This window comes from Camellia sinensis, chromosome 3, assembly GCF_055761805.1.
Source record: "Camellia sinensis isolate YWXY chromosome 3, ASM5576180v1, whole genome shotgun sequence".
NCBI lineage: Eukaryota > Viridiplantae > Streptophyta > Magnoliopsida > Ericales > Theaceae > Camellia > Camellia sinensis.
In genome coordinates, this window is record NC_138963.1 from 25,961,927 (window position 1) to 26,016,867 (window position 54,941).

At 35.9% G+C, this 54,941-nt stretch overlaps 2 protein-coding genes, 2 long non-coding RNA genes and 4 pseudogenes across 7 annotated transcripts; all 8 read right to left on the reverse strand.

Moving 5' to 3' along the window:
• Positions 1-2,920: 2,920 nt before the first annotated feature.
• On the reverse strand, positions 2,921-5,597 carry LOC114287162 (uncharacterized). The gene is made up of 3 exons (XR_003637814.2): positions 5,382-5,597; positions 4,630-4,690; positions 2,921-4,501 (listed from the first exon to the last, which is right to left on the reverse strand). It is a non-coding gene; the product is annotated as an uncharacterized LOC114287162 (long non-coding RNA).
• Positions 5,598-7,568: 1,971 nt separating this feature from the next.
• On the reverse strand, positions 7,569-8,597 carry LOC114287435 (fasciclin-like arabinogalactan protein 11). Its single transcript, XM_028230767.2, has one exon. It carries the CDS (start codon positions 8,562-8,564, stop codon positions 7,689-7,691), a length of 876 nt encoding a protein of 291 aa, XP_028086568.2. The 5' UTR covers positions 8,565-8,597; the 3' UTR covers positions 7,569-7,688.
• A 2,519-nt stretch (positions 8,598-11,116) lies between these two features.
• Positions 11,117-15,438, reverse strand: LOC114287412 (fasciclin-like arabinogalactan protein 11 pseudogene; annotated as a pseudogene). The gene has a single exon (XR_014363631.1). The product of XR_014363631.1 is annotated as a fasciclin-like arabinogalactan protein 11 pseudogene (transcript).
• A 616-nt stretch (positions 15,439-16,054) lies between these two features.
• Positions 16,055-17,777, reverse strand: LOC114287413 (fasciclin-like arabinogalactan protein 11 pseudogene; annotated as a pseudogene). The gene has a single exon (XR_014363632.1). The product of XR_014363632.1 is annotated as a fasciclin-like arabinogalactan protein 11 pseudogene (transcript).
• Positions 17,778-18,540: 763 nt separating this feature from the next.
• Positions 18,541-19,176, reverse strand: LOC145821381 (MOB kinase activator-like 1A pseudogene; annotated as a pseudogene).
• Positions 19,177-27,099: 7,923 nt separating this feature from the next.
• On the reverse strand, positions 27,100-28,550 carry LOC145822407 (uncharacterized). 2 transcript variants are annotated; one of them, XR_014363634.1, is made up of 2 exons: positions 27,465-28,550; positions 27,100-27,377 (listed from the first exon to the last, which is right to left on the reverse strand). It is a non-coding gene; the product is annotated as an uncharacterized LOC145822407 (long non-coding RNA). The 2 variants fall into 2 exon arrangements; XR_014363633.1 differs by having other exon boundaries at positions 27,100-27,392; positions 27,465-27,671.
• An 810-nt stretch (positions 28,551-29,360) lies between these two features.
• LOC114287394 (fasciclin-like arabinogalactan protein 11 pseudogene) lies at positions 29,361-30,175 on the reverse strand (annotated as a pseudogene).
• Positions 30,176-32,093: 1,918 nt separating this feature from the next.
• Positions 32,094-33,674, reverse strand: LOC114287414 (fasciclin-like arabinogalactan protein 11). Its single transcript, XM_028230752.2, has one exon. The coding sequence runs from the start codon at positions 33,014-33,016 to the stop codon at positions 32,189-32,191; it is 828 nt and encodes a 275-aa protein (XP_028086553.2). The 5' UTR covers positions 33,017-33,674; the 3' UTR covers positions 32,094-32,188.
• Between the last annotated feature and the right edge of the window lie 21,267 nt (positions 33,675-54,941).

Here is a 54,941-nt window from a genome sequence, read left to right on the forward strand (position 1 = left end):
AATTGAAATTTTTAGAGTTATCCGGGAAGCATAATTAAAAAATTGATTTCGTCTGATTCACTAATTTTAATAGGTTGGAATTAAATAATTGAATAGGAATTAGAACTTAATACACATCAGTATAATTTAATTTAGTGTCATTAAGATTATAAATGATGAAGATTAATTTAATTTAAGGGAATTTGATTTATATTAATTAATGTGATTCATTATTAGCCTAAGTTAATTTTGAAGAATAAGAATATAAGAATTAAATATTCTACTCATTAATTGACTAAGAAGAGATTGGTGGGCTTATATTGCACTATACACGTAGATAGATAGAGAGAGAGAGAGAGAGAGAGAGCTGAACAAGGAAGAGAGGTAGAGAAGAAGAAGAATTAAGGGAGAAGCTAGATATTAGTCTTGAATTCTAACAACCCATCAAAACAAGATAAGCGTTACATACTAATTTTTGGAATAGAAACTTATACATCATCTTCAAGTTTAAAGTTTAAATTAGAATGAATTGATGAGGAATTAGAAGTTTTGCTCATATAATAAAGAGTTAATACAAGCATGGCTTAAAATGGACAAAATGAAAGATGTAACTTAACATAGCTACATGCATGGCATGTTTTTATGGAAATTTGTTTTTATCCATTTGAATTCTTGCATGGGTCTTCAATTGAGAGGGAATTCCGTGGAAGCTTGAGTTTTAGAGCTCACACTTGCATGTTTTATACATTTACATACATGTACATAATAAAGTGAGGGTTTATTTTTTTCATGACAATTTGAGATTGTTTTAAACTCATGATTTTTGTTTGAACTTAGAAATTGTGAATTCAAATTGTTTTTGAAGAAGTTTCGGGCCTTGAAATTGAAATTGAATTGCGAAATTTATATGTTTATGAGTTTCTGATTCAGTAATTTAAACATGACTGAATAATTATAATTTATTGTGTATGAGCCTAATTTAAGTTTAATTACGTAATTAGTTAACTTAATAAGGGTGTTTATATGATTAGAGTGTTTATATTTAATTAGTTTGGTTAATACATGGCTAAACATGTTTTAATTAGAGATTAAAGGAAATTAATAATCCAATTACTTTATAATTCTTGTCATCTATATTTAAAAGCTTAGAGCTTAAGTAAACTAAATATGTTTAAGATGATTGTGTATCGTGCTATGCATATTTGTGATTGTAGGTCACGAGTCAATGACTGCTTAACCAATCGTTCTAGAAGCCCACTGTGAATAACGTTATTGTAAAGATATGTTCATATGAATTATGTTCAAAATGTGATTTAATAAGTTATGATTTCTGAAATGATATTTGTTTACGTGAACAAATGTCCTATGTTTGAAATCTATTATGGCATCCATAGATAGTCCCAAATCATGGGAGACAGCATGTTAATGCAGGTCCATGACATATATGTGATTACAAGATCTCGTTAGCCACTTCATTGTGGTGATATGTGTTTAATCGGTATGCAGAATCGATTACTCTAGTCTGAAGACGATATGTGATATGTTCTGTGAGATGTACCATTTTGTTATGTTTTGATATGAAACTTATATTAATGATTGTGTCATGATTTGTTTTACGGATATGATATATTTGGAATTCGTTCACTAACCCCTTTACTTTAATGTTATTCACTGGGTTTTAACTCATTGTTTATATATATATATATATATATAGGAAAGTGTTCTGGAGGACAAGTCTAAAAGGAGTCTTTAGTCAAGCCATCGTTTTGAAGCCTACCGCGTGATTTTGAGTGCCTCGAAGTTGAGGCTAGGCCTAGAAGGCCGTTGTCAAACTTTTGATTGTGAAGTACACTTTTGTTATGTGCATATGTTATGTATAAGATGTTAAGTTATAAGTTATATATGTACTGAATATGGGTAAATTAACATTTTTGCATGTAAATAGTTGTTCATGTAGATGCGCAGCTCATTGTACTATTGGTAGTTTTGAATATTATTTCCGTTAGTCCCGATTATTATTATTATTTTTTTATTTGTATACACTACAAGAATTAACACTTTTGCCGACCAAAAAATTGGTCGCTAAAAGCCCATTTTTGGTCGGCAAAAATTATCCGTGACCAATTTTTTTGGTCGCTACTTTGGTCGCCAATTGAGGGTCGGCAAAAGTAATTCGCGACCAAAATTTTGGTTGGTCGGGAAAAGTCAAATTTGCCGACTAAATTTTTGGTCGCGAAATATATCATTACCGCAACTAATTCATTTAGTCGCTGAAACACTTTGGTCGCGAAAAGTGATATTTTCCCGACCAAAAAGTTTGGTCGCCAATTATCACATTCAACGACCAAAAAATTTGGTCGCCAATTGTGACATTCCGCGACCAAAAAAGTTTGGTCGCCAATCGTGACATTCCGCGACCAAAAAAATTTTGGTCGCTGATCGTGACATTCCGCGACAAAAAAGTTTGGTCGCCAATCGTGACATTCCGCGACCAAAAATTTTGGTCGCCAATTGTCACATTCCGCGACCAAATAGATTAGTTGCCAAAAGTCGAGAAATCGCCGACTACCAATTTAGTCGCCAAAAGATAAGAAATTGCCGACCAATGATTTTAGTCGCAAAAGTGTAGAATTTGCCAACCAATTTTTTAGTCGTCAACTCTCTTTTTTTTTTTTGTCACAATACTTTTTTGTTTATAACCAGTCAATCCAATATCGAACAAAATTCAATCAACCCAACCACAATTACGGAACAATAACATTTTTTTTTAAAAAAAAACTAAGAAATCCAAACAAGATGTCCAGTAAAGCTAAGTATGCTCATTAAAGTAACTTCAGACCTCAAAAGATCTACAACATGAATGACTCGTCATTGTAATACATAGAATTAGACTGAATTCTGGTAGGAACAAAATTTCTTAGCTGCCACTCCATACCAGTGTATCCAAATCTGTTCGCACCAAGACATACTCCAGAAAATTTGAGTTCCCATGCACTAATGAGTAAAGCAGTAAGATAGCAGTTTCATCAGCCAAGTACCTGAGGAGACAGTAGTCACAAAACCAATAAATTTACTTAAAGGATAAACAAATAGATAATACAATTTGATGATATTCACATAAAGTTTTTAACGGTGAATGCATTATGCTAGGCACTTTACCCCTTGTGACGCAAGGTATAAGCCTCAAGGCGTAAACATTTTGAATTTTTATATTTAGTAAACAACTAAAATATGTTAAAATATTTTAAATTAAATATAAAAGTGCAAATACATTTTCTCTCAAAGCATCAAACATTTCACTCCAGAGAAGGAAGCTTGCACTCTTTACACGTGAAATCAACATTCTTAGCTTCAGTTTTCAAGCCTTAGCTTTGTGTTTTTTCTTGGTCAATAATTTACTTGATTTTTCTCATGAATATAGTTACAAAAGGAGTTCTTTTTATGTTTAAATAATGTATTAGACTAAGTTTAACAACAATCCAAGATCAAGATCTCCATATGCACAAGCCTTTGAGGAGTGTCGCCTAAAAATAAAGCCTCAAGGCAAGCCTCGATAATGCGTTTTAAAACTTTGTATGAGAGAGAATAGAGCAATAGCATTTTCTACGTTTTTTCATTTTCATTTCTTTTAGATGGATGAGATAGGTCAGTTCATGCTGCTCAAAGACCAACCTCAATTAATAAAAAAAACACTCTTAGCAATCGTCAAGAAAGAATTTATCTAAGGAATTAAAGGGGGAAATGGTTAATATAGTGTATGAGGCAATATGGAGCCTAAAAAAGACATTTCAAAAACATTTAAAGCTAACATGGTCTCATACATATTATCCGTAACTACAAAATGTATAACATTAGTAATACTATAGGGCACCACAGGACATCACAGTATCATATTACTTGCATTACTTGCACCAACAGGCACAGAACAAGAGGATTCTATTAAGGAATCTGTAACTTGAATTACAACCAAGATTCTAATCTAGTTTATCAAAGAAAGAAAAGAAAATCTGTGAATGTAATCCAAGGATGCCAACAAAGGATTAAAAAGGTAAGCAACCAAATTAAAACTCTAGCATTTAGGAGGGACAGACTGCAATATGCAAAAATAACAGTCAACATCACTTTACTAGAAGAGATTGGAATAAGAACTGAACCACACTCAACAGCGGATCCGACTGTTGGAGTAAACCATCTAATGCAAAGGATAACACAATCAACAACGGTAGATCATACTTAGATTATTTCATTATGCCATTTCATTATGCCACTTAGATTTTTAAACCTTTTTTTTTCTTTCCCATTTTGTCAATCTTTATTTTGAACAGCTACAGCAAGCAACAAAGTTTGGTTCCTCCTCAAAAGATTGTTTTTGCCATTAAGGATGTTAATTATTAAAGAGAATGAGAGGGGAAAGAAACTATTAGAATCAAAGTAAATTTCAGGGCTTGAATAAATGAAGTAATCCTGTGTTTAGCATTGTCATAACTTTGCATCAGTTCTGAATACATCCCAGTAGCAACATCTGCAGGTTTAAAAATAAATAATTAGTCAAATAAATGTGAAACGAACAATGCACAGAGATCGTAGAGTGATACAAAGTGCAATCAAAGGCAAAACCTTAAACATTGTTAAGAGTGAAATATATCTTACGAGCACATTGGGACGCAATCTTTCATACTCCCATCTTCAGGTCTTGTCTAACCACCAAAACCTGCCATCACAATTTCCCAACTTGGAATTTGGAAATCAGAATTAAAATAAAATTAAAAATAAAAAAATAAAAACTAGTAAATGCATGAATCATCTTCAAAGTCAAATGAAACTAGTTATATCTATATCTATACCTACATCTTTCACCTTTATGTGCTCACATGACTATATAAGAAATTGAATAGAATCGTATATATCTTACAACACTGCAATCAAAAGTTAACAAATTGAATCAAATTAAATCAATAAATAATTCCAACAGATTCAGATTTAATTACTAACAGATTCAGATCAAACAAAATTACAGATTCAGATTTAATTTATACAGATTCAGATTCCAAAATCACTAACAGATTCAGATCAGAAGAGACCTTGAAGCTAACAACATATTCTGGGTAAATATGAGTATTCTTATTCATATTCCATACTATACACTGTCTTGGAGTATGAATATCATCGACTCCACTATCAAAGTCCTCACCATTGACACATAACACACAATCAGAAATGAACAAATAAACTAAGAGTCACAGATCTAAAAAAAAAAAAATCACCATTGACACAGAAATGAACAAAAAATCACCACTGACAAACAATCTTAGTCACACAGAGTGACATAGATCTGAATAACACAAAAAAATCAGAGATCGGAGAGGAAAGAGAGACAGAGACAGCGACATAGAGATCCGTACCTGGGAGGTCGATCGGTGCGATGAGAGTATGAGGTCGATCGGTCAATCTTGCGATGAGTGAGAGTCGATCTCTTGCGAGGTTGATCGGCCGAGATGAGTGATGAGATGAGAGTGAGAGAGTGAGTATGAGAGACTGATCAGATGAGAGTGAGATAAGAGTGAGAGACTGAAAAACGAGAGAGAGTGTGAGATGAGAGCTGCGTAATGTGTTTTTGAGTTTAGGATTTTTTTCCTTTCTTTGTTTTGTTTGGGTATAGATGAAGTGAAGTGAACGGTCCAGATCTTCTAAAAACAAAGGGAAAAAAAAAAAAAAAAAAGTTATGCGGGCGGGTTAGTCGGGTGCGGTTCAAACCCGCAACAAGCCCGCAATCTGAAAATTAGAAATATTTCAAATCGCACCCAACCCTATTATATTTACAAAACCGCCCATACGCGTACGGGTCGGGTCGGGTCGGGCCGGGCGGGTTGTGTGGGTCGAATGACCCTATACCCAGCCCTAATTCCCACCTCCACGTTTCAAATTTCCTTCCCAAACTTTTGGCGACCAAATATCATATTAGTCGCAGAAAAGGTACCTTCGCCGACAAATTTTTTTAGTCGCCAAATCTCAATCAATGGCGACTAAAATATTAGTCGCTGAATGTACTAATTTGGCGACCAATTTTTTTTGGTTGTTGAAAATAAGTTTTTGGCGACCAAATTTTTGGTCGCCCAAAAATATGTGACCTTCCGCGACCAAATTTATAGTTGGTCGGCAAAAGCATACCACTTTCTGCGACCAACTCATTTTTTGGTCGCCAAAATATAACCTTTTGCGACCAATAATATTTGGTCGTCAAAAATAATAATCATTCGCGACTAATTAATATTTGGTCGCCAAATGTCATTTTTTTGCGACCAAAATTTTTTTGGTCGGCAAAAGTGGTCGGCAATTGTGTAAATTCTTGTAGTGATAAGAAAACCTTTGGTAATCACAGATTACTGGCCGGTTACGATACTCAACCCATAAGGGCGGATGTGGGTCGTAACACAAGGAAAAGAATGCATTACTTATCAATTTTTGTGTGTGATGTGTAGGTCACTTGCTGGAAGAAATCATTGCACGATCGGATCACTGTGAATAATAATAGTATAATGATATGTTGTGCTTATCTGTTAAAGTATCACATTGGTTCACAATGGTATATTATTGGGCTTGAGACCATTCTGTTATTATTGGGCCAAAGGCTGTTCTATTATCTGTTATTCTTGGGCCCGAGGTCGTTCTGTTAGTATTGGGTTCGAGACCGTGCTGGAATGTGTTGTTGAGAAGGACATACATGTAATACGTACATATTCTTCAAGACACATGCTTATTTACATGCCTTCATACATTATTATTATTCACTGAGTCTGGCTCATTTCGTATTCATCTATGTTTTGTAGGTGGTTAGCTTGGAGGCCAGCCCTAAGTCAGCTTCAGGCGTCCTTTGTGGACATTTTTGGTTAAGTCCAAAGTGGAGTCTTTTTGCCTCTTAAGGAGTTCAGTGCCACATTTTTGTTAAGTTCTTGATGGCTTTTGATAAACGTTTTATGGTCATGTAACTTTTGGGTTATTAACTCTTTGTACATATACTTGCCTTAAATTGTATTTATATCTGAACTGTGCATATGAACTTCTCCGTTTACAGGAAGTTGTGTAATGATCCTGGCATATACGTACGGCTCGATGAGCATTCTATTATTTATTTACTTTCGCTTTAGACCCCACTATTGGATAAATTATATTCTTAAATGTTGTTTGAGACCTAAGCATAGGCTGGTCATGTCCTAATTTTTAGGGACAGGTTTGAGTCGTGACAGAAAGAGTTTAAGTAAAATATTCTGATAGCGAACAATTTATGCATTGTAATCTTACCACCTAAAAACTAAAAAACTCACACAACCCAAGAACTAAAAAACCCACACAACCCAAGAGTATTGTTATTGAAACTTAAAAGTTAGACCCAATTTTTAAATCCAATAAGGTATTAAGAAAATTATTGATAATTAATAATAAATATTTTTTAATTATTAATCAATCATCTCTTTAAAAATAAGATTTAAAAAATACAGTTATATATCATTTTAGTTTAACTTAAAACCAATAACCAATTAATTTCTTAGTTCTGAATGATTTGATCTTCCCATAGTTTGAGAGGGAGAGAATTTATTCAAATTCAAGAAAATCAATTAATCATTTAAATGAAAACACAACACCATTGGTTACACAAAACCCAAATCATATACGTGACCAACAACACAAACGCTCTCATCTCATCCCAAACATCAAACACAAAAACAAAACACTCCAACAACACAACCCACAACAAACCACATTCTTCCACTAACTCCATATCCAATCACCCTCACTCCACCAGAAGCTTTAATATCAGTAGACACCTCCGGCGCCGGAGCCTCCACCGTCTTCACTGGTGGCGCCGGAGCCGGTGGCGGCGACACATAAAACCTCAAAGGAAGCAAAACATGGTCCACCTCGTACACCGCCAGCTGGTCATCACTGTACACGGTCCCGGACACCGAGGCGTTGACCATACCGGTGGTGATGTTGACCTGATTCTCCGTCATGGTCACGTTGAGAGGGAAGTGATAACCGCTGTTATCGCCCGCCTGAGTGCTCAGTGGATTGCTGACAGTTTGAAACTCGGAGTAGGAAAGCAAAGAATTGAGGACGTGGAACTGAACAAGTTGGATCCTTTGTTGGTAAGTTAACGACTTTATTGTGTCTGAAGGGAGGTCAGCAAATGCTTGATCGGTGGGCGCGAAGATGGTGAGTTGGTGGTTTGAGCTGTTGAGGAGGGAGAAGATCCGACCGTCCATTTGGGTTCGTTTTAGGAGTCGGATGAATTTGGTGAAGTGACCGGCTTTTTTGAGGATGGCGATGACGTTTGGGGGGCCGGAAGGGGCCGGGGAGGGGGCTGGGGATTGAGATAATGATGTGGTGGTGTGGAGGAGGGAGATGAGGAGGAGAGTGACGAGAAGGTGGTTTGACATTTTTGGTGAAGTTTTGGTTTGGTAGGGAGTCTGGAGTGAGGAGAGTGTTTTAAGTGAAAATAGGAGGGAGTTTTTGAGAGGTGGTGGTTGTGGTGAAGAGTGCAAGGGGATTGGGGTTTTATTGAGTGGGGTGAGATGGGAAGTGAGCATGTAGGTTGGTGAAAGGATGTATTCTTTCTAAGGTGGCATGAGAACATTCATACCCTTATTTTCTTGGAGAGAAAGAGAGAGGGAGAGGGAGAGAGGGTTGGGGTGTTAGAGAATCACCAAAGGTAAGAATTCACTTTTTAATTGCTAAAGGTGATGAGCATGCATTTTTTAGTCCCTATTTTGAGAAAATGGTTAAAAGTTATTTTATTTTATTTTTTTAACTTTTTTTTTCTGAGAGAAGAAAGTAGATTAAAAGTTAAGAAGTGACTTTTAACTCACTTTTCAAAATAACCTTCTAATGCAATATCTCAATAAACTATTTTATTTTTATCAATTCTACAAACTTAAAAAAAATACTCATAAAATACATATGACTCACATTCTAATAATTTTAAATTTATACCATATAATTTGTTTCAAAATAAACTTTTCCTATAAGCTTTCATGATTTATAGATTTTTTTTTTATGAACCTTTTTTTTTTATTAAATGATGTAATATTTGTTATATCAAAAAAGATACAAACTAATAAATGGGCCACAATTACAAAGAATCTAAAGAGTGCAAGAGTTGTAAAAAGGGGTTGCGGAAGGTAGGAGTGGCAAGGCTGAGAAATGTTGGAGAAGGGTTGAAGGAGCTAGGGAAGGAAACGGGATTGGTGAGGGTAGGCTAGGGAGAGGCGAACAAGGGCATAAAGGGTTGTTGGGGTTGAGGATGGTAAGGAAAGGGCGTCCGTCAGAGTAGAAGTGACTTGATCACTAAATTATTTAGAGAGTCACTTAAGATTTACAAAATAATTTTAATTTTTTTTTTTTTTGTCATCGACAGTTCAAACTTTCGAAAGAATAAATAGTAAAAAATAAAAATAAAATAAAAATAAAAAAATCTCACTTTAATATTTAATTTAAGATCTCAAAAAATTTTAAGCAACCATTGCATCGAAGCTGGTGGCTGGGGTGGAAGTAGGGATAACGTGGATGTTGGGGAAGTTAGGGATGAATATAAAATTATAATTTTACGTTTACCTAAAATTGTAATAAGAAAAATGAAAGGGTACAAAAAAAATTCATGTACATAATAAGATTTTATTTCACAAAATTATTATAATGCCCTCGTCCGAATAATTTATTACTCAGATCAACCTTATTGTTAGCTCTTGGGTTTATGGATCAACAAAAAGTCCACAATTGGAAACAGAGCAGGCAATGGTGAGAGAGAGAGAGAGAGAGACAATGAGCTTCAACTTCATCACAGTAGCAGAATTGTGGGTTTTATCGAGTGAGGTGAGATGGGAATTGGGTGTGAACAAGTTAGGTAAAATGATGTGTTTTTTGAAGGTAGATGTGAATTAATCATATCGTAGCTTTCTTGTTGAGAGAGACAGAGAGAATCAGGGTGTTGATGATGTTGAAGCAACCAGTGATTGCTTAACAATGGGGAAAACACCCAGATGGGTACGTACCTGATTGAAGTTTTTGTGGGTATCATTGAACATCTTCTCCAAATTTATCATACAAGTACCATATCAATTTATTGATGACAATGATGTTATGGTGAGAGAGTTTTCGAATCTTGTTCATCATATTTTTGCAAAGAATGCTATTGAATTGATAAATCCAATCCATGTTTTTTTCCACTTAATTTCTGTCAAATGAATGATTTTGATCTCCTAATTCATGAATTTGGGAAAGGATAGAATTTTTTTATGATATAATTTGTACAATTTGTGTTTATCAGTTGAGTTAAATGCTTTGAATTTATTTCATATATAATGTTGTAGATCCTTAGGCTTAAATTACAATCATTCAATCAGAACAGGAGGAGTGTTGTTGGAGCAGTAATTGCAATTTGATCTTACAAGCTTCCTTTGATCCAATATGAAGTATTTTTATGTTCTATAGTCTTGAATTATGAGTTAATGTAAGATCAAAAAGAATTATGAGTTGAATTTTAATTTCTTGATTTAGAATAACCAAAATTTCAGGCATATTTAATTAATAATGCTACCTAGCCGTAACACTAATCATACTGAGCTGCTGATGAACACAAGTACCCATGATGGGCTTAGCTTATGGAGCCATTAATCAACCAGTTAAAAATTGTTTACATGTAACCATTCAGCTGGAAATATTGTTCACTTCACAATGTAATACTGTGGTGCTTGTTTAACACTTGGGATTGTTTAGATTTTAGTTTTGCTTTAGGGACCTGAATTTTTAGTTGGGATTTGACACAGTATTTCTCCTGGTTAATCTAGGGAGTTGGGAGAGGTAAGATTGAAGTTGAGCCAACAAAAGGAAGATTTTAATTTTTTGGGAGTTTCAATGACTGTCTGTATCAGAGATTAAACAGTCTTACAAGAATCTAGATTTGCAGTGGCACACAGACAAGAATTTTTTGACAGTAGAGAAGAAGTAGGGGTCAAATTCTGAGAGAAATATATGCTGCATATGAGATTTGGTGCAGTAAAATTAGTTTTTCTACTTGTCTTTACTATGTTTTGGTTCTTGCTGGCGTTCTTTTCGGCTTGCATCCTGTGAATGTGACCAGCAATTTTTTTTTTCACTTGGGGAGGGGCGATTTAATCCCTTTGGCAATGGACAACAAGAGGCGATTCACTTCAGAGGGTTTACTGGTGGATTCCATTTTATTATTGAATATGGTATTTAGAGGATTCCCATCTAGATATTTTACTTATTCTTTCTCAACAGAGTGTCTTCAGATATTTTGATGATTTCTCAAGACTTGTACAATAAGATATCCTCCTGCCTAGTTGGCCCAGTCCTTATAATTTTTGCAAATATACAAGCGCTTGTGTTGGCAAATGTATTTTCATAGTATGTAGCTGAAATTTAAAATGTGAGGATGAAGCCAGTCCCCTGAACACTACTGTTTGTGTTCATTGCCCTTCCTTTCTATGAGTCTACTGGTCAATATCAAAATACACATGAAAACCCTGTGATATTTGTTGGTAAGTAAACTATGCTAACTAACAGAATCATGCACAATTGGAAAATAATTATATGAGTTCTGATGCAATAATTTGAAATATTTCATCTCAGTTGTGTTCGAAAGGCTGTCCTTAGTTTCATCTTGACTTAGTAGCATTTCCCCTTTAAATTTCCATAGGAGTTCTGGAATCATTTTATTTTTTCAGCCAGCAATCATGGAAAGGGTTATTGGAGTTTTGTGCAACATGAACAGAAGAATGCCCATCAGAATAGCTTAGATTACCCAATTGTTCTTAGTCTGCCTATGGCTTTGCATAGAGAGAGAAAGAGAGGGAGTATACGCAAAAGAAAATATATGATTTAAGTGAAAACAAAGCAGCACTGGTACACAGAACACAATTAAGATCAACCAGCTCTCAACTCAAATACATAAAGAAAACGCTGCAATAAGAACACCTGCATAGAACATTGCATTGAGTGCATGGTGAATCACAGGTATTGCACCAGAAGCTGTAATGGCAGCATTATCAGTAGTGGGTACTGACTCTGAACCTGAACCTGAAGGAGATGGAGCCTTTTTCTCAGGCTTTGATGGTGTAGGAGCTGGTGATGGAGATGGAGTTACAAAAAAATATAACGGAAGGAGCACCTGGTCCACCTGATATACCGCTAGCTGGTTATCAGAATAAATTGTGCCGGATATTGTTGTGTTAACGATCCCAGTTGATATGTTCACCTGATTTCCCACAGTGGTTATATTTATCGGGTACTGATCATTACTACCAGCCTCTGTGTTCATTGGATTACTCACAGTTTGGAATGCAGGGATTGAAAGGAAAGAAGGGATAAGATGGAATTTTATCAGCTGAAACTTTTGCTGATCACTATATGAGTTGAGAATACCTTTTTTGAGGCTACCAAAGGCATTATCAGTTGGGGCAAACATGGTTAGGCTTTGACTTGAGTCATTGAGCTTTATGTAAATTTCGTTATCCAACCTGGTGCTCTTTAGCAGCCTAATCAATGTAGTGAAGTGACGGGCCTTCTCAAGGATTGCAGTGATGTTGGGTGGACCTGATGGTGCTGGAGGTGGCACAATAGATGGAGCAACTGGAGCTTTTGCTGCTGGCAGTGGAGACTGAGCAACTGGAGGTTGTGCTGCTGGCAGTGGAGACTGAGCAACTGGAGCTTGTGCCGGAGACTGAGCAAAAACTGTGGGGCAGCAGAGGAAGATCAGTAGAAGTAGTAATGATGAGAGAAAGAGAAGCTGCTTCGACATTTTTTGTGGACACTCTTAGTATATATGCAGTATGGGTGAATTACTGCTTTGAAGCGAGAAGAAAGAAGAGTTCTACGGGTTGTGGTGCAAGGGAATTGGGTTTTTATTGAGTGGGGTGAGATGGGAAGTGAGTATGAAGTTAGGTAAGAGGCTGTATTTTAAGGTGGCAAGAGAACATTAATATTCTAGCTAGACAGATTGATGGTGCTGAAGCAGCTAGCTGTAAGTGATTGAAGCTTTTGTGGGTAGTATTGTTATCTTCATTTTGCTTTTTTTTGGGGACAGCCTTATGAAGAGTGCTTCTTCTTCAGAATTTTGATACAAGTACCAGATCCATTTAACAATGGGCATGATGTGAACTAATGGTTGCCTCCTGTTGGGTTCTTTGGGGAACCTTAATTCATTTTGTTTATATTTGAAAGTGGAATAACCATTAAAAAGAAATAATAATAATTATTGTGGTCCATAAGCCTAGTTTCAACCAAAATGTTCAATGCTATAGGGGTACTTTGTGATAGAAACTCAATGATTTCGTCTCAACAAAGAAATCATAGATTAATGGATAAAGCTAATGTTTAGCTTATTCATCAAATTGGGAAGGAATGACAAGGCGACCACATGACCTCCCGCGGAAAATTTTGTTAGTTTATTTGTACACTTTTGAATTTCCTTCACCTACATCTTTTTGTAGAATTTTCTAGTACATTACTACCACTTTGTCATGCCTACTATTATTTTACTGATAATGAAGCTGTTTCAAGGTTTGTTCGATAATGCAATATGATGTAGCCAACTTTATTTTTATTAGAAAAAAAAAAAAAAGGGAAAAGGAAAATGAAGCAAACCAATTGATGGTGAACATAGAGGAATTTAAAATTTTATTATAATTCCTACAAGCCATAATCGTGTTTGTAATATATGCAAAATTCAACAATCTTCCATTAAGATAGTTGGAACTTGGAAGAATACTTAAAACGCAAATCTAATTCGGGATTCAAACTTTGAGAAAACAAATGTGTAAGCATTCACTAGAATTTTAGAGAGAAAAGGAGAGTGAGAAGACTGTTACTAGAGTGCTAACTGCTATAAGAGCACTTCCATATATATACATCAACTACCTTATCCTGCAGGACTGGTCTTCCATGTTTTTGTGGAATAGATTTTGGGAATAATGAGTGTAAAGTCCCTCCATATGAACTTATACAAGATAAGTCCTAAAATAAGTTCCTTAACACACAAAGCTCCATAGCAAAAACTGCTTGGGTGGTAAAGTCCTTTTTGTAAATCGCCATTTTTTGGACAGTTTTACCCTTGATTTAAATGTGTTCATCAATGTAAGTGGCGGTTAGTAGAGTGTTTGCATGTCAGGTGGTAATTTTTTTTTTCTTTGTTTCAAACTTAAATATGATAACTTTCATTCTATACATTTTTTTTTTCCTTTTAAAATCGATATTTTTTGTTTTTGTCTGTCAAGATCTTCACTCCCACCCAATTTTGAACTCATGGAAATATTCAGAGTCTCAATATATTAGTCCTCACCTTCAGGCAAAAATGCCCTCCACGTCTAGGACATGTGCTCTATGTTCACCAATGGCATGTTGGCAATCTAATTTCAGATTTGGTGTGCTCTTCCCCGTTAAAGAATGGTTTTAACTTGTATCTCAATCACCTCAGTGATCGTCACTTTCTTGAAGTCCTACTTAGCGGCACTGAGTGTGACATGGTGGGCTATATTGTTGCAAGTGAGGAAGCGGGAGCTAAGGTTGACATTTGGAGGCAAACTATTGTCGGAGAGGAATTTTAATGTTTTTAAGGCCATTGTTGAACTGGGAGGGAATTTATGTTGGTCTGTGTTTGCATTACTGCAATATAATGATGAGTATTTTGTCTTTTAGCTGGACGCAGGACTTCTCACATTAAAAAATATTAGGTGGGACTTAATGTTTTATAACCACATTATATAGGACCTCTATCCAATATCCGTAGATTTTATCACAATTAACTTTTAATTAAAAAAAGCTCCTTAATTATCTTTTAATTAATGGAAGTCTCGAATTAAGTCTTAATTAGGATTAACTCTTTTTGTTCTTTCATACTACATGTTGATATTGTCCGTATTATGTATGAGTCACTTATCTGGATCACAGGAACTGATACAAAATATCTTCTTGAAATTGAAAGCAGAAAACATAGTGAACACACAACCAAACATGGCCTTAATACCTCCAATTGGAACTCTTTTAAATTTAACTTGAATTAGAAATTGTAATGCTCCCAATAAGAAACTCTGAGACACCTAGCTAGCAGCATTTCATGACCAATTCCAATTAGTGTGACTATAGAAAATGAAACCTTCAGTTAGTTTTTGTGCAATTCAATTTTTCCATTTTGTACAGTGTCCCAATTGAGTCAACAAGACACAGCAGTCTCCCTATTTTTTTTATATAAAATTTTCCATCGCTCTCTATTCAATTTGTAGGTTTGAGTGAGATTTACGCAGTTTAGATTTCCCATCTCTCTCCTTTTTATGGTAAGTTGTACCCATCTCTTTCAACCCCAAACCCACTTCGATTTTCAAAAAACCCAATTAACAAATGACCCCATAAGCGTAATTACCCAATGCCACTTTTAGCACCATTGCCAGCCATATCCAAGCACACAGAGATGATCAGAGCCGTGGCAACTTCTTCAAGATGGAGTTGTTATGGTTTCTATATTCTTTCATAGCATTTTCCATTTGTGGTTCAGTTTTGGCTTTTCTTTATACAATAATGATTTATGAATTCGGAATATTTTGGTCAACTCTTTTGAGCTGACCTAGATATTGCTGAGATTTCTGCTATTTTATGTATTTGTAGTTGGATCATTTAGTTTAAAGATTTTTGTCTGCAAAGTTATGGTAGGAATCATGCACAATTGGATAATTATTATATGAGTTCTGATTCATTAATTTGAAATATTGCATTTCTGTTATGTTGGGAAGGTCCTTAATTTTGTAGGGAGTAAGCAAAATTTTCTCTACAAATTTCAATAAGAATAATAGGATCTAGTTCTGGAATAATTCAGTTGCCAAGTGATTGAGTGTTTTTGGTCAGTTAGCAATTGGACAGAGCTACGTGGAGTTGTGTAACATGAACAGAAGCTGCCCATATTATAGATTAGCCAACCCAATTGCTCTCAGTCTGCCTGTGGTTTTGGAAAGAGAGAGTTTACTCAAAAAGAAATATTTGATTTAAGTGTAAACATAATATACTACTGGTACACAGAACAGAATCAACATCATCCAGCTCTCAACTCAAATACATAAGGACAATGCTGCAATAAGAAAACCTGCAAAGATCATTGCATTGAGTGCATGGTGAATCACACGCATTGCACTGGAAGCTGTAATGGCAGCATTGTCAGTAGTGGGTACTGACTCTGAACCTGAAGGAGATGGAGCCTTTTTCTCAGGCTTTGATGGTGTAGGAGCTGGTGATGGGGATGGAGTTACAAAAAAATATAATGGAAGGAGCACCTTGTCCACCTGATATACCGCTAGCTGGTTATCAGAATAAATTGTGCCGGATATTGTTGTGTTAACGATCCCAGTTGATATGTTCACCTGATTTCCCACAGTGGTTATATTTATCGGGTACTGATCATTACTACCAGCCTCTGTGTTCATTGGATTACTCACGGTTTGGAATGCAGGGAGTGAAAGGAAAGAAGGGATGAGATGGAATTTTATCAGCTGAAACTTTTGCTGATCAGTATATGAGTTTAGAATACCTTTTTTGAGCTTACCAAAGGCATTATCAGTTGGGGCAAACATGGTTAGGCTTTGACTTGAGTCATTGAGCTTTATGGTAATTTCATCATCCAACTTGGTACTCTTTAGTACCCTAATCAGTGTAGTGAAGTGACGGGCCTTCTCAAGGATTGCAGTGATGTTGGGTGGACCTGATGGTGCTGTAGTTGGTGCCAGAGACTGAGCAACTGGGGCTTGTGCTGCTGGGAGTGGAGACTGAGCAACTGGAGGTTGTGCTGCTGGGAGTGGAGACTGAGCACCTGGAGCTTGTGCTGGAGACTGAGCAAAAACTGTGGGGCAGCAGAGGAAGATCAGTAGAAGTGGGAACGTTGAGAGAAGCTGCTTCAACATTTTTGCGCACTTGCTTTTAGTATAAAAAGCTGATTTGAAGTGAGAAAGAAAAAAGAGTTGTACAGGTTATGCTGCTAGGAATTGGGTTTTTATTGAGTGGGGTGAGATGGGAAGTGAGTATGAAGTTAGGTAAGAGGCTGTATTTTAAGGTGGCAACAGAACATTAATATTCTAGCTATATTGTTTAAGGTAGAGATAGAGAGTGTAGTGGGGGTGTTGATGGTGCTGAAGGAGCTAGCTAGTGGTTTTCTTGGCAATAGGGGAAGAACAGCTAAGTGATTGAAGCTTCTGTGGGTAGTATTGAATGATCTTCATTTTGCTTTTTGCTTGGGACAGCCTTATGAAGAAAGCTTCTTCTTCAAAATTTTGATACAAGTACCAGATCCATTTAACAATAGGCATGATGTGAACTAATGGTTGCCTCCTTTTGAGTTCCTATGGGAACCTTAATTCATTCTATTTATAATCGGAAGTGGAATCACATTTTAAAATAAATTAATAATTATTGTGGTCCATAAGCCTAGTTTCAACCAAATTACTCAATGCTATGGGGTTCATTAGGTGTACTTTGTGATAGAAACTCAATGATTTTGTCTCAACAAAGAAATCATAGATTAATGGATAAAACTAAGCCCTGTGGTTAATCTCCTTTAGCTTATTCATCAAAATGGGAAGGGATGATAAGGCAGAAACTAGGATATGTGGTTCAGCTGGGCAGCCACATGACCTCCCATAAAAAAATTTCATATTTTATTTCTACACTTCTCTGAATTTCTTTTCACATAAAATTTCTTGTAGAATTTTCTTGTGCATTGCTGCTACTTGATCATGCCTACTATTATTTTGCAGATGATGAAGTTGCTTCAAGGTTTGTTCATTGCAAATTGATCTAGCCTTCTTTTTTTTTTCTTTTGAAAGAAGGAAAAGGAAAAATGAAGCAACCAGAGTAACGAATTGTTTGGAATTTGTTAAAATTTACCTACACCTACCACCACCTACTACCACACCTACTACACCTACCACCAATTTACCCTCACCTACTCCTCACCTACTACCCAAATCCTCTTCTATATAATAGGAATCCTTGTAATATCAATAACACAACAATCAGATATCAATCAACTCATCAATCAATATGTTAGAATTTATCATAAACCTACCACCACTACCACCTCACCTACTCCACTAAACCTAACCCACTACACCACTACTACCTCCACCTCCACTAAACCTAACCCACTACACCACTACCACCTCCACTTCACCTACTCTCCACCTACTCCCAAACACACTCCTATATAATAGGAATCCTTGTAATTGTAATAAACACAACACATCTATTAGAAATCAATCAATAATACAATTCTCTATTTCTCTTTATACATTAAATTTTCTACATGGTATCAGAGCAGGTTTAAGAATCTAGTATTTTCGCTTCCCGGCGGGCGGCAACCTCACCTTAGCCGCCCGCCGGACCTCAACCTAGTCTGCTTGTTTTTTTTACACATACCTTCTTCCATAATTAAGCTCTTCTCTGCCTTTACAATGGCTGCCAACGAAGACCAAGCTTTTCCAGACCCATCCTCCACACAGACCATAGACCAGCTCATATACACAAGAGATGCTTGATATCTCTCTCTCTCGGGGTTGGGCTCGGAGAATCATCCACTCTATTATTTCCACCATCCACATCCATCTTTTCCTCCATTTTCCTTTCCCTGTTTTCAATATATTCAACATATTTTGGAGCTGAAACTTCAATTGGTTTCTTGATTTGTACACCATCTGCCCATCTGTACTCATACTTGGGGCCTGCAGTCATTGTAGGACAGTTTTCTGGAGTGCAGAACTCTGTGAGGGTACCATACAGCAAGTTCACCTGGTTGAAGAAGTCCACAGTGTTGACAGCCAGCCATTCATTAGCGTCCTCCCCTGGAGGAAGTCTTACTGCTTCTCTCAGATTTCCACTCCCTAATGTTGCATCAATGTGCTTTCTCAGCTGTGCCCCCTTACTCCGGGCGAAATGTCCTTTGGTTCCTGCCCAGACCGAAGAGACTCATGGATCTAGAGAGAGAGAGAGAGATGCATGTGTGTATGCGTGTGATCTCTTCATCTCCAAACCAGTTCATGCCAAAGAGAGAGAGACCAGGTGCAGAGAGAGCGAGAGATGACTAGCTTTTCACTTTTCAAAGAGACAGAGGTAGTGGTTGAAGAGACCAATATAACTCTGGAACCAACCCATGTGCACTTTTATTATAAACCATCTTTTTGTCCCACCACCCAAATTTTATTTTTTATTATAAAACTTAATTGGTGCTCTATTTTTATTCATTATTAATATTCATCATCACCATGCTTATCATTTCATCACTATCTCCATATTTTTTTATTATTCGATTCCCTTACTTTTCAAAAAAAAAAAAAAAAAAAAAAAAATTCATCATTTCACAAACTCATTTTATTCATGTCGGGGCTCACCCCGATCCCCATTTTACATCCAAAAAAAAAAAAAAAACAAAAAAACAAAAAAAAACAAAAACAAAAACAAAAACAACAAAACAACCACACCCACAGTGGGATTTTTCTTCTCTACTCTACAGCCAGTCTCTTCTTCTTGCCTCCGTCCTGGGCGGTCCTTGACGGTGCTGCCTCCGTGCTTCCTAGTCCACCGAGCACGTTCACTCCCCCCTGCTCCTCCACTACAGCATATGGAGGACCTCCAAAACGGAACATCACGGTGGCCTTCCGCTTCAGCTCCTTGTTTTCTGCCCTTAGCACGCTTATCTCTGCTCGCGCATCCTTATACATGCGTTGGAGCAGAGCCAGCTGGGAGTTTAAATGCTGCACCTCATTTGTCCTACTCTGCAGCCGGTTCGACAAGTTTGTGACCGCCGTCATGCTTTCCACACATGCCTTCAGAGTATACTGATTGGCCTCCACATCCGACTGCACTGCCATTCTTTGCTCCACCGACCGCATCGGAAAGTTCAACGGAGCAAACTCCGGGGCGCTTGGTTGAGTTTCCAGTGCCACCGCACCAGTTCTCTCTCTCGTTGACTCGTTGAGGTCGGGAAAGAGGGTGAGCAGCCCGCGGGAAGACGATGAAGCCATTTTCTAGGCAACAGAGTGTTACACAGTATCTCTCTCAGAAATCTCTCTCAGAAAACAGAGTGTTACAGAATCTCTCTCAGAAATCTCTCTCAGAATATCTCTCGCAGTTTTTTTGTTGCCTCAGCCTCAGCCTCCGTCTTATAGCCGAGGCAGCCACGCGCATCGCGCGCCTCTTACCACCAGCCGACAACACGGGCGCGCAAGCCAAGGCGCCCACGTGCCTCGCCATCATGTCCGGCACACCTTTTGATGAATTGGGCACGCCTTTTGATGGCACGCCTTTTTGACAAAAATGGGCACACCTTTTGAGGGTGCAACTTTTACAAGGGTCCGACAAGACTCTGTAAACTGTCCCGACATTTGATTCCGGTTAGTTTTTACATGGGTCCGACAAGACTCTGTAAACTGTCCCGACATTGATTCCGGTTAGTTTCTACAAGGGTCCAGCAAGACTCCGTAAACTGTCACAACAACTGTCACAACAGTGTCTGTTACAACGGTCCGACACTGATTCCGGTTAGCTCCTTCAAGGGTCCGACAAGACTCTGTAAACTGTCCCGACATTGATTCCGGTTAGATTCTACAAGGGTCCAGCAAGACTCCGTAAACTGTCACAACAACTGTCACAACAGTGTCTGTTACAACGGTCCGACATGACCCCGTAAACTGTCTTCTACATCGGTCCGACATGACCCCATAAACTGTCTTCTACATCGGTCTGACACGACCACACAGTGTCTTCTACAACGGTCCGACATGACCCCATAAACTGTCTTCTACATCGGTCCGACACGAGCCAGTGTCTTCTACATCGGTCTTCTACAACGGTCTGACACGACCATACAGTGTCTCCTATCCTCTTTTATTTTTATGTATTTTCTTGTTTTGTTCCTCTCTTCAAACTCAAGTTAGTTAGTTTCTATCCTCCTTGAGTTTGCGGGGGGCTGTTAGAATTTACCATAAACCTACCACCACTACCACCTCACCTACTCCACTAAACCTAACCCACTACACCACTACTACCTCCACCTCCACTAAACCTAACCCACTACACCACTACCACCTCCACTTCACCTACTCTCCACCTACTCCCAAACACACTCCTATATAATAGGAATCCTTGTAATTGTAATAAACACAACACATCTATTAGAAATCAATCAATAATACAATTCTCTATTTCTCTTTATACATTAAATTTTCTACACAATAATACATATATTTTTACATGGTATCAGAGCAAGGTTAAGAACCTCGTATTTTCGCTTCACCGGCGGGCGGCAGCCTTGCCTCGGCCGCCCGCCGGACCTCTCATCTTCCAACACACAAGCTTCCTCTCTATCTCTGCGTACGTCTTCACCACTTCGTGCGGAGTCTTCATCGTCTGTATCGGTACTCGAATCCCTATGGCCGAAGAAGCCCCACCATCACAGACCCAATCGGGTTCGGATCCTGATCCGTTACAGTACTGGAACGCCTCCGACTCGGCCTGCAACTGGGTCGGCGTCGTCTGCGACTCGACTCGCTCCTTCGTCTTCTCTCTCCGCCTTCCCGTCGCCGTCCTCGTGGGTCATATTCCGGCCAACACAATCAGAAATCTGGCCCAACTCCGAATCCTCAGCCTCCGCTGCCTCCAAACCGCCTCCCACGTCGTCTCCGCCTTCTGCGCCGTCGATGCTGTCGACCCCACCGTCATGACCTCCGCTGGCCTCTTCGTCCATCAGTAATGTTTGTCGGTGGATCGGCCTCGTCTCTCTCCTCCGGCGCCGCGTTTAACATCAGCGATCGAAACCACAATCTCAGTTTGTATCTTACTCGTGACTGCCTTTGTAGCGGTGGTTCTTCGCTTGATTCCCTACGAATACATAGGCCGAAATCGCGTACCAGTGTTCCCCTTCAAGGGCCTTCCCTCTACTTTCCATGGATTTGTCATCTTCTCTCTGTAGAAATGTACGAGCCCTCTTTATTTCGGGTGACACACACAGATGTTTCCAGGAGAGCGGTGGACAGCTATGCAAATGTTCATTAAAAAATAAAAAAAAATAAAAATAAAATGCACTCATCACACGCATGCACATGGCAGACACCTTTTATTTTTATTTTTTTTTATTATTCTTCAAACAACACCCCATTCACACACTTATCACACGCACGTTTCTTTTACTTTACAACCAAATTTCTTTTATTTGTCAGACTCCACATCTTCCACAATGTGCTGTAAACCCATCATTCCTTCCACTAGAGTCTATAGAATATATATCTATATATATATATATATATATTTTTCTGATTCCCAAAAAAAAAAAAAAAAAAAAACCGAATGAAGAAGCGGAAGAACTGCACACCAAACTTATTTTATTTATGTCGGGGTTCACCCCGATCACCATTTTACACAAAAAAAAAAAAAAAAAAAAAAACCAACAGCTTTGTTTTCTTTTCTGCAGCCGGCCACTACTCGACCTCACTTCTTCGCCTATTCCGCCGGTCTCTTCTTCTTGCCTCCGTCCTAGGCGGTCCTTGACGGTGTTGCCTCCGTGTTTTCCACTCCACTGGGCACGATCACTACTCCCTGCTCCTCCACTGCCGCATACGGCGGACCTCCAAATCGGAACATCACGGTGGCCTTCCGCTTCAGCTCCTTGTTTTCTGCCCTTAGCACGCTTATCTCTTCTCGCGCATCTTTATACATGCGTTGGGGCAGAGCCAGCTGGGAGTTTAAATGCTGCACCTCATTTGTCCTACTCTGCAGCCGGTTCGACAAATTTGTGACCGCCGTCATGGTTTCCACACATGACTTCAGAGTATACTGATTGGCCTCAATATCAGTTTGCACCGCCATTTTTTGCTCCACCGACCGCATCGGAAAGTTCAATGGAGCAAAACCAGAGGTGTTTGGTTGAGGTTCACTGGCCACCGCACCAGTTATTTCTCTTGTGGACTCGTTCAGTTCTGGAAAGAGCGTAAGCAGACCACGGGACGAAGAGGCCATATTCTGGGTAGCTGAACGGGCAGACGAGGCCATGTTATGGGTTGCTGAGTGTTTCAGAGAAGGGTTGGTTACAGAATGGCAACAGAGTGTTCCAGAATCTCTTTCTCAGAAACGGAAGAGTTTTTTCAAAGGATTTTTCAGAGGTTTCAGACTGGTTTGATTTCCACATGTTCTCTCAGCCTCCGCATTGATTTATATAGAACATGACGAAGAGGCCGACACGCGCACTGTCGATCACGTGCATCGCCGCGTGTCTGGCGCGCCTTTTGATGGCTCGTCTTTTGATGAATTGGGCACGCCTTTTGATGGCACGCCTTTTTATGGATTGGGCACGCCTTTTGATGGCACGCCTTTTGAAAGATTGGGCACCCCTTTTGAGGGTGCGACTTTTCAGGGGTCCGACAAGACTCTGTAAACTGTCCCGACATTGATTCCGGTTAGCTCCTTTATGGGTCCGACAAGACTCTGTAAACTGTCCCGACATAGATTCCGGTTAGTTTCTACAAGGGTCCGACAAGACTCTGTAAACTGTCCCGACATAGATTCCGGTTAGTTTCTACAAGGGTCCGACAAGACTCTGTAAACTGTCCCGACATTGATTCCGGTTAGCTCCTTCATGGGTCCGACAAGACTCTGTAAACTGTCCCGACATTGATTCCGGTTAGTTTCTACAAGGGTCCAGCAAGACTCCGTAAACTGTCACAACAACTGTCCTGCTACAACGGTCCGACATGACCCCGTAAACTGTCTGCTACAACGGTCTGACATGACCCCATAAACTGTCTTCTACAACGGTCTGACACGACCACACAGTGTCTGCTACAACGGTCCGACATGACCCCGTAAACTGTCTGCTACAACGGTCCGACACGACCATACCGTGTCTTCTACAACGGTCTGACACGACCATACAGTGTCTCCTATCCTCTTTTATTTTTATGTATTTTCTTGTTTTGTTCCTCTCTCTAAACTCAAGTTGGTTAGTTTCTATCCTCCTTGAGTTTGCGGGGGGCTGTTAAAATTTACCTACACCTACCACCACCTACTACCACACCTACTACACCTACCACCAATTTACCCTCACCTACTCCTCACCTACTACTCAAATCCTCTTCTATATAATAGGAATCCTTGTAATATCAATAACACAACAATCAGATATCAATCAACTCATCAATCAATAATACATATATTTTTACAGAATTGATGGTGAACACAGAGGAATTTGAAATTTTAGTTGCAAGCTCATGATCATGTTGTAATATATGCAAATTAATAATTAAACGCAAAATCCAATTTTGCATTCAAGCTTTGAGAAAACAATGTATTCTTACATTCAGTAGAATTTTAGGCAGAAAAAGAGAGTGAGAAGACTGTTGCTAGAATGCTAACTACTATAACAGAACTTCCATTTATAGACCTCCACTACCTTTTCCCACAAGAATTGGTCTTTCTTGCCCTTTGCGGAATAGATTTTAGGAATCATTAGTGTAAAGTCGCTCCATATGAACTTATCCAAACATAAGTTCTTTAACATGTAAAGTTCCACATTAAATATTATTTGGGAGGTTAAGTTCTTTAACATGTAAAGTTCCACAGTAAAGTTCCTCATTTCTTCCTTTTGATTAGTCAATAAAATTAAATTTTGTTGTTGATCAAAAAAAAAAAAAAAATTCTTATTTTAAATGGCTATTTTTTGGATAGTGTTACCCTTCAATTAAATGTTCATCAATGTGAATGGCGGTGTGTTGAGTGTTTACATATCAGACTATTAATTTTATTTTTTATTTTTTTTGTTTCAAACTTTAAAATATTAACTTTCATTATGCACATCCTTTTTGGTTAAAATTAATATTTTTTTATTTTAGTTTGTCAAGATTTATCAAATATGATTCATATTGAATATTAAATTATGTATAAAAAAAGCAAGGAAATTTCTCAATTTCAAACTGTGAAATTTCTAAAATTTGTGAAGATAACTTAGATTGCTCCAGACTTCTTCAACCACTTCTGATATTGTTAAAATCCACCCACTACACCACTACCACCTCACTTACTCCACTAAACCTAACCCACTACACCACTATCACCTCCACTTCACCTACTCCACTAAACCTAACCCACTACACCACTACCACCTCCACTTCACCTACTCCACCTACCACCTACTACCACCTACTCTTCTATATATAGGAATCATTGTAACATATCTAAACATCAATCAATAATACTTCATTCATTCTCTATACAATTCTCTTTATACATTGAATTTTAACATGGTATCAGAGCAAGGTTAAGAACTTAGTGATTCCGCTTCACCGGCGGGCGGCAGCCTCGCCTTGGCCGTCCGTCGGACCTCTACACATACCTTCACTCCGCTGTCAAATTTCTTGCTGCTCTCTCTTGAATCCCTTTCCACATATCATACAGAAATGGCACTGCCGTTTAAATTTGGCCCAGAAGGAAATATGTCTCCTCAAGCAGCCCTTGGAAACCCAGATGATCGAAGTTTTAATAACAACTCTATGCGCAGCTCCTCAAGCTATGATGATATTCCGGGTTTGCAACATCTGAAGGATGAAAGGGATACAGCTATGCGACAAACACGGCAACTGCAGCAGGAACTGTCACCCTTCAAGCTCAAACAGAATACCCTCCAGATATGCAATGCAAAGATAAATTTCTCCTACAAAACACAATTGTGGCTTCAGATGCTGATGTCGATGAGCTTCCACAAGATACCTTTAATAAAGACAGTGGAAGGACAATACAAGAATGCAAGCTTAGGGTTGTCTATCTCTCTTTCCCATGTGCACTTTTCTTTTTATTCTACTTTTTGACATACCAACCCATGCATTTACTCTCTCCCTCTCGGCAGACCTATGCACATGGGCACACACTCAACACACTACCACAAACAAATAAAATAAAATTCCTCATAGCCCCTGCTTGACACACCAACCCACTTTCTTGTTATTATAATAAATAAACTGATGTGATCCACTCTTTTTCCCCAAACAAATAAAATAACTAAATAAATAAGCAAATGAATTGAACCCTCCTCGGGCCACCCAATTCACTTTTCTTATTATTATATATACATTTTTTTCATTCTAAAATATTCTCCACCCAAAATCATTATCACATTTTCCACCGCCCAAATTTTATTTTTTTATTATAAAACTTAATTGGTGGTCTATTTTTATTCCTTATTATATATTCATCATCACCATGCTTATCATTTCATCACTATCTCCATATTTTTTTTATTATTCGATTCCCTTACTTTTTCAAAAAAAAAAAAAACATTCATCATTCCACAAACTCATTTTATTCATGTCGGGGCTCACCCCGATCACCATTTTACACCAAAAAAAAAAAAAAAAAAAAAAAAAAACAACGGCTTTGTTTTCTTTTCTGCAAACAACCACATCCACAGGCGGGATTTTTCTTCTCTTCGCCTATTCCGCCGGTCTTTTCTTCTTGCCTCCGTCCTGGGCGGCCCTTGACGGTGTTGCCTCCGTGTTTCCCACTCCACTGGGCACGATCACTATTCCCTGCTCCTCCACTGCAGCATATGGCGGACCTCCGAATCGGAACATCACGGTGGCCTTCCGCTTCAGCTCCTTGTTTTCTGCCTTTAGCACACTTATCTCTGCTCACGCATCCTTATACATGCGTTGGAGTAGAGCCAGCTGGGAGTTTAACTGTTGCACCTCATTTGTCCTGCTCTGCAGCCGGTGCGACAAGTTTGTGACCGCAGTCATGGTTTCCACACATGACTTCAGAGTATACTGATTGGCCTCAATATCAGTTTGCACCGCCATTTTTTGCTCCACCGACCGCATCGGAAAGTTCAACGGAGCAAACACAGAGGTGTTTGGTTGAGGTTCACTGGCCACCGCACCAGTTCTCTCTCTTGTTGACTCATTGAGGTCGGGAAAGAGAGTGAGTAGACCATGGGATGAAGAGGCCATATTCTGGGTAGCTGAACGGGAAGAAGAGGCCATGTTTTTTGGGTTGCTGAGTGTTTCCGAGAAGGGTTGGATACAGAGTATTTACAGATTGTTTCAGAATAACAAGTTCAGAGGTTTCAGTCTGGTTTGGTTTCCTCCGCCTCCGCATTGGTTTATATTGACACAGACGACGCGGTCGACACGCCGCTCTGTCGCTCACGTGCCTCGCCGCGTCTCCGGCTCACCTTTTGATGGCTCGACGCTTTCTGTCGGGCATGACTTTTGATGAAGTGGGCGCGCCTTTTGAGGGCGCAACTTTTGATGGCACGCCTTTTTATGGATTGGGCACGCATTTTGATGGCACGTCTTTTTATGGATTGGGCACGCCTTTTGATGGCACGCCTTTTTATGGATTGGGCACGCATTTTGATGGCACGTCTTTTTATGGATTGGGCACGCCTTTTGATGGCACACCTTTTGAAAGATTGGGCACACCTTTTGAGGGTGCGACTTTTTAGGGGTCCGACAAGACTCTGTAAACTGTCCCGACATTGATTCCGGTTAGCTCCTTCAAGGGTCCGACAAGACTCTGTAAACTGTCCCGACATTGATTCCGGTTAGCTCCTTCATGGGTCCGACAAGACTCAGTAAACTGTCCCGACATTGATTCCGGTTAGCTCCTTCATGGGTCCGACAAGACTCTGTAAACTGTCGCGACATTGATTCCGGTTAGTTTCTACAAGGGTCCAGCAAGACTCCGTAAACTCTCACAACATTGTCTGCTACAACGGTCCGACATGACCTCATAAACTGTCTTCTACATCGGTCTGACACCGCCATCCAGTGTCCTCTACACCGTTATGACACCACCATACAGTGTCCTCTACAACGTTATGACACCCCCATACAGTGTCCTCTACAACGTTATGACACCACCATCCAGTGTCTTCACCAATGGTCTGACACGACCATACAGTGTCTCCTATCCTCTTTTATTTTTATGTATTTTCTTGTTTTGTTACTCTCTCCAAACTCAAGTTGGTTAGTTCCTATCCCCCTTGAGTTTGCTGGGGACTGTTAAAATCCACCCACTACACCACTACCACCTCACCTACTCCACTAAACCTAACCCACTACACCACTATCACCTCCACTTCACCTACTCCACTAAACCTAACCCACTACACCACTACCACCTCCACTTCACCTACTCCACCTACCACCTACTACCACCTACTCTTCTATATATAGGAATCATTGTAACATATCTAAACATCAATCAATAATACATCATTCATTCTCTATACAATTCTCTTTATACATTGAATTTTAACAGATATCTTCTTTGCCAGTGTTTCAATGGATCAAAACCCCCAACAAACACTACTTTAAAAATAAAAATTTTAAAAAAAACCGACAAACACCATCATCCTGGACACTTCACTCCCAAAATTTTGTCCAATTTTGGACTAATGGAATTAATACAACCTAATTCCCACTGAAGAACAGTTGTATAGCAATCAATCACCTCACTGATCACCGCTTTCTTGAAGTCTTGCTCGGCGGCTTTGAGCATGATATAGTGAGCTATGTTGCCAATGGCGAGGAAGCTGGAGCTGAGGTCAGTGTTTGGGGGCAAACCAATATCATAAAAGAAATTTAATGAGTTAAGGCCATCGTTGAACTTGGAGGGGATTTATGTTGGTCTGTGTTTGCATTACCCTGGTATAATGATGGGTATTTTGGTCTTTTAGTTGGACATGAGACTACACATGCTCAAAAATATTAGCTGGGACTTGTGTTGTATAGGTACATATAGGAAAATGCTGAGATTTGTGATATTTTATGGATTTGTAATTGGCTCATTTAGTTTAAGTTTTGTCTGTGAAATAAAGGTAGGGATCATGCGCAATTGGATAATTATTGTGAGTTCTGATGCACTAATTTGAAATATTGTATCTCCGTTATGTTGGAAAGGTCCTTCATTTTACAGGGAGTAAGCAACATTTTCTCTTCAAAATTTCCATAGGATCTAGATCTGGAATAATTCAGTCGTCAAGTGACAAAGTCTTTTTGATCATTGACAGGATACCATCAGGCACGTAGGCGGCAATAGCCTTATGTTGTGGCTGCCCCTCAACTCACATCCTTCATGCTACTACTACTGTGATAGCAACTGGACAAAGCTATGTGGAGTTTTGCGCAACATGAATGGAAGCATGCCCACCATTATAGCTTAGCCAACCCAACTACTCTGGTTTTGGAAAGAGAGACAGTGTGAGGGAGAGAGTTTACTCAAAAGGAAATATTTGATTTAAGTGAAAACATGATAGCACTGGTATATAGAACACAATCAACATCAACCAACTCTCAACTCAAACACATAGAGAGCGCTGCAAAAAGGAAACCTGTAATGGACATTGCATTGAGTGGATGATGAATCATGCGCATTGCGCCAGAAGCTATAACAGCAGCATCATCAGTAGTGGGTACTGACGCTGAACCTGAAGGAGCTGCGGCCTCTTTCTCGGGCTTTGATGGTGCAGGAGCTGGCGATGGAGATGGAGTTACAAAAAAAGATAATGGAAGGAGCACCTGATCCACCTGATATACCGCTAGCTGGTTATCAGAATAAATTGTGGCGGATATTGTTGTGTTAACGATACCAGTTGATATGTTCACCTGACTCCCCACCGTGGTTATATTTAGTGGGTACAGTGCATTACTACCGGCCTCTGTGCTCACTGGATTGCTCACAGTTTGGAATGCAGGGACAGAAAGGAAAGAAGAGATGAAATGGAATTTTACCAGCTGAAACTTTTGCTGATCGTTGTACGAGTTTAGAGCACCTGTTTTGAGGTTACCAAAGGCATTGTCAGTTGGGGCAAACACGGTTAGGCTTTGTTTTGAATTGTTGAGCTTTTTGTAAATTTCGGTATCCAGTTGGGTGCTCTTTAGTAGCCGAATCAATGTAACAAAGTGACCAGCCTTTTCAAGGATTGCAGTGATGTTGGTTGGACCTGATGGTTTTACTGGAGCTGGTACCAAAGTCTGGGAGGCTGAGCAATTGGGGCTTGTGGTGGAGGCTGAGCAACTGGAGCTTGTGCTGGAGATTGAGCAAAAACTGTGGGGCAGCAGAGGAAGATCAGTAGAAGTGGTAATGGTGAGAGAAGCTGCTTTGACATTTTTGTGGACTTTCTTTTAGTATACAAAGCTTCTTTGAAGTGAGAAAGAAGAAGAGTTCTACTTGTTTTGCTGCTAGGGAATTGGGATTTATTGAGTACAGTGGGGTGAGATGAGAAGTGAGTATGAAGTTAGGTAAGAGGGTGTATTTTAAGGTGGCAAGAGAACATTAGTAGCATATATATCTTGTTTAAGGTAAGAGAGAAAGAGTAGTGGGGTGTTGATGGTGCTGAAGCAGATAGCTAGTGGTTTGCTTTGGATTTGTGGAAACGGCTGAATACTTGATTGAAGCTTTTTGAGGTTCGCATCAATCTTCATTTTGCGAAATGAGCTAGCCACTTTTTAGAAGGAAAAAAGAGAAAAAAGAATCAATCAGTGTAATGAACTTGTTAATTTGGAATTGATGACCAATGCAAAGGAATTTTAATTAATTTGGATTTGATGCTGAATGCAAAGGAATTTAAAATTCTAGTATTATTCCCATAAGCTCATGATCATGTTTGTATAGTGTGCAAAACATAATTACCATCCATAGAGATAGTTGGAAAAATACTTAAATGTAAAATCCAATTCTGCAGTCAAGCTTTGAGAAAACAAATGTACTATTGACACTCACTAGAATTTAGAGAGACAAAGAGAGTGAGAAGATAGTTTATTAGAGTGCAAATTGTTAAAAGAGCACTTCCATTTATACTATAGACCTCAGCTACCTTATCCCATAGAATTAGTCTTCATTGTCCTTTATGGAATAGATCTTGTTACAATTAACTTTTAATTACCATAAGCCCTCTTAACAAGTACGTCCTGCATTAACTCTTAGTTAGGATTAACTTTTTTTATTCGTTTGTATTATATTATACATTCTCCATATTGTGTATAACTCACTTATGTAGGAAACGATACAAAATCTTGATATGTCATATCAGATCTCTTTTAATTAGAAGTCCTAAATTTCACAACAAGAAACTCTGGGCTTCTACTAGTTTGATACCTAGCAACATGTTAATGACTAATACCAGACAGTACAATTATACAAAATAGAACCTTAAATTCTTAGTTAGTCTGCAATTCAATTCTTACATTATATAATATCTCAATTGAGTTAAAGATACATGGAATGGAAGTCTCCCTCTTTTTTATGTAATATTTTCCAACTCTTTTTGATATCTATCTCATCAATTTGTATGTTACCATAGATTCATGCTCCATTTATTTTGGCCCAAAAAAAAATCTTGGGGAAAATAATTTTTTGCAAATTTTTTTTATGGAAAACGTTTTTTGTATTTAGGTGCCATCTTAAAAATTACGGTATTAGTGGTTGTGTTGTGGTAATGGTGGTGTGAGTGGTAGTTGTAGGGGGGCAGTTGTGATGGTTGTTGAGTGGCGGTGGAGGCAGCAACAACAGTGGTGGTAGGGGGTGGTGTGGTAGTGGAAAGGAAATGGTGGCGGTGGCAACGTCTGCAGCTGCAGCAGTGGCGGGGATGGTAAGGTGGTGGACTTGGTAAGGTTTCTATGTTCCTTCACAACATTTTACATTTGTGGTTCAGTTTTGGCTATGCATTATACAATGATGATTAATGAATTCAAAATATTCCTGGTCAATTCTTTTGAGATGACCTAGATATGCTGACATTTGTGTCATTTTTTGGATTTGAGATTTTATGTCTGCAAAGTAAAGTTAGGAATCATGCACAATTAGATAATTATTATATGGTTTCTGATGTGCTAATTTGAAATATTGCATCTCAGTTATGTTGGAAAGTTTGTCCTTAATTTTATCTGGATTCTGGAGTAACCAAAATTTTGCTTTTAAATTTCCATAGTGGTTGTGGAACCATTCAGTCGCCAAATGATCAAGTGTTCTAGATCAGTAGCAATTGGATGTGGAATTTCAAAAAGAAAGAGAGCAGGGGAGAGGAGTTTACTCAAAAGGAAGTATTTGATTCAAGTGAAAACATAAACATCACCGGTACACACAACACAATCAACATCAACCAGATCTCAAGTCTCACAACTCAAATACATAAAGACAATGCTGCAAAAAGAAAACCGGCAAAGGACATTGCATTGAGTGGATGGTGAATCACACGCATTGCACCAGAAGATTTAGTGGCAACTTCAGCAGTGCTGGACCCTGAACCCGTTGGAGCCGGAGCTTCTTTCTCGGGCTTTAATGATGGTGCCGGAGCTAGTGATGGAGATGGAATTACAAAAAAGGACAATGGAAGGAGCACTTGGTCCACCTGATATATTGCTAGCTGGTTATCAGTATAAACTGTGCCAGTTACTGTTGTGTTAACAATCCCAGTTGATATGTTCACTTGATTACCTGCCGTGGTTATATTTAGTGGGTAGAGTCTGTTACTACCAGCCTCTGTGCTCACTGGATTGCTCACAGTTTGGAATGCAGGGACGGAAAGAAAAGAAGAGATGAAATGGAATTTTACCAGCTGGAACTTTTGCTGATCATTGTATGAGTTTAGAGCACCTGTTTTGAGGCTTCCAAAGGCATTGTCAGTTGGGGCAAACACGGTTAGGCTTTGTTTTGAGTCATTGAGCTTTTTGTAAATTTCGGTGTCCAATTGGGTGCTCTTTAGTAGCCGAATCAATGTAACAAAGTGACCGGCCTTTTCAAGGATTGCAGTGATATTGGTTGGACCTGATCGTTTTGCTGGAGCTGGTACCAAAGTCTGAGCAAGCGGAGATGGTGCTGGAGGCTGAGCAGTTGGTGATTGTGGCGGAGGCTGAGCAGCTGGAGCGGGGGCTGGAGACTGAGCAAAAACTGTGGGGGTGCAGAGGAAGATCAGGAGGAGTGGTAATGGTGAGAGAAGGTGCTTGGACATTTTTTTGGATTTTCTTTTAGTTTGCAAAGCTGGTTTGAAGTGAGAAAGAAGAGGAGTTGTACATGTTGTAGTGCAAGGGAATTGGGTTTTTATTGAGTGGGGTGAGATGGGAAGTGAGTATGAAGTTAGGTAAGAGGGTGTATTTTAAGGTGGCAAGAGAACATTATATCCTATCTATCTTTTTTGAGGTAAGAGAGAGAGTGGGGTGTTGATGGTGCTGAAGCAGATATAGCTAGTGGCTTGCTTAACAAGGAGGAAAAACAGCTATGTGATTGAAGCTTTTGTGGTAGACTTGCTTGATCTTCATTTTATGATTCTCTCTCTCTCTCTCTCATGGAAGATTTTTCAATGTGGGCTAAGCCAGCAACTGCAAGTCCTAGCTTATTCATCAAATTGAGAAAGGATGACAAAGCAGTAACTTGGCAACCATACACAAAATTTTCTTATTTTATTTGTACAATTGTGCACAGTGCATATGAAGTGGATATGATAGATGTACTCTTGAATTTCTTTGATATGCAATGCTATGTTTGTTTTTGCAGAAACCCTTTTCCAAGGGAAAACGTGTTTCTATGTTTGGTTGCAATTCTGAAAATGAGGGTTGCTAGTAGTTGCGATAGTGCTGGTGGCAAATAAAGTGTAATTTCTTGTAGATTTCTTAGGCTTAAAATTATATTCATTTGATCATAACAAGACATCCCCTAATTGCAATTTACCAAACAATATTTATATTTTAGCACTCATATTTGATAGCATTTCATTCACTGTTTATAGACAGGCATTGAAAACCATTTATTAATTGACATCTCACTTATTAAACTTGCAAATCGTATAGATAAGTATTGAGAACCATTTAATTGACATCTTACTTATTACTAAATAACCTGCAAAGAATGGATTAGCATTGAGAACCATTTAATTGACACCTTACTTATTACTAAATAACCTGCAAAGCATGGATTAGCATTATAAACCGTTTAATTGACTTCTTAATAACTTGCAAAGTGTAGGGATCAGAGAAAGAGTAGGATCTAGAAAATCAAGCTTGAAAGAACATACCTAAAGAGTTGAGTGTAATATAATTCAGACTTAACTATCTAGAAATTATGTTGAATTATCATTTTGTGATTTAAATTTATTCTATACATGGACCTCACATTATATAAATTCAATCTCAATCACACAACTCTCATTCGGGATACAATCGAAATTTATATGTGGGATTCATACCATTTTTCTAGATTACCACGACGGTACATTATTTTTTTTTTTTTTGGTTCCGCTGATACAAGGGTAAATCTAAGTGCACACATATGCGTCTCATCTTATTAAAATTTTTTGTGCTCACAATACAACTGTTACCACAAACATCAAGAAAATAGGGTAGTGAGTAATTTTTCTGTACCAATTTTACTCATTAAAGAAATTGTAAACCATTTGGTGCACAACAAATTTGAAGTTTTTAATTATTCAAATATGATATTAAGATGAGACGTAAAGAATTATAATCATAATAATAATGAAAATCAAATATATTACATAATTAATGCAAAAAAACTTCTAAGCGACAGAAATAAATCCCAACAAATACACGGAAAATAAAACTCGCTTACATGGGTGAATGCGTATCGCACTTTTTGAAAAAAAAATATTCAATTTTAAGTTAGATTTAAAATAGAACTACTTAAAATTTAAAGAAAACATGATTACTTAAAAAATATATTGAAATATATGAAAAGTATATAAAAGTGTACCAAAATAATAAAATGTATATTAAAATTTTAATATTTGTAATATTATTTGATCCTTAACTAAAGCCAATAACCTATTCATAGCAAGATCCACAAAAAATAAATTAATTAAAAAATTAAAATAAAAAGGGACAAATTACCCGCAACTCTTTTTTGAAAAGTGTGTATTCTATTTAGTCCCAAAACTTTTTAGATAGACTCAAAAGTCCTATACTAATTTATCTTCTCATCTTTCCTTACACCTGGCTTCTCTCTGTATCTCTCTTTCTCTAATCGGCGACGACCACGACAACGACTACGCCTTTTTTTTTTCTCTCTCTTTTTAATCTAGAGTCGCCGATAACTGGCGACCATTATTGATTGGAGTTCGCGTGCAACTACCGAGCACCAACTCCTTACTTTGTGCTCATCAACGGCAAAAGAGATAAGTTTTCTGTAAAGAAGATGAGTAGATCTACTCAAATCTGAGATCTGAGTAGATTTACATCAGATCTGGTTAGATCTAAACTAAAAAATAGTTGTCGAAGTACAAGCATCTCTTTATATCGGTCTCTTTCTTTCGATCTCTCAATTTTAATACTTTTTTTTTTTGTACTATACGCTTTTATTTTCCTGTTATAATGGAAAAAATTTCAAGTTCTGAACAAGTTATTTTTTAGTTTTAATTACAAGCGGTGAAAATTTTATAATTTTATAATTTCAGTTTTTTTGGTGCAGAATTGAATCATTCTTTAAGATTGTAAAATTTTGCAGTTTCATAACTTTTTTTAGAACGGTAAAATTTTGCAATTTCATAACATGTCTTTCAATTTGATTAATAAGAATAAATACTTAATAGAATCATATTTTGAAACTGTAATATTTTACAATTTCAAGTTTGCTTTTTAGTTTGATCAATATTATAAATTATTTGCTTAAACCCTACAAAAATTAGAAATAGCATATGTTTTTTTTCATTGTTGTTGTTTGTTGTTCTTAGTTTTTTTTTTTCTTTCAATTTATCAATATTTAGTACATTTTTCTATGTTTTTTTCACTTTAATTTCTCAATTTATTCTTCTTCTTTTTTGGCAATATTTTTGACATTCCGGTGAGTCTCCGGTGATATTCTTGACGTCCAATGAATATTCTAGACATTTTAATGACTTCCGGTGACGTTCAAAACAATCCGGCAATACTTCGACAAATTTTCGATGATATTCCGGCGACTACTAGGTGATGTTGAAATATTTCGGTGAGTCTCTGATAACTATCTGACGGAAGTCCGATGGTGATGAGATGTAGGAGCGTCTTTAATTTTTTTATTTTAAAAATAGGATTTTTTTTGTAACAATTAAAAATATATAGGATTAATTGGTATAAGTATTTTGTCTTGGGATTAGATGAATTTTAAATTTTGTATACGGGACTTATCAGTGAGTTTTCTGAAAAAAAAAAAAAAAAAAAAAAAAAAAAAAAAAAAAGTTGTAGCCCAATCACCAACAAAGCCCATTTTAAGTACTAATGAAAATAAATATTGCCAATATGGGCTTAGACAATCTCAAGCCCAATTTTGAAAAGGCAAAACCAACTCTCCTTTTCCAACCAAAAGAGAAAAGGAAAGTAAAGTAACCAAACTTCCAATGAGTCACAATTGTGGGCTTCCTTAGTTACATGGAATACCAAAGGAATAATTTTAGTACATTTTCCTTTATCTGATTGGGACAAAGACTTGGTTGCAAGACCACAATTTTATAAATTTAAATTTGTTCACTTTTTTTTTTGTTTTAATATGGTAGATTCTTCATGCAAAAAACATGTATTGATTTTAGTTAATTTTGTAAATTTTATTATTTTGAACCAATTAAAACTTGTGTTTTGTTCACATATTCTAAGGTAATGTTGCAATGACCATGTCTTTATACCATACTTGTGAGTGTTTTGAGAAAATTGTTAAAAATTGGCTTTTTAATTTTTATTTTTTTTTTACTTTTTGACTTTTTTTTTGGTGAGAGAAGAAGTGAGTTAAAAGTTAAGAAGTGACTTTTAACTCACTTTCTAAAATGCCCCTCAATTTATCAAGTGATGTGTCATCACTATATTGCAACGATCATATTTATTGTAGTTTAAGCTTACTATTTATAAGACAAAAATAAGTTAAATATCCTCTTTAATATGACTAAGGATTTTTATTTTTTTTTGTCCCTTTCCAAATCAGGCTCACTTTAGTTAGATGGAGAATACAAGAAAATAAATAAATAAGAGAAAAAATTGTGTAATTTACATAAAGAGTTTTAAAAAGTAATGGAAATTATTATTTTTTGTATTACTCAAATTAGCTTATTAGATAGGCTTTTGATTTCACGCAAATTATACAAGAAAATTTATTTATTTTTTCTCACAAAATTTGACAATTTTTATTTCATTTTCTTTTTTGCACATGTTTCTCTCTACAACTCTTGTTATATAGTGATTGATGTAATCTATATTTTTATGCTTTTTTTCTATCATTTCTTGTAAAAATTTTATTTTACTCAAATACATATAAAAAAGTAAAAGCTATTTATCGTTCATTTTTTTTTAACTTCATTTGCTATCCTTTTCACTTTATATTATGCATTTCTTTCTAATCAATATGATATGTTAAAGCAAATAGTATTATGTGTTGGACTACGCCGTTTACTTCGACAAAATCATATGTTGTGGGTAAGGATCATATGCAATCAAGTCACGAAAAAAATTATTAGATAAGTGGTGGTTTGGACTTGTTTTTTTTTTATACCTTTTACAACCAAAAAAACAAAAAACAAAAAAAAAACAAAAGAAGAAGAAGAAAGTGTAAATACAAAAAAAAAAATTAGGTATAGGTTATAATAGGTAAATTTATTATTCAATAGGTCTTATAATAATTAATAATTATTTTTATCAAATACTATTAAAAAATATCATTAATTGTTAATTTTTAGCGACAGTTTGAATATGTTGTCACAAAAATGTCACTAATTCTAAGTTTTAGCAACAGTTTAAAAAAATTGTTACAAAAAAATTTATTAATTTTAACTTTCAGCGATAGTTTGAAAATTTTATCATAGAAAAACGTCACTAAGGGATTGTTTGAGATGAACTATATAAGTGCATTTTTTAACTTTTTAGCTAAAAAAGTAGAGAAAAAAATGATTGTTTGAGATAACTTTTTAACTTTTTACAAAAAAAATGTGTATTAAAATATTGTATAAAATATTAAAATTACCAAACTACCCTTCTAATTGTATGTTTTAGCGATAATTTATAAAAATCGTGATAAAGACAAATTGTTAATTTTTAGCGACATATGTAAAAAAATCGTCACAAAAATTATTTTTAACGACGATTTTACTAAAACTTATTTTTAATAAGATTTGATAAAAATTAAGTCTAACTATAAGAACTTATTGGTAGTTTATCAAAAAAAAAAAAAATAGTTGTAATTGACTTTTTATAGTGACTTTTTTATTATTTTATTTAGTTGTAAAAGCACCCCTAAGAGGGTATTTTATTTCCAAGTAAAAAACAAAAAAGGAAATGAGCTTTTTTACTATTTTTATTATGGAGTTATGGAGTATGGAATTGTGATGGAGAAATTAGAGAAGTTGGAAGCAAAAAGATGGAGAATTCACATTGTCTATTCCATTGGCTTCAAAGTCAATTTATAGACTACAATTTACATATATAAACAAACTATAAAGTCATCTTAGTCTACCTATCATTATTACATTGTAGAAACTTAGCATACTAATACGTCCAAAATTTTACACCTTTCTACGAAAGGCTATAAGCCTAGACTTAGGCTTGGACAAAATTTCTAAAAAAAATAAATACAGGATCATAAAAGTCTTTGACCATAATAAATAAAAATCTACCATTATTGGTAATATTTTGACACTACATTTATATACACAATTATATATACTGTCTATCCTCCTCAGTTTTCAAAAAGATAGACTATTATAGATAAGCTTTGGCTGAGCTGATTTGTTGTGTAGCATCGGCTGAAAAGATTTGGCTGATCACTTTTCGCCTAATAATGCAGGTTGCTCTACGTGGCCTGGATAAGGTTGGAGTCGATCAGGAGACAGCTGCATTTGATAGTGGGGTCCACTATGCTTCCATCATGTTGACAAGATTGTGATATTCTTCATCAATCTCTGATGGAGGGAAATCCGGATCCTGGCTGTATTGCTCGTTTCGAAAATGTTCTACCTCATCCGCGGTCATGGCTAGTTCCAACGGAAGATCCAAATTATTTCTCTTTTTGAGCTTTATTATCATATCAAGAGCCTCATTAATTTGTGTAGGAGACCTTTGATATGTTATGAAAAAATGGGTTACAAATAATATTCTACCATCTGCAACCATGAATGACAATTTTGCTGAGCCATGGATGTTGGACGCTGCTTGTGAAACAGATATTAGGCTGTCTATCCAATATTCTGTCAAAGAAAGTTTTTGGATATTTTCCAATCGCTCTCTCCAGTGATCTTCGTCTAAATAATCATCTTCAAATTCAAAGTCTTCAGTTTCTTTAAGATACCAAATCTGGTATGGTTGGAAAAAATGTTCTTGTTCTCGCCAACCAACAGTGCTAGAGATCTAGAAAGTAAAATATTTGCTCCATCGGAAGCCTTTTACTATCCATGAGAGCATTGCTTTGATGATCATTGGATAATCTATCTATTGGATTGGATCTAAAATTTGAAAAATAACTTGATTAGTTATTCCCTAATCTATATCTTCAAAAAACCACATGTCATGGTTTGCCATGATGTTTATTTTGGAAATTTCATCTTTCAAATTTAATTTATCATAAGATCGTTCTAAGATTTGTCTAATCTTATCATGATGATCTTCAACTCGATTTTTAATTAACATAAAAATTTCTTTTGGAAGCAAAGTTTTTGCTTTTTCAAAAAGACAAATTCTTTTTATTTGTTCAAAAACTGGATCAAAAAATTCACCTGATATGAGGTCTGATAGTTAAAGAAATTTTTTTATTATTTCAAAATTAAAATCTTCATTTCAATTCATTTGTTTAAGGACATTGAAACAAAGATTTTGCAAATCTTTTAATTTATCTGCTTACTCAGCTAATTTGTTGGCCAGAACTCCCATGTGTTTTCGAAATTTCACTTTGTTGTCTACAATGTAAGTTTTCCAAACTCCATTGAGTTCTGTATAAATTTCTCTGGATATACCATGGTTGAAAAAATCTTTTATCTCAGATTCATCTGGTTTAGGTGTCTGAATATTGGTTGGAATTGGGTTAGTTCTCATTTGACAATAATTCTTTCGATAAACCGGCATAGCTGATGCACTGTAAAAAACTTTTTTAGCTTTGATCATGCTATCATATGATTTATAGCTTGCTCTTGAAAATCCGCAAACTTGCTGATTGGCTTCATTCCAATCTATGTAAATTTCAAGTTGTTTTCTGAGAATACAACATAAACTCTTTCTTGTCTGGGGATTGTTTTTTTAGCAATTGTCACCCAATCTCCTTGAGCGGGTTGTTTACCCTTGTCCATTATTTCCTTTTGGTCTAGAGGTCTTCTGCAAAAATTAAAATTACTTGTTTAGTAATTTAATTTTCTGAAACAATTCCTACTAAGAAAATCTGCAAGAAAATTGTTAGTACTTTTAAGATGTTTTACTTCAAAAGTATATTCAGAAATTTTATTATACTAGGCTAATCTTCTTTCTTGTTCAATAGGTTTTTTATTGATCAACAAATCTCTTACTGCCTTATTATCAGTGCGCACAATAAAATTTTCTAGGGCTAAATAAATATGAAACTCTTTATTGCCAATTTTATTGCAAGTAATTCTTTTTCGAAAATAATATATTTTTGTTCATTTAGTTTAAATGTTCCAGAAGTATATCTACAAATTAATTCTTCTTTTTGTAATTTTATGGGTATTGAATTTTTTCTTGGTCTAGTCCCATTTTCTGATAAAGATATCTCTTTATCATGCCATAAATTACTGGGTATAGCTTTAAGAACACATCCCCAACATGCTTCTGAGGCATCTATTTCTAGAATTAATTTATCACCTGTTTTAGGAAGATAAACATCTGGTAAAGTTTTAACATTTTCTTTAATTTGTTTAATTAAAGTAACATCTTCTATTGTCCATTCAAAAATAACATTTTTTCTTAATTTGGTTAACCAAGGAATTTATATTTTTTAAATATTTTTTATAAAATTTCGTCCATAATTTAAAATGCCTAATAAATTCTGTAATTGTGTTATATTTTCAAGAGTACCAGGAAAATCTCGTACTTTGGAGAAAATATGTTCTTGTAATTTTAAACCTTTCTGATATAAAATTATTCTCAAAAATTCAATTAATTCTTTTTCTAGTTCAATCTTTTTTGGAGATAAAATAATTACATGTTTTTAGAATTTTTCACAAAGTAATTTTAAATGTTTCTTATACTCCTTGGTTTTAGAGAAGATAAGTATATCATCAATATAAACTACACAACAATATTTAAGATCTTTAAAAATTGTATCCATCCACCGTTGAAATACCTGTGGTGCAATATTTAATCCAAAAGGCATAACATTCCAGTGATAATGTCATCCAGGTGTACTGAAAGCTGTCAATTTTTTTGACTCTTTAGTCAATTGAATTTGCCAAAATCCACTTTTACAATCAAATTTGCTAAAGATTTTTTATCCTTTGGTTAAGTTAATTAAAACATCTTTTCGTGGAATAAAATATCCATCAAATTCTAAATTTTCATTTAGCCATTTATAGTTAACTACCATTCGGGCTTTTCCTCTTTTAATTTCAGCATAGTTTCTTACCATAAATGTTGGACTAGAGTGAGGGCTTCTAATTTCTTCAATTAACTTTTTATCTAAAAGTTCTTAGATTTAAATATCAAATTCATCTATATCTTGTCTAATATAGATCATTGGTCTTACTCTAATGATAACATTAGGGTCTTTCAATTTTAAACTACAATATCGTGGACTACGTTGCCATAGTTTTAATGGATGTTCACTAAATTTTTCTTCTGAAATTTTATAAATCCAGTGTGATTCATCAATGGTTTTGATGATGGGAATTAAATCATCACGCGGCACATGCGCAGACTCTTTATCACAAATGTATTTATGTTGTACTAGAGTGAATTCTAAATGAATTAAAAAATTTCATTTAGCCATTTATAGTTAACTTCCATTCAGGCTTTTCCTCTTTTAATTTCAGCATAGTTTCTTACCATAAATGCTGGACTAGAGTGAGGGTTTCTAATTTCTTCAATTAACTTTTTGTCTAAAAGTTCTTAGATTTGAATATCAAATTCATCTATATCTTGTCTAATATAGATCATTGGTCTTACTCTAATGATAACATTAGGGTCTTTCAATTTTAAACTACAATACCGTGGACTACGTTGCCATAGTTTTAATGGATGTTCACTAATTTTTTCTTCTAAAATTTTATAAATCCAGTGTGATTCATCAATGGTTTTGATAATAGGAATTAAATCACCACGCGGCACATGCGCAAACTCTTTATCACAAATGTATTTATGTTGTTCTAACAAGGGAATATGAATTAAGACATTGTTTTATGCTTGATGAAATAGTTTTTTCCTGTATTTGCATTGGAAGGTATTTTATATATAAAATTATTGCCAAGAAGGAAATCTCCATGCATATACGGAAAATATAAAATTTTTGATATAATAAACTTGCTATCATTTAACCAAATAGCTATATTTTTAGCCTTGAATTGTATGGAAGTATGGTTGCCATCAATTCCAGTAACCAAAGTTGAATGTTTCATTAATGTCCATTTTTCTTTTGGTATGGCATTCCATTTACATGAGCTGACTGTAGCTCCTGTATCTATGAGAACACTAAGGCTATAGGGTTTATAACCTGCTAAATTAAATGTTCCCAATACATATGTATATCTTCTTTTTCCTTGGCTAGGAGAAAAAATAATATCATCATTTTTTGTTTGAAAATGATACATATATGCAGATTTAATATGTTCAAGTTTTCTTGTTCCTGGAAAAATAGGAATCTGAACATTGTTTGAAGTAATAAATTCTTGATTAGAATTATTACTTGATTCTCCAATGCTTAATTTTGAAAATGATTTGTTAGGAAAATCTTTTTCAAATACAGAAGTTGATCTTTTAATTTTTTAAACTGTATTTTCAATATATAGATTTTTTTCTAATGCCTGCATTTGTAATTGTGCAGGATTTTTTGTTTTACAAGATTCTCCTTGTCCCACTAGGTCTTGGATTAACCATTGTCGAGGGACTTCTAAATCGCTCCAATTCATTAGACGAGGTTGTATTACCGTGTCAAATGGTCTTGGTTCAAAATTTTCAACGATTTTATTATCGTTTGATCTTGTTTTTGTTTCAGGAAATTTGGTTAATTCGTGAATTGTTTTCCAACGAATAGTCAAATCATGAGAATTTGATTTCATTCCTAGTCCTTGTGTTTTAATTCTTATTCTGACTGTATCTTTAAGATTTGGATCATTTATAGAAATAAAGAAATTTGGTCTAACATTAAACCAAACTACTCCATTAGCCAAATTAGATTGAATTCCTCCAATGATTGCTTTCATTGTTCGGAAAATCTTTTATCAAAAATTACTGCCAAAATAGAAGTATCTATCCCTTGGCGAAATAAGGCTATTATGGTTACTTGAATTAATCAAGTATGAATATATTGAATTTCAGGATATTTCTTTTTCCATCTTGCAACCTTTTTCTTATCAAAAAAAGGAATATCAATATTTCCTTCTTCTGACCATTTTGCTTGAGTGTTACCACTGTATTGTTCAAATACTCTTGCTGAAAAGAAGTTGAATTTTGAAAGTTTGTAAATTTCTAAAACAACAACTTCTTACATTTTTTCAAATTTTGTTAATTCTTCGTCGGTAAAATTTTTTTTTTCTCCGATTACATCTCCAAGTCGAATTGCCTGTAATTCTTCTTAAGATATACTATATGCTTCTTGAGATATTTCTTGACTATTTTTAGTCATCATGAAGATTAGTTCTTCATCTGAACTTTCTTCATCACTAGAAATTCCGTATAAGATTTCTTCTTCATCAGAAATTTCTTTGCCATATATTATTTCAAAATTTTGTTCTTCAAGAATTTTGATCATTTTCTTTGTACTTTTTCTCCTTTTTGGGCATTTGGATGCATAGTGACCTTCTTCGTTACAAATGTAACATTTACAAGTTTTCTTTTTTAAAACACTTGTTGGTTTCTTGTTTCGAATATATTTTTTCTTTTTTGAAAAAAGTTTTGTTCTTTTTCTAAGGTTTCCATTTATATTTTCTGCGTTTTTTGGAAAATTCTTTTCGTTTAGGAAATGTATTACAACCAATTTTTAAATTTTCTTTTACAATTTTATCACAACATTTTTCACCGTATTGTGAGCTGGAAATTTGATTTTTTTATTTGTTTTTTCACCTTTGCTTTTAGACACCGATCTGTTACCAGTCTTAGAACATAATTAATGCGAAAACCAAGATTATCATATTCTTCCTTCCCCATTTTTTTGAGAAAATCAAGATATGTTTTAATACATAACTCATCCCATGGATTAGGGAGTTTATGAAAAAATTGATCTAACCAGGGTTGATTTGCTGATGGATCAATAAGATAATAATATTTTTTAAAAGTTTGAATATAGCCTTCAAAAAGACAAATGTTACATAATTCTAATTTAGTCAAAATATAATTTGCATCTACTTGCAAATTAGTATCTCCTGCAAAACCACATAAATTTTCTTTTATGATTTTTACAAATTCAGCTAAAATTGTGTTAAGTGTGAGAAAATTTGTTAACAAAGTCGTTTTTTGACTTTTTTCAATTTCAAATTTTTGACAGGTTTAAATAAGTACCATTTCGACAGGTTTAAATAAGTACCATTTCGAGTTATAGGACACTTATGGTTATTATCTTTTCTAGATGTTACTGGCTCAGGTGTAGGATTAGAGGTATTTCTAGTATTAGTATCATTTTTAACTTCATTTGTTTGAATAAAGTCAAAATTTTTCTCATCTCCCCATGTGTCAAATAATTCAGGATCAATTGGCTCTTCTGCCTTTCTTTTCCCTTTATTTATTTCTGGTGAAATATCCTGATCTAATGTTTCTTCAGATGAGGATGATTGACTATCATCATCATTAGTTGACATATTAATATAATAATTAAAGTGTTGTAAAAGGTCTTTATGTTCTAGATAAATTTTTCTTATATGATCTAGTAGCCTATTTTTTTCATCAATACCTAAATCTGTGTCTTTATATAATTTTCTCCAATAATCCAATATTTCAACAATATTTTCATATTCAGTCCTATTATAGGTATTGGTTTGAAGTAACTATAATATCTTTTGTACCATAAAATAGCCTAGGGATGTAACTATCTCCTGGACTATTCATTTCATCATTGTTTATGAAGGATATAGTTTCTAATTTTGTCACCAAATTGTTTATTTGGTTTTTTGCTTCTTTATTTAAGTCGATATTTATTATAGAACACAAATTGTCTATTTTAGATTCTATAGATTCAACTTTGGTTTCTATATAATTTTGATTTATTTTTTGATTTTTATCTAATTTAGAAAAACCAAGAACACATAATATCAGTAATATTATTTAAACTAGAACACACACTATTTATATTTGCAGACTCTTTAGTAATATGCAAACTATGATCATATTTATTATTAACATTATTTTTTGTATTTTCAAAGCATATTATATCTTCAAGGTTAATTGTTATTATAGATTGTTGTTGGTACCTAAGACCCTTCTAGTGTATTTATCCGGTGTTTAAAACCTCTCTTTATGATCTTAAAAACTTGATTATGGCCAATAGTCAAAAGATCTTAATGAGTATATAGGCTTTGATATACACTAAGCATATAGGTTTTACAACAACTATAAATGAAATAAATAATTATGAAGATATAACATATAAAGGATACAAAAACTTAATTTTTTTTTTTTATAACATAAATCACACCATACACACTTATATATATATATATATATATATATATATATATGTCAAAATTTATACATAGATAGGAATACTTACATAGCTTGATCTTGCTTCAAAAGCTCTTCACCAAGCTCTGATACCAATTACAAAAACAAAAAAGGAAATGAGCTTTTTTACTATTTTTATTATAGAGTTATGGAGTATGGAATTGTGATGGAGAAATTAGAGAAGTTAGAAGCAAAAAGATGGAGAATTTACATTGTCTATTCCGTTGGCTTCAAAGCCAATTTATAGACTACAATTTACATATACAAACAAACTATAAAGTCATCCTAGGCTACCTATCATTGTTACATTATAGAAACTTAGCATACTAATACGTCCAAAATTTTATTACATTGTAGAAACTTAGCGTACTAATACGTCCAAAATTTTACACCTTTCTACTAAAGGCTATAAGCCTAGACTTAGGCTTGGACAAAATTTCTAAAAAAAATAAATACAGGATCACAAAAGTCTTTGACCATAATAAATAAAAATCTACTATTATTGGTAATATTCTGACACTACATTAATATACACAATTCAAGGCTAAAAATATAGCTATTTGGTTAAATGATAGCAAGTTTATTATACCAAAAATTTTATGTTTTCCGTATATGCATGGAGATTTCCTTCTTGGCAATAATTCTATATATAAATACCTTCCAATGCAAATACAGGAAAAAGCTATTTCATTAAGCATAAACAATGTCTTAATTTATATTCCCTTGTTAGAACAACATCAATACATTTGTGATAAAGAGTTTGCGCTCGTGCCTCGTGGTGATTTAACTCCCATCATCAAAACCATTGATGAATCACATTGGATTTATAAAATTTTAGAAGAAAAATTTAGTGAACATCCATTAAAACTATGGCACCGTAGTCCATGATATTGTAGTTTAAAATTGAAAGATCCTAATGTTATCATTAGAGTAAGACCAATGATCTATACTAGACAAGATATAGATGAATTTGATATTCAACTCCAAGAACTTTTAGACAAAAAGTTAATTGAAGAAATTAGAAGCCCTCACTCTAGTCTAGCATTTATGGTAAGAAACCATACTGAAATTAAAAGAGGAAAAGCCCGAATGGTAGTTAATTACAAATGGCTAAATGAAAATTTAGAATTTGATGGATATTTTATTCCACGAAAAGATGTTTTGATTAACTTAACCAAATGATCGAAAATCTTTAGCAAATTTGATTGTAAAAGTGGATTTTGGCAAATTCAATTGACTAAAGAGTAAAAAAAATTGATAGTTTTCAGTACACCTAAAGGACATTATCACTGGAATGTTATGCCTTTTGTTAGAATTTACCATACCCCACTCCACCTACCACATCCACTAACACTCACTCCACCTACCACCTCCACTACCCCTTCACCTACTACCTTCTTCTCTTCTATATATGAATCATTGTAAACAGAATAAAATCAATCAATCAATTCAACAATCAATAATACATCTATTTTTACATGGTATCAGAGCTATAAGATTTAGCCTATACTCCTTTCTTTCCGGCCGGCAACCTTGCCTTAGCTGCCCGCTGGAGTTTTTTTTTTAACACATACCACAAACACATACCAAGAAGCTCTCCACGCCGCCGCTGAAGACAGTGTCGGAAACCGACGACCTCGTGAAGCCGAGGGAGATCACTCCCCTCTTCCACAGAAACCCTCATCGACCCAAACGACCTCCTCCGGGTCACTCTCCTGACACCACCGCCGTCTACAGCAGCGAAGCTCTCCACAATGGCTGTTCCGAGAGCATCAACCGTCTTCCCAACCCTCTGCATCGCCGCGATTCTCTTCTCGATCTCGCTCTTGCAGCTGTTTTTAGCTTCGAGGAAGATGGCGGTGCGGAGGAGGCAGCAGAGGAAGTTGATAGGAAACGCCGCTTTCTCGGACGGTAAGCGTGCGACGATGGATTCAAGAAGCTCTCTCTGGTTAAAACTGGCGTTGGCGGAGTCGCTGGAATCTGACGACTTCTTGCCGGCGATCGACTCGGAAAGTTCGCCTCATTACAAGCCTTAATGCTTGTGAAATCAACGCATCTCTGCACAATCTTGAGTTCCTCAGCACTGTGTAGGATCAAAGGACTGATAATTGATTATGTGGAAAGCATCCCCACTCTTTCAATCCCACCACTCATTCTCTCTCTTCTATTTCTACTTTCCAACCAAACACGCTTTACACACCATACCACCCAACTTTCTTTTTCTTATTTTATCACACATATTTCCAAAGGAGACAGCCCATGTGAAGAGAGAGATACCCATTCACGGCAGGCCATTTTTTTTTTTTTACATTCACTTCCAAATTACAAACAAAAAAAAAATAAAAAATAAAAATAAAAAAAAATAAAATAAAATAAAATAAATATATATATATATATATATATATTCTGAATCTCACCTTTTCTTGTATAGATATTTGGATCTCTTTCTTTTGGACAGTTTGCCAACACTATCTCTCTCACCAAAAAAAAAAAAAAAAAAAACAACAATTTACACATTTGCACAACACCCATATTTTATTCATCTTCGGGATCAACCCCGATCACATTTTTACACCAAAAAAAAAAAAAAAAAAATAAATAAATAAATAAATACAACAACACACCCCCGGTGGGATTTTTCTTCTCTATTCTGCTGCAGGCCTCTTCTTCTTGCCTCCGTCCTGGACGGCCCTTGCCGGTGTTGCCTCCGTGTTTCCTTGTCCACCGAGCATGTTCACTCCCCCATACTCCTCCACTGTCGCATATGGCGGCCCTCCAAATCGGAACATAACGGTGGCCTTCCGCTTCAGCTCCTTGTTTTCTGCCCTTAGCACGCTTATCTCTGCTCGCGCATCCTTATACATGCGTTGGAGCAGAGCCAGCTGGGAGTTTAAATGCTGCACCTCATTTGTCCTACTCTGCAGCCGGTTCGACAAGTTTGTGACCGCCGTCATGCTTTCCACACATGCCTTCAGAGTATACTGATTGGCCTCCACATCCGACTGCACTGCCATTCTTTGCTCCACCGACCGCATCGGAAAGTTCAACGGAGCAAACTCCGGGGCGCTTGGTTGAGTTTCCAGTGCCACCGCACCAGTTCTCTCTCTTGTTGACTCGTTGAGGTCGGGAAAGAGGGTGAGCAGCCCGCGGGAAGACGAAGCCATTTTTCTGGGCTACAAAATGTTCCACAGTTTCTCTCTCCGAAGTGGCAGAGTTTTTTTCAGAGAAGGGTTGGTTTCAGAGGTTTCAGAATGGTATGCCTCAGCCTCAGCCTTCGTCTTGGTTAAATAGCCAAGGCAGCCACGCGCATCGCGCGCCTCTTGCCACCAGCCGACAAACGGGCACGCAAGCCAAGGCGCCCTCGTGCCTCGCCATCATGTCCGGCACACCTTTTGATGAATTGGGCACGCCTTTTGATGGCACGCCTTTTGAAAGATTGGGCACACCTTTTGAGGGTGCGACTTTTTAGGGGTCCGACAAGACTCTGTAAACTGTCCCGACATTGATTCCGGTTAGCTCCTTTATGGGTCCGACAAGACTCTGTAAACTGTCCCGACATTAATTCCGGTTAGCTCCTTCATGGGTCCGACAAGACTCTGTAAACTGTCCCGACATTGATTCCGGTTAGTTTCTACAACGGTCCGACATGACCCTATAAACTGTCCCGACATTGGTTATGACACCACCATACAGTGTCCTCTACACCGTTATGACACCACCATCCAGTGTCCTCTACAACGTTATGGCACACCATCCAGTGTCCTCTACCACGTTATGGCACCATCTTTCAGTGTCTTCACCAACGGTCTTACACGACCATACAGTGTCTCCTATCTTTTTTTATTTTTATGTATTTTCCTGTTTTATTCCTCTCTTCAAACTCAAGTTGGTTAGTTTCTATCCTCCTTGAGTTTGCGGGGGGCTGTTAGAATTTACCATACCCCACTCCACCTACCACATCCACTAACACTCACTCCACCTACCACCTCCACTACCCCTTCACCTACTACCTTCTTCTCTTCTATATATGAATCATTGTAAACAGAATAAAATCAATCAATCAATTCAACAATCAATAATACATCTATTTTTACACCTTTTGGATTAAATATTGCACCACAGGTATTTCAACGGTGGATGGATACAATTTTTAAAGGCTTTAAAGATTGTTGTGCAGTTTATATTGATGATATACTTATCTTCTCTAAAACCAAGGAGGAGTATAAGAAACATTTAAAATTACATTGTGAAAAATTCCAAAAACATGAAATTATTTTGTCTCCAAAAACGATTGAATTAGAAAAAGAATCAATTGAATTTTTTGGAATAATTTTAGATTAGAAAGGTTTAAAATTACAATAATATATTTTCTCCAAAGTACAAGATTTTCCTGATACTCTTGAAAATATAACACAATTACAGAGTTTATTAGATATTTTAAATTATGGACGAAATTTTATAAAAAAATATTTCAAAAATAGAAATTCCTTGGTTAACCAAATTAAGAAAAATGTTATTTTTGAATGGACAACAGAAGATGTTGTTTTAATTAAACAAATTAAAGAAAATGTTTAAACTTTACCAGATGTTTATCTTTTTAAAATAGGTGATAAATTAATTCTAGAAACAAATGCCTCAGAAGCATGATGGGGATGTGTTCTTAAAGCTATACCCAGTAATTTATGGCATGATAAAGAGATACCTTTATCAGAAAATGGGATTAGGCCAAGAAAAAATCCAATACCCGTAAATTACAAAAAAAAAAAAGAATTAATTTATGGATATAATTCTGGAACATTTAAACTAAATGAACAAAAATATATTATTTTCGAAAAAGAATTACTTGCAATAAAATTGGCAATAAAGAGTTTCATATTTATTTAGCCCTAGAAAATTTTATTGTGCGCACTGATAATAAAGCAGTAAGAGATTTCTTTATCAATAAAAAACCTATTGAACAAGGAAGAAGATTAGCCTAGTATAATAAAATTTCTGAATATACTTTTGAAGTAAAACATCTTAAAAGTACTAACAATTTTCTTGCAGATTTTCTTAGTAGGAATTGTTTCAGAAAATTAAATTACTAAACAAGTAATTTTAATTTTTGCAGAAGACCTCTAGACCAAAAAGAAATAATGGACAAGGGTAAACAACCCGCTCAAGGAGATTGGGTGACAATTGCTAAAAAAACAATCCCCTGACAAGAAAGAGTTTATGTTGTATTCTCAAGAAAACAACTTGAAATTTACACAGATTGGAATGAAGCCAATCAGCAAGTTTGCGGATTTTCAAGAGCAAGCTATAAATCATATGATAGCATGATCAAAGCTAAAAAAGCTTTTTACAGTGCATCAGCTATGCCGGTTTATCGAAAGAATTATTGTCAAATGAGAACTAACCCAATTCCAACCAATATTCAGACACCTAAACCAGATGAATCTGAGATGAAAGATTTTTTCAACCCTGGTATATCCAGAGAAATTTATACAGAACTCAATGGAGTTTGGAAAACTTACATTGTAGACAACAAAGTGAAATTTCGAAAACACATGGGAGTTCTGGCCAACAAATTAGCTGAGTAAGCAGATAAATTAAAAGATTTGCAAAATCTTTGTTTCAATGTCCTTAAACAAATGAATTGAAATGAAGATTTTAATTTTGAAATAATAAAAAATTTTCTTTAACTATCAGACCTCATATCAGGTGAATTTTTTGATCCAGTTTTTGAACAAATAAAAAGAATTTGTCTTTTTGAAAAAGCAAAAACTTTGCTTCCAAAAGAAATTTTTATGTTAATTAAAAATCGAGTTGAAGATCATCATGATAAGATTAGACAAATCTTAGAACGATCTTATGATAAATTAAATTTGAAAGATGAAATTCCTAAAATAACCATCATGGCAAACCATGACATGTGGTTTTTTGAAGATATAGATTGGGGAATAACTAATCAAGTTATTTTTCAAATTTTAGATCCAATCCAATAGATAGATTATCCAATGATCATCAAAGCAATGCTCTCATGGATAGTAAAAGGCTTCCGATGGAGCAAATATTTTACTTTCTAGATCTCTAGCACTGTTGGTTGGCGAGAACAAGAACATTTTTTCCAACCATACCAGATTTGGTATCTTAAAGAAACTGAAGACTTTGAATTTGAAGATGATTATTTAGACGAAGATCACTGGAGAGAGCGATTGGAAAATATCCAAAAACTTTCTTTGACAGAATATTGGATAGACAGCCTAATATCTGTTTCACAAGCAGCGTCCAACATCCATGGCTCAGCAAAATTGTCATTCATGGTTGCAGATGGTAGAATATTATTTGTAACCCATTTTTTCATAACATATCAAAGGTCTCTCCTACACAAATTAATGAGGCTCTTGATATGATAATAAAGCTCAAAAAGAGAAATAATTTGGATCTTCCGTTGGAACTAGCCATGACCGCGGATGAGGTAGAACATTTTCGGAACGAGCAATACAGCCAGGATCCGGATTTCCCTCCATCAGAGATTGATGAAGAATATCACAATCTCGTCAACAGGATGGAAGCATAGTGGACCCCACTATCAAATGCAGCTGTCTCCTGATCGACTCCAACCTTATCCAGGCCACGTAGAGCAACCTGCATTATTAGGCGAAAAGTGATCAGCCAAATCTTTTCAGCCGATGCTACACAACAAATCAGCTCAGCCAAAGCTTATCTATAATAGTCTATCTTTTTGAAAACTGAGGAGGATAGACAGTATATATAATTGTGTATATAAATGTAGTGTCAGAATATTACCAATAATGGTAGATTTTTATTTATTATGGTCAAAGACTTTTGTGATCCTGTATTTATTTTTTTTAGAAATTTTGTCCCAGCCTAAGTCTAGGCTTATAACCTTTAGTAGAAAGGTGTAAAATTTTGAACGTATTAGTATGCTAAGTTTCTACAATGTAATAATGATAAGTAGTCTAAGATGACTTTATAGTTTGTTTGTATATGTAAATTGTAGTCTACAAATTGGCTTTGAAGCCAACGGAATAGACAATGTAAATTCTCCATCTTTCTATTTCCAACTTCTCTAATTTCTCCATCACAATTCCATACTCCATAACTCCATAATAAAAATAATAAAAAAGCTTCTTTCCTTTTTTGTTTATGTGGGGATGTATTTTATGTTCACATTTATTTCTAAAATAAATAAATAAAAGAAATGTTTTTAAAAATAAATTATATGTTTTTTAAAAATAAACATAGCAAAATTATGTACCTATGCATATTGAGTCAATCTAATTTTGATTTATACAAAAAAAAATTAAAAAAAAAAAAACCATATATGGTCTTATAAAACTTGAAGGGTTAGAATTCTCTCACATTGAGATCTCAACATGAGAGAATTTGAAGAGTTTACTATGAGTCTTATTTTGATGATTCAAACATTCATTTTGTAAGACCTTCAATGTATATTATTCATGAAAAAAATTAATTCAATTAAATAATTGTAACTTTTTCATTTATCACATTTGTTTCCGAAAAAATAAACGACAAACATATTTTTAAAATAGGCCATTCATTTTTGTAGAGACAAATGCTACAAAATGAAAAACTTATGATTATCATATTGAACTAATTTTTTTCATGAATTATATACATTGAAAGCCTTATAAAATGAACGATTCAGATCATCGAAATGAGACCCATACTAAGTTATACAGGTCCCTTAAGTTCTTTTATGTTGAAATCTCAACACGAGAGAAACTCAACCCAAAAACGAAACTATGAAAATCTTTGAATCAATCAAATCGCATTATGAGAACGTGATTCAGTTTGGTTTAGAATCACAATTTTTATAAATTATGTCATTATCCACAACATTATCTCAACTTGTTCAAAGATCAAGTAATATATCATCATTTTACAAACTATGGGTGTTGATTTCTGACCACACTGCCAAACAGGTACTCAGCTGGAGAACATCGACAGAATAGATTATGCCCGAACGACCTGTTACAGAAAGAAAAGACTCCGACGGTGGTTCTTCCACTCGGGGGCACTCCGACGATCAAGTCAGTAATCAATATCTCTCAAAGATAACTAATTGTGCTTAACTCACAAGCCAGAATACAAAAGCGTACCTTAGACCCACGATGGTGCCTTACTTTTATAGTCAGCACTAACCTGATCCCTATATAAGCCTAGCTTCCCTTAGACTCTGGCCCAATGCGCATCTTGGACTCCCCAATAGATAAAGATAAACTCCCTAAGAGCTTTATCCTTATCCAGACTGAGGTCCTTTTCCATTCTAGGACTCTTGTTCCTTATCCGTTCATCTCGGATTCCGATATTATCGCACCATATCCTCGGCCTAGCCGAGATCACCTCGGCGCCATGACTAGGACACGTGGCACCTTGGCTGGCACTTCAGTGCCACCATGGCCACGTGTTGTCATTCACAAAAGTATGTCCCCACAACTGCCTCCTAGATTCTATTACCTCGACATCCTGAGGTGATGGAACCTATATCCTTTGACCACATAGCACATCGGCTAAGTTTGCTCTATCCTTCATTACCGAGGTCATCATTCACCGACTTTACATGTCCAAGAGTAGTAGTCTGTTTTGTCAATGCCTTAGAACCAAAAACCAAGTTTCTTCAAGTTATTTAGCCGAGATCATACCCATAGTCGAGGTCTTTGCTTCATTAAATCAAGAACTCCAAGAGTTTCAACACACGTATAAGCTGTCACGCACAGTAACTCAACCGTTTTCGCCACGCGTCCTTTCCCTATTGAACCGTACCTGACACGCGCCATCAGGTCACGTCGTTTTTATATGCGCCACCTGACAGGCACATCGTCTAAAGCACATTCAATACCATTTTGCCGCCTTTTTCGTGTTTTGATCAAAACACCCCTCTCTTTCCGTCTTTTCACCTTTGTATCGTCGTTTTCTTCAACTTTCTCTCTCTAACACTCATCTCCCTAGTCCTCCATTATTTCAAGCTCTTCAAGCTCTGCAACGACTCTGTTCACCTCCTCCGGTGAACCTTTTGCTACTTTTCTCCCCTCACTGCCACCGTCTGACCCCGGCGTTCTTTACACCGGCCTCCTTTTC

Bases quoted from the DNA above. Each gene is read 5' to 3' on its own strand.
- LOC114287435 (XM_028230767.2), bottom strand. From the start codon at position 8,564: ATGCTCACTTCCCATCTCACCCCACTCAATAAAACCCCAATCCCCTTG.
- LOC114287414 (XM_028230752.2), bottom strand. From the start codon at position 33,016: ATGTCCAAGCACCTTCTCTCACCATTACCACTCCTCCTGATCTTCCTC.